At 38.5% G+C, this 58,426-nt stretch overlaps 1 protein-coding gene across 2 annotated transcripts; it reads right to left on the minus strand.

Annotated features, from left to right (window-relative positions):
* Positions 1-6,054: 6,054 nt before the first annotated feature.
* LOC135464939 (activin receptor type-1-like) lies at positions 6,055-37,689 on the minus strand. 2 transcript variants are annotated; one of them, XM_064742525.1, is made up of 8 exons: positions 37,611-37,689; positions 11,885-12,009; positions 11,308-11,482; positions 10,663-10,877; positions 9,456-9,555; positions 7,603-8,223; positions 6,555-6,685; positions 6,055-6,189 (listed from the first exon to the last, which is right to left on the minus strand). In XM_064742525.1, the coding sequence occupies exons 1-8, from the start codon at positions 37,657-37,659 to the stop codon at positions 6,055-6,057; spliced, it is 1,551 nt and encodes a 516-aa protein (XP_064598595.1). In that variant the 5' UTR covers positions 37,660-37,689. The 2 variants fall into 2 exon arrangements, with proteins under 2 accessions (XP_064598595.1, XP_064598596.1); XM_064742526.1 differs by lacking the exon at positions 37,611-37,689 and adding an exon at positions 30,512-30,641.
* Between the last annotated feature and the right edge of the window lie 20,737 nt (positions 37,690-58,426).

Genomic DNA, 58,426 nt, shown 5'->3' on the forward strand with positions numbered 1-58,426 from the left:
TTGGGTAGAATGACAAAAATTCTAAATTCTGGCCACAAATAGAAATTCACGTCAGGAAATACATATCCCAATGTACTCTTCACAATTTACACAACTTCATTTGTTATAGTTTATTGTTTCCCTGCTTCTGTGGCCCTAGGCAATGGTCTTCATACAACATGACACCAGCACTTCATCCACCTCATCTAAACAGACTTAAATCATAAAATGATATTCATGTCATCTTAAACAAAGGATTCATTTCTACTCAAATCGGAACTGAAATTCACAGCAAGAGAATATTTTGAGAATAAAAACACATAGAAGAAACAAAAATCAAATTTAATGACACAAACACAAAACTATAAAGAAAGGTAAAGCCATAATCTAGCATGATTTTCTACCCTACTGCAAGACAGACTTATATGATATGCATTTCATTTTTATACATTGTGCTTTTCAGCAGGTGTAGTAAACCTGTAAATACTGCAGATATGCCTATCATTTCATTATCAACAAAACATAACACTCATTATTTTGTTCTCTGCTATTTCCGCTGAAGCACCAGCTTATTTCTGTAGTTTTAGTCATTCAGTTTATTTCTGTTACTACTTGGATGCTAAACACGTAGACTCGGAAATCAGGATTGTACAACAAAGCCTCAACCACACATTACTTAACAGCTTGTGCTACTACATATCAGGTGTACAATACCCTGTGGCTGCCGCTCGGCACTGTGAGGTTGTGAGCCACACAGCACTGTGTAGCAGCTGAAAAGTGTACCAAACATTCAAAGGTTTAAAACTATGTGGTACTGCGACAATCACTTTACAGTATAGTACAGTACACAGTAATCATGAACTGTGCAGTACTGCTCAGCATCTACAAGTTACTTTGTACTTACTATTTAGATATTTTGCGGTTGTGAGACCAAGTACCATGCAGTAATCCTAAAAGGGCACAGGGTTCAAAACTCTCGTACTGCGACTGTGCAGAGCAGGAATGAACCTTGCAGTACTGCTCAGCACCCACAGAGTACTGTACAACATTTCCAAAGTACCTCAAGGATACCATGTGGCTTCCTTGCAACACCAAAACGTTTGAAAACTGAGTAATGCATGTACACGTGCCATGGATAGGGGATCTGTTTTCTCAGCACCCTATTGGAACTGTAGTGGAAGTTTTGCCGTGATGTCAAGTCCTACAGGTGAGTACTGAATGCTTTATAAGCTTGGCATGATTTTCTCAAACATTAAAGGAAAGAATGTCTTGAAACACACAAAGACGTAAAGCACTATGATCGTCAATTGACAACTCCTTCAAATCTACCCTCCTGAATTCAAATAGTATGTGTTTGTATAATTAATCAGCAAAACCATTTAGTTTTAATTCTTATTACATAACCGTACGTAAGAAAAGCTGGAATGTCACAAGATTTCATGTTTGCAGTATGAACAAGACAGGATTTGTGATCTACACAGATGAAGGAAAAGAAAAAAACGTGAAATTATGTTTAACCGCAAAAACAACAACGATGTGAGCACTCTGTGGAGAAGGATGGACGCATAAACAAATTAACCCTATCCATTTCCACAAAAGTTTATGAATCCTCTTTTTCATGATTTTATTTGCCATGATGACCTGCAATGCTTCGGCATAGTGTCTAGATGAGGGAGAGACGATGAGCCTAACAGCCAGCGTGAACTGTATGGACAACTATGGAGAATGAACATGAGATGTAAAAACAGGGAATACATGTACATGTTGATAACTAGGAATCAGAATATCAAATGTCAATGTGCAGAGAATAATGCTCCACAGAAAAACTGGCTGGAAAAAGCCTAGGTACCGGTACTGAAGAGTGGGGTGGACATTTTGGTTGTTCTATAGAACATAAAGACTCAAAATAGTGTTTAAATGGAAAATTGTGCACAACTTCGTGTACAAGGACATGAAATCTCACACAGAAAGAACTAAGGATACATATATATATTTAACGATGAACACAAAAAAATCCCCAGTAAACGGGGTAAAGTACACGCACACAAAAGAAAATGTTAAGAACTGCACATAGAAGAACTATAAGAATTTTTTTTAAAGAAGAAACACTGTAAAATTGCCACTTGTATGACAGGCATTGTAAAAATGCAAATACATGCTACTCAGTGGAGAGAAAAAAGTGGACAAGAAAGTCCTATCATCTCAGGGCCATCGGAAAACCACATCACACATTACCACAGTTACATTTAACTAAAACATACATGTTATACACCAGAAGAAAAATAATCAGAAAGGTGAAGAGGAATGGAACTGGTGATCATGGTCTAGGGCAAATGTTAACTTTCAAACATGTGAATTTTCAGGGCATTGTGCATTTACATGTACACTGTACGTCCATTTCAATATCAAAAGTTTTGGAACCTCTCAAGTGAAGATAAATAATAGTGTACCATCAGGACTGGTGTTGATGATCAAAATACACAGGGTTATCCTAATTCAATCTTTTTAGTAAAGGAGTTCTTTCAATACGGTGTTGATATGAAAAAGCAATATATCACAAAAAAGGGGAATAACTCTGTAAAATTCAAAGCAATGTGATTTGTTACCAATAGGTTTTTGGTCTGGTGGCAGAGAAAAAAATGTGAACATTTTCTTATAACTCAATATAATGCGGTGTACATGTAACTCCAAAAAGTTCACAGGTAGATGGACGGACGATGCCATACTATAATACAATGTTTGTTGAAAACTGGTAGTCCCAAAACAGGGAGTGAAAGCCTTCTTACCCTTGAAGTTGTACAACTGATAAAACTGGGCATTTCGATCAATGGGTAAATTAAAGTATACACTGTAACTGACAATATTAAAGCTCACAAATCTGACATGCATCCTAAGAATGTTCTTCACATTTGAAGACAAATGACAATACGTACATGTTTGTACATGTAGACTAAAACACGATCACACAGAAAATTGTAATGCACCCATGAACATGTACACACTATGAAAACATCACTGTAATAAAAATTACACAATGTCCTCTCTATTTACATCCATAGTTCAAAGAAACGCTGGAAAACTAAGACAGGAAAGAAAGACCAAAGACAACAACCAAAAACCAAAAAAAGCATTACAATGACAGGGTAAATTAAATAAATTTCTAAGTGTATAAAAACTTGGCAGAAACACTTTACAGAAGTGTATATGTGCTTGAGCCAGTCTGTAAGTACACGTACATGTACTTGATTAACGCACTGGCCCAGTAATATGGCATACACACTTTATAGAAGTGTATCTCATTACAAATCTGACAAAGGCGTACACTGGATTAACATCTCTACAAGTAACATTGAAGACACTTTCACGAATTGTACTTCTGTAAAATGTGATCTGTGGTGTAGTGTCCTGCATAGCTGTTTGCCTCCTTAACTTACCCATCAGTACTTGTACATGTGTGAGCAATGAGCCGCTAAACAAGCTCTGAAGTGTAGATCTATACGTAACCCAGAAGTGTAGATCTTATACACAACGCAGAAGTGTAGATCTTATACACAATAGATCTTATACACAACTCAGAGGTGTAGATCTTATACACAACTCAGAAGTGCAGATCTTATACACAACACAGAAGTGTAGACCTTATACACAACACGGAAGTGTCGATCTTATACACAATGCAGAAGTGTAGATCTTATACACAACTCAGAAGTGTAGATCTTATACAGAACTCAGAAGTGTAGATCTTATACACAACACAGAAGTGTAGATCTTATACACAACTCAGAAATGTGCTCTTTAAACACAAGAAGTGTTGACATCACTGAGTAGCATATCACAAAGAGTAAGTTATATAAGCCAAAAAATATGTGCATATGATACATCAACAGTGCGTCTATACTTGTCAAAAGGCTTTGTAAGACGTCACTGTAATTTTTAAGTACAAAGTCGGCATTGTTGTTTGGACCTTTTATTTCTTTGGCAATTTTCTCTATTGTGAAATTGTTTCATGCAGATACAACCACAAGATGAAATGAAAATAGGGGAATTAAAGCTGTCTCAACTGCTGTAGGGTCATCTGTGGATAATGTGTGAGTCTCTATACTGTAGTGCACTGTTTGACAATCCAAAATTCACTGTAAGCTCATCCGTAAAATGAGTTCCTTCAGCACAATACTTGATAAATCTGATCACCTTCCAGGATATTTTGAGATAGAAAATGTCAAGAAGTTGAAACCTTAAACAGTTTGGAAATTATTTTGTAAAATTAATCAATTTCCAGGAATACCAAAGAAATTCAATAACCTGTTTGTGACTTCAAATTCCATGACTTTCAAGGCATGGGAATTTTAGCTTCAGATTTCATGACCCAAGGATTTTCCGAAGGCTGCATAAACTGTGATGTATGTTGTCCTTTAATATTTGCCCTTGATTCTTCTGTGGATGTTCTTTTTTTTGGGGTTTGTTATTATACATCATTTAGAAAATACACATGAAGTGCACAGTGTACATGTTTGAAAGAACCATTTGCCCTAAACTTATGTTCGATGAATGACATGATGAACAATGAATGAATTTATCTCTGATCACAGGCATTATAAGCCAGTTTACATCTCATCTTATCTCATTTTTGTGACAATCATATACATAGCTTAAAACCCATTCAATTTCTCATACCTTCAGCTGATTTATAACTGTAACATTATCTCATTCCTGTCACATGGAGTTACTCAGATATATGTACAGGTATTTATGAAGATGACAACAGCAGCTGACTGGGCCGATATGCTTCTGTCAGGAGGCATAGAGATGATGTTTCACACAGTCAAACATGGCCACTTGTGTCCATGTTGTTGCTGGACAAGGCATGATTCTCTAGTATATGTTAATAAGTATATGTGCTGGTAGCAAATCATGATGATAGTGTTATTTCTGAATTAGCACTGATGAGATTTCTCCTCGGGTGAGAATACCACCTTAACAAAAGTTCAGCCTTGGCATAACTTTAACCTTGCTGGAGCATCCACCTTGCCAAAAATTCCAGCTCACTCTTTCACTTTCTCATAATTTCCACCTTGGTACAGAACTCCTGGCCATCCTTGCATGAAATCCTACCTTTTCAAGATCCCACTCTTGAGCCTTGTCCTGAACTTTAACCTCAGGATATGTGGTGTTATTTGCCTGAAGGAGTGTCCCACACAGGTTGTACCTTCTCATATGCGTGTCTCTTTGTTGTATCTACAGCTACGTGAGATTGCAGAGACATTTACACTGATGTACAGCTTCAAGTCTGTGGGAAATCCCCCGGTCATTTGAGTGGTATGCCGGAGGCCATCAAACATCAATGTAATCTGCTTAACACTGGTCAAAAGATTGGCAATTTGTTAACCACCCACATGAAATGCATGGTTAGAAAGGTGAAATTCACAGATTTTGAACACACTGTTTCCTCTTCGATGATAATAGTGCTGAATATATTCCATTCATGAGAGGCCTTGTGATATTTTTCAATGCATTAAGTTTTAATGTCAAAATATTTCCCTCTGTTACTTCCACATTTCGGGACATTTCCCATCTTCACTTCCATGTGTTTGGATGTTTTCCTCTGACTGAATGCTTACACTCCTTGGGATGATTCAGGCAGTTACTTCCACATCTTGGGACATCTTCTAGCATTTACTTTCACATTATGGGATATCTTCTAACATTTACTTGCACCTGGTGGGATATCTTGCTTCCCCGCAATAAAAAGCCACTTGATCACATCCTTTCCTTAGCCTTCCTGGACACCAAGTTCAGACAGGTTTCATCGCAGTCACTGGTGAACCAGAGATATTTCTGTCAGTGTCAGATCTTGGAAACTGTTACAGACAAGGAAGTCATACCTTGATGATTTCCACATCTTTCAGCAGGATGCTGTGTCACACTGGAAAGTTTTCCACGAGTGGACTGTGACTATCACAACTTGTGAGCTATTCCCTGCCATTACTGTCACGTCAGGGTGACATTACATTTTATCTGAAATTCACCTCTGCAAGTCTTAGCATTGTCAATTTTCACTTTCAAAAGCCATCAGGTTCAGACTTTCTTTTCATCAAACTCTAGGTGCGTTATCATTTTCTGGAGCGTCTTTTTGATGCGGAGAGCCGTGAGCCTTGCAGCTGGGTGTGGCTTCCAACATTCACGGATTAGCTTGGACATCTGCTGAAGAATCTGAAAAAAACAACAATAAGAAAATAAACTGTTGGTTAAGACAAGAAATTAAGAAAATCAAATTAGGAAATTTGAAAATAGAAAGTAAAGCTTTTAAAATAAGGACCCAGTTTTCCAATATCACTATACACCTAGTCAACACATTTTTAAATCTGCATTTCTAAAAAACATAAAAAAAAAAACCTAAGTGAAATTCTAGTTGTATTCTTTGCATTACAGATTCTTTTAATTACATGAAATGAAGGGAGGTAATCATGTTATTAACTACAACCTATGGATTATCTCCCCTACTCTCCTAGCATCACACATTTGGAAACATAGATATTCTAGGTACATGCGCCTAGTTTTAAAATATGACAACTTACTGGATCTGAAGACCATCGATTGGGTATGCTAGGTCTCTGTCGATCTGTCACAACAATTTTCTTCATGTCTTCAAAAGAAGGGTCACTTGGAACGACATCCCAAAAAGGTATTTTGTAATCTTCTGCAATACCTGTAAAATCCAAAAGACATATGTTTATGTATATGTATTTGTATCACATTGGTGTTCAACATCTTGCTCATGGATTATGACTTTTTTCTGTGAGGAAGAAAACAGGCTGGGGAAACCACTGCTCTTTACCAGCTACCAGACAAACCAACAGAACCTACGAGAAATGGACTTGAAATAGTAATATTAGGTTATCGAAGAAAAAAAAACCTGGTATTTCCATTATGTATTTTTAACTGACAAAGGAGAGGACAAATCTACAGCATAAACTGTACATGTATGCACCAAATGGGTGGGTTGACTTAATAACAGAAAAATCACCACAACACTGACACAAGTAGGAGCCTCTAAACGTGCATGCGTGTAGTGTGGTTCTCTCAAGTACACCTTATAAAAGGAGTCCTAGCTGGGAAGTGCATGTATAGAATGCTAAACTTATGGCTCCCAGCTCCTCATCTATAAGATGGCATGTATGATTTATTTATTCATTTATTTATTTGATTGGAGTTTTACACCATGCTGAAGACTATTTCATTTATATACAGCATTATGGTGGGAGGAAACAAATTGCATGTTTGAATCTTGCTGCCAGGCAGTGTAATATTTTGTTCTTTTCTTGTAATTGTCACAGTTTCTCTACAGTTCTGCTTGTAATGCAAAGCACTGCAGTGTAAAAGGAGAGAATGAGATGTTTTTACACAGCTTGGGACAGACTTGTTTAGGCAGATGTTTGTTACCTCCGTAAAAGAGTTTGTTACTGCTGACAATTAATGATGCACAGATTTGGATGCAATTTTATGCACAAATTGGCCTTGGGCCAGGCACAAATTCATCCTCGGCCAGCTGTTATTTTGCAAACAATTCTTCACTTACTACATAGGATGGAAATGTAGGGTGTTGTCTGTAGCAGGAGGACTTACCGCCAATCATACACCTCCTCGCTATTTCCCATAAGCACAGCCCAAATGCATACACATCCACCATTTTAAATGCATCAAAGTTTGTTGGGTCTAGTGTTTCGTCTAGAAGTTCTGGCGCCATGTAACGTTTTGTTCCAACTTTATTGTTCGATCCCATGTCAATAGTATTTGACTCTGGGCTAAGGATGACAGCTAGACCCAAATCACCAATACAACATGTGTGGTTTTTCCGAACAAGAATATTTTTGGACTTAAGATCGCGATGGGCGATGGCTGCTTTTCCTTCTTTACCGCGAATCTCCATGTGCAAATGGACAAGCCCAGCGGCCGCTGAATGTGCGAGCATCAGCATCCGCTCGTGGTCAAGAATATTGACATTGAGATAGTCATAGAGGGAGCCATGTTCGTGGTACTGCGTGATGAGCCAGAGCTGCGTACATGAGTTACGGCTGGTCATGTCTGACGCCATGTAACCCAGGATGTTGTCGTGTCTCAACAGAACTGTGTTGTAAATCTCCGTCTCTCTTGCCCAGCTCTGCTCATCACGAGAAGAAAAAATCTTCACAGCCACATTCTCGTCGTGGTAACGTCCCCTCCACACTTCCCCGTATCGCCCTTTGCCTGCAAAAATAAATAAAACCTCACTGTATTTCGGCAAATAACTTCACTTTGTTACCAGGACAGGCAAAAAACTAACAAATCTTTTATCACACAAGAAGTCTAATCTGCAATTATATTGATATTGACAAATATCACTTGAAAGAGTCCATTTATTTATTCATTTATTATATTTTGTTATAAGCCATACTAAAAAAATATTATTTTTTTCTGAATGCTAGATGGCACTCTGGTTAATGGTGAAATACAATAAATGACCATCAGACACTGGTTTCCCTGGTGTGCCAGAGGTCAAACATGAAACTACAGGTACATGGACAACAAGTGTATTTTACAGTTTTTCATCCATATAACAGCGATCTGGTTACAACTGAAGGAAACAAAGCAAAATCTGGTCAAACTGCTGCATGTTGCCAGCTACCTAGCAGACTGCCTGACTTGGAGCCAGAGCTAAACCAGGGGGAATTAGACACAAACCTTTGACCCCTTTTGCTTACTGACTCAGTCATACTAGCAGACTTCTGGTATATTTATTTATTTATCTGATTGGTGTTTTATGCCGTACTCAAGAATATTTCACTTATACCATGTCGACCAGCATTATGATGGAAGAAAACTGAGCAGAGCCTGGAGGAAACCTACGACCATCCGCAGGTTGCTGGCAGACCTTCCCACGTACGGCTGGAGAGGAAACCAGCATGAGCTGGACTTGTACTCACAGCGGTCGCACAAGGCTCCTGGGTCATTACGCTGCGCTAGCGCGCTAACCAACTGAGCCAGGGAGGCCTCCGACTTCTGGTATAAGACATTAGCTTATTCATGTGAATATTGATAATCTTGTATTTTGTTTAGCAACAAAGCAAGCCAAGCGGGATAAGAACAGCATGTCTATTTTAGAACACTACAACCTTGGCAGTCACACACAATTTAGCAAATTTCGAGGATTTTGTGACTCCTCAAACTTTATATAGATTGAAGTATAAATTCAAGTCAAATACTCAGGAAACACAAAATTCCTCATGTCAAACTGTTCTGAATATTAGGCACCAATTTCTGCAGTGATGTACACATATATGCTGGACAGACATAAATCACCATGCACTTTTGTTCATCCCTCTTGTAACCTGTTCCATGCATGCAGACTGAAGCAAACGAAAAAACAACCATCTAGCTGAATAATCTTGCTCATGAGTACAGCAGTGGCTGGAGAAGATAAACGAGTAATGAATCTTCACCTATACACTCTAACAGGGTGACCTGTCGTGCCACGGTCCGCTGTACCAGAAACGGAAGTCCTGACCCACTGCCTGATGTACAAGACTCATCAAACAGTTCCTGAAGACAAAAAGTCAATATGTCAGTTATCCAGTTTATTTCATTTGTGTGTTTAACCCTCACTACGGGCAAAAAGAAAGCTAAAATGTGAAGTAAGGTTCATCATACAGACAACTGAAAACTATGCGTGACAATACTTTCATTTCTTTTTTTACGAGTGTTAAAAGGCATTCAAATATCTGAATATAATGGTGGGCTTTATGGGCCATACTGTCGGCACCTAGGTACTCTGACGTCACGTCCCCTTTTTTTCCTGATGTTCACCAGAAGGAAGGAATTTTTGGGAATCTTTTACCTGTAATCTTTTATCTGTAATCTTTCACTCATAGGTAAAAAGAGTTACTCCAACATCAGTGTCGTGATTAGAGTAAGAAAAACTCCCTGTGTCATCAGAGTTCCTAGACTTTGATAGTATCGTTCATAAAGCCCACCTTAGAATTCAACACATTCAACTCAAAAATAAATGAAAGTATATTTATGCATGGTTCTAAGTGGTCTATTTAGTGATGCCTACTTCCATTTTTTGAGGCCTTTGCCTTTAAGAATATTTCACGTCAATACAAAAATATATATGTTGGCAGTCTGGTTTACGGACGAAGCAAACCCATGTACCTGACCAAACTGCTGACACTGACAGAATACAGCAGCCTAGGCATCAGGGGATGACTTCACACGACACGAATTGGCATGGGTCAGTCAGCTGGGACACCTCAACACACCCTAGTCATGTACATGTAGAATTTATATAATAATAAATTAAGCTTTGTGCTGTTTTTAAACATATCACGAAATAGGTTTTATCCTAAGAAGTTCCCTGTCATTGTACAGTGCCATGTAATACATCTTTCGTTAACTACTGCATATACATCTTTAAACTTTTTTTTACATGTTACTGTTAAAATTCTATCTCCAAAGGAGCTTGTCGAGAACATGTAGCCCTTGAAATAAATAATTATAATACACAGAATAAAAATGAATAACTATAATTATTCAGCAGGTGTACAACACTATATCATTGCATCAACATATTAGATTTCAATAAACAACAATGCCTTTCCCACGGCATAAATTTCCAGCCATTCCCGAGAATGTCCGTGCAGCAGGTACCTTGAGACTACTGTCGCTGACTTGTGTCACGCGCAGTTCATCGCGGTCCAGGAGGCAGGACTCCCGTGCCGACAGCTCTTCCATCCTCTGCCGATGCTTGTAGCGAAAGTAGAGGATGAGGAGCGGTGTGATGATACACACGACTATGATAGGGATGACGATGACCAGAGCCAGGGTGGCCTTCGGGGACAACTCCTTCTTCACCTCTGGTATCTCTGTTGAACAGTTACAATGAGGCTTTATTTAGTATATTTACATCTGCTTGGTGACTTTGTGTAACATGGCAAACCATTTCATGTACACACATACATGATAGCTGTAACGTTAATGGGTAGAAGAAATTAGGCAGGAAACCACTTCTCTTGTCAACAAAGCATTAATAAATTTCATAATTTTGATCAGAATCCGTGTGAATTTTGTAATGTTGGCCATAATCTTGGTAAAACTGAAGCTTTGCTGGCAGTGCTTAACAGCATTGCGGGCAAAACTTCACAGAATTGCTTAAATCATGAATTTCTTTAGGTTTTCTCCTTGGACTGTATAGGCTAAAGTCACACAAGGCATTGCGATGTTTTGGGAAAAACCCTAAAAATCCCACGTATATTGTGTTTGTGACAGTGAGTTGTGTTATCTCTTGTAACAAACCTGCTTTGATCAACATTGGGTTGAGGTTGACGTTGCACATGTTGAACTCGCAGCACTGCACAACAGCTGTGGACAGATTCAAGGGCTTAATACAATAGCTGAAGGCGTTTTCAGCAATGCAGCCTTTCCTCTGCTCTAATCGCCCATCAGGATGTTTTACTTTCGAGGCAAAACACTGCAAAAAGACCCAAAAACACTAGGTATAACATGATTTGAAGTACCATATTACATGTATAACAAAAATAAGTCATTTGGCCATCTACAGAAATCATTACTTTGCACATGCCAAAGTACATTTAAATAAAATCTTTTTTAAAAAAACATTAAACTATGTAAATAATAACCATCTTTTTCTTATGCCGGAATCACTGCCAAGTACTTCTTACTACTATAAGCCACACTCTAACAAGTGACCTCTCTAGTGGGGGCTACATGTGCATGTAGGTAACTTGTAGGTAATGCACAAAATTGTTCTATTTTGGCTTTATTTCACTTATGAGGAAACGGTTTCGTTCAAGAGTTTTGGAGAAATATGTCCAGGTGTATTTTGAGTGAAATATCAGTATACAGTACATACCCCAACTCTGGTAGAGCAGACAGGTTTGTCGTCATAGTCATTCTGACAGTTAAAAGGGGCACTGAGGTTCTTAGCAATCATTACAATGGTCCCGTTAGACTTGCACCAAGCATAGCCAATTAAAACTGCAATAGAAAAGGTAAGACAAAATTCTACATTTCTGGTCTTGTTAAGTTTGCAGTAAGTACTGCACATAAAAACAGGAACAAAAGATGTGATGGAAAAAAAAAATCACACAGTTCTTACAGTAGCTGGAATAGAAGACAAACATATGGAACAGTGCAGGTTTTGACAGTGGTGCCTTCAACTGACTATATATAAAAACTGTACCTGAATTCAAGCAAGCTTCATGAAGCAGAAAAAATATCCCAGAAAACATATCACCAATACCCTGTATTAACTTTGAACATGGTTTGAGACTTTGCATCTACATATGTGTATACACATAATTGAACGATGTTGTTCAATTAACGTATTGTTAAGTGCACGTGTACATGTATACAGTATACAGCATGCACGTTGCCTTTACTTGAAGAAGCATACAGTATGTATAACAGAACAGGATGCTGTATTATATTAAATACACATTAAGAAGCAATTTTCTTATTCTACGGAACCAGACAATTTCATTGGCGCTACCAATTATTGCTACAAGTTTATTCTGACAGTCCTTGATAAAGGCATACAACAAAGATGATCATCAAATAATCAAACTCGGTTTCCGCCAAGTGTCTGGATCGTTGATTGGAGCAGCCTCGTCAGTCTGGGAACACCTTTACACGTGCTCACGTTCAGACTGTGTGCTTATGATCAGATATCACAACACGGAGCCACAGCAACACAAATCCATTCATAGAGACACGACCTGGCATAAGCTAAGACATCCTACACCCATATACATGTACAATACTATAACACTGTCCTGCATTCACTGTCCTCCTTTTTTCTCTCCATTTCTCCTTCTTCTTTGTGAATCTCTCAATATTCACATAAAATAGGTATGCGTAATACGAGCATAATCCGGGATGTTCATAATCCAGGGGCCAACTGTTTGGTTTAAGCCAGGCTTAAATCTTAACACTAGTATCATCCAAATACAAAGTAAATGACACTTTAGTCTGGACTAAAGTTAATACTGGGCTTAAGTCTTGGTATACTTTTGAACAACTACTGTAGGCCCAGGGACATAATTTTGAAATTTGAAATGAGCAATGCGTGTAGTTTTACCAGTGCATATTTCTGTATGCAACCGTATTCGTGTATTGTCAATTCAAAGACAATGCACCATTTGATTTCCCAACTTCTTTTGGTTAGATTTTCCTTATGTTTATATACCATATGTAGATGATTATACTGTGAATACAGTCTGAGGTAGAATAAATTACATAGAATGTATCCAACCTTTGAGCTGAACTGATTCCTCGATTAATGTAACATATATGAGTATGAAAATGAAGATCTATCACTCCAGTCCAGCTTACAGAAGGAAGCCGCATGTAATCTATCAGTCTGACACTGCCTCAGTCTGTATTACCTGGCAATCTAGTGGTGTAATGTACCAGATAATATCAGGTGTTCACATGTAACAATGTAAGAGATCAAGCCCAGCTTAACACCTCATAAATACAGATGAGTTCAGGTGTGACAATTAGCCAGAGGCCAGGATGACAAATGACCAGTTACAGATAATTGTAACAATTACAGGTTAGGTGTGACCACTACAATAGTCAGTTACAGGTAAGTGTTACAATTCCACCATTCACAAAGACGCTTAACTGTACATTAGAGTGGCTGATAGAGACGCCATCTCCACAAATCTGGCCAAACTTCTTATAACAGAGATTTAGAAAGAGGACTGTGCGACTGCAACAGGTCATTCATAAATTAAATGACCTAAAACTTCATCCAGGATTAAACTAGCCCTGGGACACAATTTGCCTAAAATGGGAGTTTAATTCAATCTTGCAAAGATATTTTGAGGTTTATTTGGATGATACCCTACTGGCATGATTGGAAAAATGTAAATTTCAGCACCAAAAGTAATATTTTATGAAATTACTTTTGCCTCTAAAAATGTACTTTCTTGGTGTGAAATTTTTGGTCATTTATCCTTATGTTGAACCACCACATGTTCATGTCTCCACTCAGTCAGTCCAAATAGATGCTATATATGAGGATGAAAAACTTGTCCCCTAGTACTAATATTAGCCAGTACAATATGTATAAGCACATGTAACCTCAATACCTATATGCTAATGGGGAAATCATAAGACTCCTAAACTCCTTCCCGTCTGTATCAAGATGGTCCCAAGCTGTGAACTCATTTGTTCTTTCCTTTATTCCGTCACAATTATCGGTGTATGTGTGCTCATAAACATAGATGACGTACACACGCACTGCAACGTCACAGAAGAAAACGATGCGTTCTATTGTCATTTGGACCCTCTGTGTATCTTGTCCTCGAGTCTCCCATTGTTCATATGTGAGGTCTTTGGTACATCTACAATATGTACATGTATATACATGTACACTGAAAATTGCAAATATGAACAAACACCTGGACCAGGCTGGGCAAGACATGTGATCTAAGGACACATTGTTTAACTTTGTAGTATGCACAGTAAATTTGCATATGGCCATCCAGTACAACTTGAAACATGTAGCTCTGACAGTGCTAGCACCAGAGGGCCACACTGGAAAGACATTACATGCACATGCAGATTGAAATGGTCCTGCCCACCAAGCAATTTATTTCATACATATATTCAAGTCTATTTCAATTACAGAACCGAAGTCAGCATTATGGTGGGTGCAAACCGACGACGAACTGCAGGTTGCTGCCAGACCTTCCTATATAAAACCTGATAGGAAGACCCATCAAGCAAATGACTTTAAAGTGATTAAAGGAGTGTTAGGCTTCCCATAATGTACATACATGTATGTACCTTGAAGCAACAACATGCACAATACATGTATATACAGTAAATGCACCTTGACACACACAGCATACTTGTTACCTGAGAAGGTACAGTCCAAACAGGTAAATACACACACATGTAGCTATGTCCATATAGACATAGCTGACAGTATCTAAGACATCGGCAACAGTAATACTAAAAGTATGAAAATATAGATTGTATGCGAACTGTGGTATACATGTACACTGTACATGTACATGCAAGAAAATGTACCTGTGCCATGATAAAATTTTGTCAAACAGGTACATGTAAATGGTGACATGAATTGATTACAGGTGTGGATGATCTTACAGAACCAGTGATGTGTTACCTGAGACTTGAGAAGGTGACTCTGTCTATCATCAAACAATCTGTGTGGAAGTCCCAAAGAGACTGAAGCAAAGGTGATCTTTGCTACGGTTATGGCAAGTGTAGGTAATTTCAGAGGTGTAAAGCTGGAACAAGGCTTGGGTCTCTCACATTCGAGCAGTCTGATCCAATCCCCACTACAGCCAATAACCAAGCAGAACTACATGTAGTACCTGTACTCAAAATGCCACAAACCACTTGAAGACAGCAATACAATAGGCCTTTTTCACCTCTACTGCACAAAGACACACTATAGCAAATGGGCTTCACAAAAGAGCAGGACCAGTGCGAGCTTTCCCTCTTAGCCTGTCATACTGAGATTGTGACCCCCCCCCCCCCGCCTCCCTTTCACCCCCTCCGCTCAATCACCCAATTCAAGATGCTGCTCAATAAGCATCGTCAAAGCGCGACGGATTGTCAAATACACTTTTACCTCAGCCAACATTGCCGGTCTGTTAATGCAAATCTTTAGGGGTAATTCTGTGTACACAGGTGGACACTGGTCACGCTAGCTACGACTTCACCAGCCAGGTTTCACTGCTGATTACTAACTCCAACAGTATACACATCCTGGTTATTGATACACACTCATATACATGTACATCTCAATCAATCAGAACTCCAAATTTTCAGCATTAGAATTTGTTATGATAAAGACTACAGGTACATTTAAAACATCATCACTGAGAGTCAAAACACTTAAACACCCTTCAATCCACCATAGGTTTAGTCTCTCTCAAATCTGAGCACCTTGTTTACAGTTTTTCTCTTACTCCAGTATCTCTTTCGTTCCATGTTAAGTTTATCAGACTGGGGTGCTTCAGACACCATGACACCATCCTGGCTAGACCTACACTAACAGCATGGATACACACCCACTGCAGAGATCTGCGACTTAAAATTCCCTACCAAAAAGCCAAAATGACAACTCCTCACCTCCTGTCCATGTTTAGTCCGTATGCTGTGGGCGAGCCAGCCAATATTAATGTCATGTCAAATCTGAATGTAGCACCAGTAACGGAGAGATTCCATTCAAACCTCTGTCAATCCTTCAGACCCACCATTAACAGCTGGTTCAAAGGTCGAGGAAAATCGCGGAGAATCTCCCAATAATAACGAATAAAATGTGAGGTGAATTTGATTACCGGGCTTAGAGGCACGTTGTGTGTTTGCTTGTGGTAGTGCGCCATTGTCAAGCTCCCACAAAAGGCGTAAAATTTGAGGAGTCAGAGATCTGAAAGGAGACTGACACCTACCATTTGAGGGCCCGTCACAGTAGCTTATTAGCTGGCTGAGGCTTTTGTCGGGACCACTATTGAGTTAATACTATTCCACTCCCATGGCCGATGCCCAAAGCCTGCACAGTGCCAATGTCTGTGGCCACATAAAGGCTCTATACAGGCCACAATCAAGGCACACAACACTGATACACTGTATCAATTCCCATTCCATCGACTTTGCAAGCTTGGTGATTATTGTTAAATTTCCATTTAAAAAAAAAGAGAGAGAGAGAGAGAGATATCATTAAAAAAAAAAATGAATTAATAAATTAAAGCTCCTGCGCTAGTTGAACTCTTACAATGTTACGTCTGTAACCTTCTCACAAATTCACTCTTAACGCTGTCCTGCACTAAGAAAATTAGAAATCATGTTTTCACTTTATTCACCGGCCAACAAAGAAGGTTCTATATGAAAAGGGTCCTTTCTTATCACTCGTCTTCTGTCCTCTATTTTATTGGGGTAGCACACTTTGATGTGTTCGTCAATATTCATTCCATGGCTCCTTAACAACAGACCAAAGCAATACAGCACAACTTTCTTACAAAACTGACTTCAAAACGAAAACAGGTGATACCTTTATAGTCTTTCAAAGCTAAAAATTTAATGCGCCTAATCTGAACATAATTTTGTTATTCCTACGCCGCCAGCATTTCATAATAAAATTTATGATTTTGAACTTTGTTGGCTTGCTTGGTGATGCATGGCATCAGCGGGTCATAAAACAGATTTACGACAGTCGACACATCAATAACCTGACTTCACCAAACATTTTACAACAAGTTTTCTTTACTTCCTTTTTTTATAATGTTGTAAGTTACCATATCCTAAGAGGCAGCAATTTTAGTCTACATGTAAATTTCATGTCCGCTATTTAACTGCTGATAAATTTGTATCATCAACACACATGCACGTACAAGGTACAGTACACAAAATATTAAAACAAGTTTAAATCTTTGGTGAGCATGCAAATGGACAATTTACAATAATTTTCCCAAGTTCAAACCATTTTTAGACCCCTCTACTTTTATTCCATGGGAAAAAGCTTGTGTAGGATAGACTTGTCCAAAAATTCTGTGTTTTTGACCTAAAATTTTACCTATGGCTAAATCACCCATTTCCATGTAGCTTGATTCCCAGAGTTAAATCAACCCTAGAAAGGTGTTTTGACATTCAAAAATTAAGTGTTTTGGAAATTAGGATGATATCCTACTACAAAAATGTAAGCTTGTGCAACAGAAGTAGTATTTTATGACTTTCATAAAATTTTATTTGTCTCTTGAAGAGGCACTTTTTTTTTAGCACTGCGAATTCATTGGTCAAGGGTTTGACAGTCCAACAGAGCCAATGAAAACAGCCTGTACATGTACAAAGTTTTTGTCATACATGTATGTGTAGTATAATTTTGATTGTTGACTTCACTACAATGTACATGTTGGTGTAGATGTACTGATACTGCTTGTTTCGAAAGAAAAACAGTTAACGGCAAAGACAACACTAAAATGAAGCATAATTCACATGAAAGATCATTAAAAACTGTCCATGAAAACACTTGGATTTATTTCTTTAGAATTGTTCAAACAAAGTCAAATGGTGTTAAAACATCAGATTATACAGTAGTCTCTTGTGACCCAGAATTACACCTCCATTCTTTTTGCCTGAAATATTTTGTTGCAAGGTCAAATCGGTGAATTCAAGGATCTATATGTTTCTGTATTTTATGATGAAATGTTGTAGTCATATGTGAGTTAAGATGTCCCAATGTGGTCAGAAAAGGCCACCAAGGAATAAAACGCACTTTAAAGGTTGAACAAATTATAAAAAAAATACACGTAAATCCAACTATTCTCACAGTTTTCAATGGTCTTTCATCTCACTTATATACTTCATTTTAGTGTTTTCTTCGCCTTAAAATTAACAATTTTTCAATGTACCTCCATATTGATTTTACTCTTTTTACTATTTAGAATTCTGCATAACTGCTTAAGTAACATCATGTACATGTATGTCACGTTAAGATCATGTTAAGGGCATATTCGAGACTCAATCTCATCACTTACAGTCTACAAGAACTACTGTCTACATGTACAACCGGGGCCATATCTAGAAAAACGTAAAGTTCTGATCCCAGACTTTAATGATGACATTGTGACTGTGCCTAAAGCAATTTTAAAAAAGGCAACTTAAAATGATGAACCATACTGTTTTTGTTTAATTTACTTGTTACTTTTAATACAGCTTGTTTTAGGAGGCCACATTTTTTCCAGAACCAAAGTGACCCTAGACTCACTCTAGCAAATTCCAATGATAATCATCCAGCCGTGACCCCCTGCTCTGTAGCCCCAAATCCAACCTGTATTACCTTGGCTGTAAATGAGCATATGGTCCACCAACCTACCACCCCTGTGACCTCAAAAACAATAGGACTGGCCCAAACACAAAGTCACTGGCGCCAAGGCCAGCCATGTCTATTGGCTGCACAGTAGACAGCTGAATTTTTTAGGCTCTCCTATGTCAATTGGTGTTTGTGTTAGAGCTAAACAAGAACAGACAAACACATATGAGCCAGGTATTCTGAACCTACAGTTGGGCTCAAGCGGTGATAGGAGGCAGTGGGAATGGGTAGAGGCTAAAAGCATACCCTGAATGAGTAGGAACAAGATCCATACAGTGCACAATGTGCTACATGTATAAATAAATGTATATGCACAGTTACTACAATGTACACATGCATATAGGACTTAGCAAGCACTTTTAGAACGAAAAGTTGAAACGCAAATTTATGAGACTAAAAAAAAAGATTTTAATTTGCGCAGAACCTAAAATAAGAAAGAAAAGGAAAAAAAAAAAAATCCGCGGTACACGCTTACCTGTTAAATTAAGAAATGTTGATCTAACAAACTCATTAAATTTGTAACATGTGTAAAGTGGGTGCAGGTAAGATGTGATATCCTTGAGTGACACGGGTATTGTGGGTGAAGATTACAGGTTCTCAGCTCCACAATGTCCATTAGAAAAAGCAAAGATTCCCACGCTTTGCTCATCCAGGAATCAGGGAAGTACGGTAATATACAATGACAAGTTATCCTACTTAAGCCCTGATGGTTAGTCTGGGCTGGCACAAAATGTGCACAAAACTGTCAGAGATTCTCAAAAACAAATATGAAGAGTGCAATACAAGTGAAGGGCGTTATCAGGTAGTTGTATGATAAGTACATGGAGGAGTACATGTATGTACATACCTGTAGTTTGTAACAAAGGCTTATCTACATGTTGCCAGGAAACAATGTAACATACATTTGCAGAAATGAAGATATCAATGCACAGGAATTTTGTCCTTTCTTAAAATACACAAGCAAAATACTCAGGGAATGTGCTCACATGTACCTTTTTCTACTGTGTTCCTTCTGGCAATCAAGACTGGCCCACAGCTCATGAACAACTTGGCTGAGAATAATTCAGAATGAGGGGTATGAAAATACATTGTAGAGTCGCACTGTTGGGAAAGTACATGTCGGCTAATGAAGTCATCCACAGAAGTTGAACGTGAACATAGGTTTGCAAAAAGGTACCATATACATGCACACTGTGCACTCCAGCTAATCAACAAAGTAAAAACGTAATGATTGCACATTTTGACATTGATTTCTACGTGTATGCTCAAAAAAAAAAAACAAAAAAAAAAAAAACAAAAACAAAAAAAAATAATCAGACCTACAACATGTACATGAAATTCGAAGAATTGTTTCACTGGAGGAAAGGATTCACTTCATCAAGTCTGAATGATCAACTTTCAAATGTTATTTCACATCTGTAAATCAAGTCCAAACATGCCTTTTTCTTACAAGGTCTGAAACATCTACTGTACCTTAATTCCTCAACCTCTTCGCATATATGCAAGAGCAGCTTTCAGTGCAATTTATGCAAGCTTTTAATTTTTGGAGGTAAAACAACACTGTTTGGATTCACCAGTTTCAGGGTTTCACAAAAAGTATAATTTTATCAGTCATTACAGAATAATGCCTTCTGAATATGGCTGACTAAATACCTTACAAACATGTGAACAGATTAAAGAATTACAGTAGGTGTATTCTCCTCAAAATAATCTTCTTTAGCAACATTCATTATGTTCACGGCAACAATCATAATAACTGACCAATCACTGGTATCAATCAAAATAATATGACGGAGCATACTGAAGTGCCAGTCAAAATAATTCATCAGCCAATTAGAATATACTTGATATACTTACATGTATATACTTTGTTGAGGTTCGCTACCTTTTCACTCGTCAAGTTAACCGGTCAAGCAATCAAATTTCAACAGAAACACATTTGATGTGTCAGGTTATTATTAGTATGTAGATTTTCAATTACAAAGACCTAAACATTGGCCTTGCAATTGGTCAAAGATTAAAAAAATTGGAAAAATTATTGCTAAGATGAAGACTGCAGCATGTTAAAAAAAAAACCCTGAAAATAACTGCCCTCTTCCCCCCTCTCCAAATAACACGAACAGCCGCTCCTTGTACAAGCACGCAAGATGGTTAGACATGGATTTCTACACAAATTCTTGAAACTCCACACAATCAAGAAACCTGGCCACATGAACAGACAGATCTGTTGAGGACTTGGTCTATTCAGAAGTTATCACTAAGACAGTAAGTTAAGAGAGAGTCACTGTTATCTCTGCAGCTTACATGTATGAGTGGTAGACCAGTGGTTAGGCAGACAGGCTGGCTGGCCCTTGTCACATGTGGACTACCTTATCAGCCCTAGTCATCAGGGAATTTGTCTGTCTGGCCCATAACCAGCAGCTGGACAGCAGAAGTAGTAACACACACACACACACTGGCACACACACCCCTAGCCACCTTTCAGAGCAGTCTCTGTAGTGATATGGAGGGTGGAGGGGAACAAATGGCTTCTGTCAGAATTACATTACCATTAAGGTGGCTGGTTCAAATCCAGCTTCCAGCCCTAATGTGTGTCAGATATCTACAGAGGGAAAAGTAGCTTCTTCATAACAGGCCCTTGGGCCATCACTTTAAAATATATTTCTTGATTTTTTCACTCACTGTCAATTTCCTTACACCCCCCCCCCCCCACCCCCCCAAAAAAGCCAGCTTCTCTATGGTTCTATGCCATTTTTTATTCTGATAGGTCAGGTCACAGCCAACAAAGAATTTTTTAAGGATGCCATGACTGATTCACCCTATAAAGCTGACCTAAGTTGTAAAACATATCAAGTGGAATTTTCTTGAGCTTGCTTTTTTGTTTTCACTTACAAAATGGCAACTTTGGACATTTTTTTGCTATAACTTTAGGTGTAATCTAGTAATACACGTACTCTTTTAAATACAATGCCCAGATGAAATACAGTCATCAGTCATGTGGCCTTTACGGGCTGCCACAAATGTTCATTATCCATCAAGTACCTGTCAAGAACATAAAACATGTGACCTATGCGCACATGTGTAAAAATGAACACATGAAAAAATACACAAATAAATATCGTTTTATACATTAACCTTTTCCTTTGTTCACAAATTCAACCAAATTTAGATGCACTGTTTCTCAGAATTATTTGTCGTTCTGGGGGTATCCTTAAAAAGTTCTAATAACCTTAGGCTATCTTTGCCACAGGCTATCTTTGGCTTAAAAATTTCACCACCTACGTTTATAGTATACTAGTTTGTAGTTATACAAATTTGTTCCCCAATAACAGCGCTGTACTAACTAGGAGGTCTACATGTCAAGAGCATTGCACGGTGGAGTGTAGGGGGGGAAATGTTTCATATATCCATCTCTTCACAGCTCTCCACAAAAATGGAGGTCATCAAATAAGATTTAAAGGTTTTGGAATTTATTAGATTCCACTTACACGTACATAATCCTACAACAACTTCCCAGAAACACAACAAAAAGTCTGAAAGTAAGAATATTTGTTTGATGCAAACATAAAAGTAACCTTTATGATATTCTACGCTCAATCTGACGGTGATCATTTTTATTGTAAACTCTCCTAAAAAGGAATGAATGACCAAAACATTTTGACCCCTGGAGTACTCTGATAATTGAGAAAATCATTAACATCATGTCTGTTGCGATGTCAATTTAAAGTCTCTCCAAAAAAGTGCTCCACTCTAAATTTTTTATTGAGCTTGTTGGAATTTCTGTTTTTTGTATTCTTGTTTCTGTCTTTCAATACTACTGTAATTTCCTTAAAATCCCTATTTTTCACATTAGCCAGCATAAAACACCACCTTATTTTTCTGCTAAGACTGGGCACACTCAACAAAGAATTTTGTTGCTGGCCTTGGTCAGAGTTTTTGCAGTGGCCTCACAGCTGATATACATGCACGTACACAGGGGAATAGGGCTGTTACACTCAATGGTTTTCCCAGTTCCCATGAGTGAGGGCCTAACTTGTATCCCACATGTTGGTCCAGAGAAACATGTGACAGTTTGTGACTGGTGGAATAATACAGGACAGCAATCAACCCCCAGTTCCAGGCCCAGGCTGGCTACAAAAGCTGGGTAAAGAAAACAAAATGTTGGGATTTGCCAGACAGTTTGGGATTCAGGTGAAGACTGGCTCAGTCACAACACCCCACTGGCATCCTAACCAGCTGAAGCCATTAAAAAAATATGACAGTTCTCAAAGCAACAGGATGGGAGGTGTGGATTGCAAAGTGTGGGCTGTTTTCCTTATCCAGGGTGGTTTCTACTGAACACTGAGATGTACACCAGGAAATTGTGGTGCTTCCAAAAGTATTGTTCTGGCAAGTTGAAATTTGAAAGTAATTAAAACACTCATTTCTTTTTTTTTTGTTTGTTTTGTTACCCAAGAAGTTTTGAGATTGTCATCTTACAGCATGGCTCCATGAAAACTGCTGCTTCATGTACACTCACACACACATTTCATTCATGTACACTTACACGTGCAATTCATTCATGTACACTACCACACATAATTCAGTCATACATGGTACACTCACACACACACTCACACACACACGTGTACATGTACATGTACAATTCATTCGCAGCACAATATAATACTGTCACAAACATGTGAAAAAATGAACAATTTACAGGATACCCAAAAAATTATATCTGTTCTACTGAGAATGTTTTCTATGGATTGCCATAAATATTCTGTACAAATGTTAACAATCACAGAGAGCTTTAATATTAACACTACATGTCCGTGAGCAACCACTCTACACACAATTACCAGTAACCAGTCTAGACTGTTACCTGTAGCCAATCTACAGACTGTTACCATTAGCCAGTCTACAGACGGTTACCAGTAACCAGTCTACACACTATTACCAGTAACCAGTTCACAGACTATTACCAGTAACCAGTGTACACACTGTTACCAGTAGCCAGTCTACACACTGTTACCAGCAGCCAGTCTACAGACTGTTACCATTAGCCAGTCTACAGACTGTTACCATTAGCCAGTCTACAGACTGTTACCAGTAGCCAGTCTACAGACTGTTACCAGTATCCAATCAACAGATTATTACAAGTAACAGTAACCATTCCAAAGACTGTGGTACATCTACTATTTTGACTTGTTCATAAAATGAATACGGCTTTCCGATAATCAAACCTGGGAATATTAAGCCACATACTGTTCACCAGTTCACCTCTATAAAGTCTATGTACAGAGGCATACAGGATGCAGATGTGCATGTTTGTCTGCTGAACTGTGAACCAGAAGTGTCAATGACAGACATCTTCTTTGAAGACCTGAATCAGTTCTCACCAGCAGTCACAGGGGATATGGATATCTTGAGATCAGCTTAAGTACACATGTTTACACCGAGAAATCAGCAACTGGTGACATGAGGATCTGGTGTGATGAGTGACAGCTGAGGAACATGTATGATACAAGTAGTATATGGTAAGATATGTGTCATATTTATGTCATCACTGTTGTTGTTGTTGATGGGCCATCATTACCAACACATTTGGACGGACACCAAAAGGCACAAAAAGTACACGTACATGTTAATAAACTCAGTTCTTGGTAATAAATGCACGGTCCTGAGACATTCATAACACGCTCAATAAAACTGTGCACTTAAAGAGCCTGGCAAATGGCAATGAATGTTACAGGTTCCTGTAGACTTGTTTGATGATGGTTCCTTTACCGTATGTAACAGCATGCAGACATGTAGATCTATCCATGCAATTCCAAAACCTACTGCACATGTACATGTATCAGAATGTCAATCACATCATTATTACCCAAACCTGCCACAATGCAAAGTGAGGCTTAATTTCAGTGATGGAGAACTGTAAACATGACACACAAGGGGTTATGGATGCCGTGGTAACCAACTTATCCTGTTGTATGGATGGTCGCCATGACACATGTTTGTCGGTAAACTAACCGTGTAACGTACATGGTTTAAGTGACGCACCCCATCCATAGTGCAGTAAGCTATTCATGTATTAAACAGTACTTTTTTTGTTTCCCTTTAAACTGTGATGTGACATTATGATTTGTTAGCCCTCAACAAGCAGTGCACAGGTAATACATCAAACAATACTTTTCAAATCTATTTTTTTTCGACACAATAAAGTAGTATAGGCAACTTGAAATGTAACATGAACATGTATTATGATTTCTTAACTCTTTATCAAGCGAAGAACAAGTCAGACTCTTTCCTGGTGCGAAAGGTACAAAAATTGATTAAAAACAAAAAATAATTTTAAAAAATCACAAAACAATACAAAACAAAAAAGCCTCTGTTCTGCAGATTACTTGAATGAATATTTTAAAACATATCAACTAAATACAACATGCCATGTAGCTTTGCAGCATAGCGATATATAAATCCTACCTTCTACAAGTACAAGTGCACTTCAGTTTATGCAATTACTATTACTATATCAATTTACTTATATGCATGTATGCTCTGAGATACATTTCCGACTGATTTTCACATGTTTATAACCTTGTATGTTTACTTCATGTTTTGGCACTGTCCACGGATTTCACGTAGGCAGGAAAAATATTGTCACCCTGTCAAAGTGTCAAGACTGGATTAGCTAACACGTGTAACGTAAGAAGTTGAATGAATTTTCAGGAGCCTTTCCCCCACTGAGCTGATATTTGCTGATGGGTTTAAAGCGTTTCTGCACATTTTACAGTCCTGCAAAAGTTGTTATGGTACATACAGTATGTCAGCCTTACTGTAAAACAATCAAAGGTTCCCTCCCAAAAAAGTGGTGGCAAATCTTGTTTTCAGAGTAAATCTTTCCCATAAATATGATGTTTGATTCTGTTTAGAAAACTATTTTTTAGGCCTGGGTATCAATGTAAGTTTTTCTCCCCATTTTTTAATCTGCTCACATTGAGTGTTCGATCAATTTTTTTGTTTCAATCAATTTTCTGCTCCAAAGCTTTCATTGTTATTGTTGAATTGTTTGAACACGATTAAAAAAAGTTTTGAGTTTAGAAAAATTATTCATTGCCTTTTTCACTTGACTTGGTTAAGTGCCCAAATACATGCAGGTACTCAAAAATTATACCCAAAAGGAATTTCCAGATCTGAACTCTCTACCTTCATGTCAATTCTACAACACAAAGTTGTGCATGTACCAGGGCATGATCAATCATGACAAGGTAATCAGATACCATACCCATGACTGGCCACATAACTGTCACCAGGCTGTAAGGTGGCTGGATTTATGACTATGTTTAGGTTTCTGGCCTGATCTGTCAGCTGTTAGCCCTGTACCTACAATGGACCCCAGCATAAGGGGATTAGAATGGGATCTAGGTACAAAGCAATAAGCTTTGTCATGCACTGTTTATTCCCAATAGACTGAGCCACAACAGAGAACAATGGAGGTAGGAACACTGACACTAGAGCTTGAATCCTCTTGCTCACATTGACTAAAAAGGGGCGAGCTGGGTGTCAGATACTTAAGACACCTTAAACTGCTCATTAGGTGCCTCAATCATAAATTGCACACATCAGTATATCTGCTAGTAATCACGGCCCTTCATGGAGAGTGCATATATGTACTTCATGTCACTGGACAAATCTCAAAAGATTTGTGACAGACAATGGGGTACCTGCAGATCTACATCTCACGAAAAGTGGCACTAGTGTGACTTTCACGTCACAAGTCTTTTGTTGTGCGACAGGAAACACGCTGCGCAATGCGGTTTCATTTGTGACGTATTTAGTCTACCCAATGTGACATCACACTGTCGACGCTCCAGTGAAATGTCGTAATATGTCCCACTTCGGACTTCTGTCGGTATCCCATTATGAAGCACAGGGTTTGGAGTAAGGTACAAGTAAGTATGTGTGTATGTGTGTGGAGTAGAGTAAGGGTGGTGGTGAGGGAAGACGGCAAAGAGATGGGAGGTGTGTTTTTCCGGCATTAGGGTGCATTTTGGAGAGATGAATATCTGAATGTATTCTTCTGTCTTTGATTGATCTTGAAGGATGAGATACAGTGATGCAATGGTATTTTATCATCGAGTGTTTCAACAATAATTTAATAACTTTTGTATATGAAAGCTGATTATACATTAAGTCTTACTGTAAAATACTTTATGCATTGTAATTTTTTCTACTTGCCTTAAAGGTTATGTGTGTGCATTACTGGAAACTACTGAATCTATGACGAATTGTTAATTTCCAATTAATAAGTCTACAATTATTTCATGAGTGATCTGCAGAACTTGGATGTTACAACGTGTGCCGTTTTGTCTAAATCCTCATTAATCTGCATAAATGGTAATGTCTTAAAATTTCCGCTGTCTTCGCTTTCAGGTGCCAAACCTGAGCTCTCCCTCTTCTACAATAATAATATGATTTCGTAAGAGAAATTGAATTTCCCTTAGGACTTCCTGTTATAAATTGAGGTCTTATTGCATTATTTGGGTCTGGCATAAGTTGAAGCTCAAGAAAATCAATGTATTAAAGGCAGTGCATGCTTTTCCAAATGAATGAACTGAAATAATGAGTCGTGTCAAAATTCAATTTTTCTCAGCATTGAAGGGGGTATTACTTCATTACCTCTCCTCAATCAACTTCGCGACATGAAAACATTTCCTAAACAGGACAATTAGTCACATAAAGGGTTGCGATTGATGGCGATTTTTATGCTGGTTCCCATGGTGACAAGGACGATTCATTTTGCCTCAACTCACAGGCAGAACTGCATGTACATGTACATTCAGAGCTTAATACTGGGACAAGTTCAGCCAAAGCCTACGACTTTCGCATGATTCATTCAAATAAATCAATCCCTCTTCGGAGACAATGTATTGGCCATCATTGTGCAGAATGTTTTACCACAAAGACGGAATCAAGATGGCTGGTTACAAGGACTGAGGCAATCTTAAACAAACTCCACTATGACCTCAATGGCCTAGTAGACAATAGAAGAGCTAACAACCACCATGCCTCACCAGTTGTGTGTAGTAGGTCATTACCACAGACCAGTAAATTTCACAAATATCTACAGCAGTCATAACATGATCGAGTGTGACGCCATTGAGATTTTTTGTATCAAAACATGTATATGCAGATCTAATCATGTATCTAAATGAATCAGAATAAAGCTTTCAAAGCATTAATGGTCTGTTGAACTCAAAACACATTTTTTTTTAAAACTTATGATGAATCAATGAATGAATGCTTGGGGTTTTATGTCGTACTTAACAATTTTTCAGTTGTATGACCATGACGACGAGTCAATAAGTGTGTGTACATATAATATGTCTTCTTGTGGCAGGGGGAGTCTATGTTCCCAAAGTGCTCCCGCCACTGAAGTATCCTGCCGAAGATACCAGACATGACACCCTATCCAGTCAAATTTATCCTGACACTTTCCCAACCTGTCCCTGCTTTCCCTGCTTTAACCCCTCAGTGCTGAGCGCAAAGTGAGGCAACAGCAAGAGCCATTCTTAAAGCCTTTGATATGACCCAAACCGGGTCTGATCCCGGGTCTCCTGAGTTCAACGTGGATGCTCTAAGTTTACCACTAAGCCACCAAAGCAGTTCGAACATGATAAAGGTATTCTCTTCGTATTATTATGAGTAGTTCAAACTTGGCTGAGCATCAACCAACCTCCACAAAGACAATTTCACTAACATTATTAACTCTAACCATCCTTATGTTTCGCATGCACTGATCTAAAGTAATTCAAAGTCTACACGTAGATATCTGAAAGCCAGCATAGGCAAACCATCTGTTAGCAGTAATCTATCTGTTCCACTGAATCCGAAATGTCGAACCAACATCTGCCATGTTTGGAATTCAAGCTTTCTGTATGTCCCAGCATGGGACATGCTGGCTGTTAGAAAGAAAAACTGTTAATAACCAAATCCAATGCCTACAATACCCTTACCTTTTAGGGCTATTAAGAAAGCAAAAAAAACCCAAAAAATAATAATAAATTGCTGAGAAAAAGTAGCTTGCCAGGACTTGGTGGGAGATTGAATTAAAAACATGGTAGGTGTTTGATTCAAAGTTTTCAACCTGTTTACGGATGGTGAATTTGACACACATGTACACTGCTGCTGAACTAAGTGAATCCGTGCATATGAAATACACGGATGTGACTGATTTGTTAATATCAGTGAAATTGTTTGCATGGAAGTACATGTAGTTTGGACCGATGCTTGCACTATGTTAGGTCAAAATTGTTTGCATGGAAGTACATGTAGTTTGGACCAATCCTTTGCGCTATGTTAGGTCAAAATTGTTTGTTTCATGCTACACACCCTTTATAACAAAAGAGGGTAGGTAGGTCGTTTTTTTGTTTTCGCACAACAATTGCAGAATCCTGTTCAAATGACTGATCACGATAAAACTTCCTCAACACTGATCAGAGCAGTATTAAATTATATCGTCCAGTGTTTGGCAATTCTCAAAACAAACATTCTCAGATCTTTGCATTGAAACTATCAGGTAAACAATTGTTAAACATTTTTATGAGTACTATGCCTTATTGTAACTCAACAGTTTGTGCTAGCATTTTCAAGTCCTGTACAGAGGGGGCCAGCATGTGAAAATATAACCAAAATCTTGTCCAGCTTATAATTTTGACAGAGTGAAGTGGAACCTCATGACCTAGTAAAATAAAATCTATACTGTAAAATCCGTTTCCATTTTCCTAAATTTCCTACATGTAATTTTACTTAAACTTCGTGAGATTTAGGGGATTCTTCCTTGATGTGAAGGATAAAATATTACTTCTGTCTTCAATACATCATTCAATGTGCACGCTTGTCTAGAAGCATGAAGATTATAAGCCTACTTGCAGATTGATGCTGACCATACTGCATATGTACATGTATGTGTACATGTCCCTCCACATCTCACTGGACAACACTTTAACGTTTTTCCACACAGTGAGTCAAAGAGTCTATTTAAGTATGACTCTTTGGGAAGCCACATTAAAGCAGAAGTTCAGGACATGTTCCTGAGTCAAAAGCTACCAAACATTTAGGACATGTTACTGAGTCAAAATCTACCACACATTTAGGACATGTTACTGAGTCAAAACCTACCACACATTTAGGACATGTTACTGAGTCAAAATCTACCACACATTTAGGACATGTTACTGAGTCAAAAGCTAACTCACATTTAGAACATGTTACTGAGTCAAAATCTACCACACATTTAGGACATGTTACTGAGTCAAAAGCTAACTCACATTTAGAACATGTTACTTAGTCAACAGCTACCTCACATTTACCACATGTTACTGAGTCAAAAGCTACCTCACATTTACCACATGTTACTGAGTCAAAATCTACCACACATTTAGGACATGTTATCCAGTCAAAAGCTACCACATATTTAGGACATGTTACCACGTCAAAAGCTACCACAGATTTAGGACATGTTACTGAGTCAAAATCTACCACACATTTAGGACATGTTACTGAGTCAAAATCTACCACAGATTTACAACATGTTTGACAAGGCACCCCTGTACAGATCTATAATACTGTCAGAGTACTTACGTTCTGTAAGTTGTTTAAACTCTCAGAGAGCCCAGTCTTCTCACTGAACAGGGTTCAGTTTTGCCTTCTACTGGAACAGCTCATACATGGAATCTATCTCATGTTTTTCAAGGGTCAGTGTACATATATCATATATTTATAAATGTGCCTGCCCACACAGAAAAAAATATTTTTCTCTAAATCCTACAATCCATTCCAACTTCTCTTTGGCTTTGAGAAATGCCCCACAGATAGGATTTAGACATCTACATGTACAGTATCTATTCAGCTGTTGTCATTGCACTGTTTACACTATAGCTGAACTCTGAGCAAAGCAATGGTTGGCAGGTGCTCCTCCTGACTGGAAGAAAAGGATTTGAGCAAACAATCTCGGCTGGCTAAGGAGCCTGCTCTGGACTGGACTGTACAGTAGCTCACAGACACCCCCCTCAAAAAAAAAAAATAAAATAAAATAAAATAAAAAGAGAGGGAAAGAAAAAAATCAGGGGTCTTTCCAAACTTAGTGCAGTGAAAGTAGCCTGTTAATAAAACACCATTCTGCCATTTCCTCTGGGTTGTCAACTTGCAGCCTATTCATGACAGTGTGAAGAAAGGCTCCCAGCCTAATCTCACTGAGCAAACTGAATAGTCCAGTGTGTCAGGGTCTGGCAATATCTCACATGACACCAAGTTTTCATATATTAATCCCCTGCTCCACACTGATTGTGACAACACAGGCACCACGCACCCATAGTTTTACGACCATAACTTTATTGCCCCCACTATGCCTCATAAAATATCAGGGTTCTTTTAGAAACATGAGACTTCAAGATCTGAAAAGCCCTAACTTAACTACCGATACTGGAAGTTCACAAATAAGGGGTGGGTTTTATTGCAAGCAACCTTCTCCAGTGACAAAGCAATAATCCTGATGGAAACACCAGATTTCCATGGGGGAAGAAACAGATGGCCATCACCATGTTTTATTTCCTCAATGTATCAACATAGTCCTGTCAAGAAACTATGCAAACTCCAAGACCCCAAAAAGCATACACATGGTCTGAAGTTGGAAACACTAGGTCTCTAATTTCCAAAGTTTCCAGGGAGCAGTCAGTGTATCAAATATCTACTGTACATACATGTCCTAGTACATGTATACCTACATTAATCAATTTCATGATGATTTATTTCTGAATATGTTGATAATTGTTTAAATAAGAACAGATCAAACTGAATTTTTTGACATTGGCAATGAAATGAATTCTCATTAAAAAGCAATCCCAGAGTTGTAAATGTATGTTTCATTCAAGTACTGTACATGTATGTGTAACCAATGACTCCAAATAAACTGCAATTGACAGGCAGGTTCTGTTAGCCAGAAATCGGCAAGAGAAACAGCCACAGTACAAGAAAGCACACGTCTCAGAAAAATCTGAGAATCCGAAATTCAAATGAACCACGAGCAAGTACATCCAAGATAATATTATGCAGTCTGAGAGGAGTTGCCGTGGCGACAGGGTTATCTCCTGACTGTTATCATCCCTTATTGCCCACCTCCTTGTCCAAACAAAGACTGTCAATATTCATTACACCAGCGATGGCAAACTTAATAGAAAAGCACATTTTCATAGATCAAATGAGGCCGTGCAAAGATTGCAGCCATTTCAGAGACAGATTGCATAGAAGGCCAACAGCTATTAATTCTGGATCAATTATTTTCTTGAGCAGCATCGTTTTCATCCTTATAAAGGGGGCATCTTAACAGCTCATGATCAGATGTATTTCAGACCTTTAAATTTCCAGTCAGTAGGTAATGGTATGTCCCACGGTCCTACTAAACACTTACTTCACAGAACTTACCTTACTAGAATAAACAAAATCCCAATTAATTATTTTGTGATACAATATACCAAACAATTAGCAAAGTTAGGATGAAAGAAAAAAAAAGAAATAAGAAACAGAAATATTAAATCAGATAACGGAAATATTAAGTCATATAAAACTTAACTTTTAGCATGAACATGATGTAATCCAACATGCAGGGCTTCATTTTTATAAATAAGAGGAGAGTGATAAAACAGCTCTCCTGGTTGTTAGTCATGAGGTCAGTAACCATGTCTATACATACATGTACATTATGACGTACCGAACAAGACTATAAATGAAAATGAGAGACTCATCAGCATCACATGTTGACAATTTTATTTACGTATGGTAATAACTGGATGCTTAATTGTAAGCAGTTTTCATTGGCGGAGAGTTTTTATAGGCGGTCTCCAACGCCTGTTCAGTGGCATTGTCTATTCGTAGCTGTTGTGGCACAGTGACATTAACGCTGGACCGAGATAATGCTGTTTCCGACAGCAGAAACTAGTGCTCCGCGACCATGACGTGACTTTTTAAAGGAAGGTGTCAGAAGACACTACGATTACATGTTTGGTAACAAACACAGTGCCCATGATGCATTTGTTCAAATCTTTATTGGCCTGGCCCCTCATTTCGTCATCCTTCAACACCTCACTGTGTCCAGCACATGTCGCACAAGCAAACACTTTACTGTCTACATCAGAATGAAATTTTATGTGCCACTGATTTGATTGATTTATTTGATTGGTGTTTTATACCGTACTCAAGAATAAATGTATCTCACTTATGTGACAGCGGCCATCACTATGGTGGGAAGAAATCAGGCAGACCCCAGGGGAAACCCACGACCATCCAGTAGGTTGCTTGGCAGGCCTTCCCACGTTTGGTACAAAACTCTGTTCATTGTTGACTTGTAATATTGTGTTAGAAATGTACAGGTTTGTGGGATAGATACTTAGACTGAAATGATCTAGAAGTCAGGTTTTAAACCTTTCCTCTGAGATGAATAAGAGATTTTCTAGAGGAGTGTCTGTACCACGGGCACTACATGTACCTTCCATATACCATAAAACACATAAAATTTCACTTTTGCTTTAAAACTTTGAACATGGTTTACGAATATCTATACAGGCATAAGAGTAATGCAATGTATGTACCTATATATGTACACAGCTGATCCACATGACATAGATATGCATTCAGCTGGGTGAGTTACATAAATTCTGACAAAAGAGCTAAGTGTCAGAGTACATGTATAAAACAAACCAGCTGTGTTTACATACAGAGTGTTAACAGACTGATGCCCAACCAATGACCAACCCCTTCCTAACCTGCTGTTGTTTTATTATTAAAATCATATTATGACAGGTTTTTAAACATATGTTGAAAACCTTGACAGATTACAACTTACTCCCTACTCAATGTTTCCATCTATGGGTAAATTCTGGTCTAAAGCCAATAAATAATGGTCACAAACTAGCAAATTAGAACTTTGCCCGTCCCACTGACCCATAATCTCTTACAGGCCCTGTGCCGTTCACTAGTTAGACTTATCTGTAAATATACGTCTATGAGAAATAGGTAGTCAGGGTTCATACACTTTAATGCCTCCAAATTCCAGGACTTTTCAAGGCCCAAAATTTAAATTGTCTGGGCTACATGAAACAAAAACTCTGTTATGCATGTACAAAGTTCAAGCAGTGTAAAATAATGTTATTAGTCAAACCCTTCTCATAAAAAAAATATGGAAGTGCATCAAACATCATCAAAGATGATGGAAAATAAATTTATATAGATCAACCCATATAATGAACATGTATATCCTGATTTTTCAAGCTTTTCATGGTCTGGAAAAGTTGCCTTCACTTTTCAATGTTTTCAAGCCCCAGTTCGAACACTGTGTACTGAGCGGAACACAGTATTCCAATGGTGTAGAATTGATTGAGGAGAGAATAGGACTGAAATGCAAAGACAAGCCATTTGATTTCAGTCGTGCAAATGCCATCTTCGGAAAAGACAAAAAAAAAAAAGAAAAAGAACAACATCTGAACACGATTGCTGTAACAGTATGTATCACCTGTTCAATAAACATTATGGTCTTGTTAACACATATATATCAGCATTACAATAAACACACAGCTGCAGCACACAGAAAAAGGGACCAGGACAATTTCATGTCGCCTATCCAGGAAATTTTTGGCTCAGTTGCAACACCCATAATACAAACAGACTAAAAACATTATTGCATACTGGTCATAATACGCCATCAGCTAGACATATCATTACGCTGTTGTTTGTGATCATCAGCAATAACGTCTGGCCAAAGTGAAACTCCTCCACTAATCAGTTACACGCTCTGGGCATTACAAAATACAAGCACATATTCAAATCTGCATTACCCTTGGCTAAACACTGATCCTAAAATACTTTTATTTATTTATTGTTGATTGTTATTCAGGGTCTCAATCAAGAAATTTTTCTGGCATACATTTAGCCAAAAATTTAAATCAAGGTGTCCAAGTCTCCAAATTTTCTCCTATTATCCTATCTCTCCCATATTAATCTTGTCAGTATAGCCTAAAATACTATTATGGTCCTCGGGGTAAACCATTGGCATGTGTGACGTATGTGTTTATATAACATGTTGGCGGCTTTCAGCAAATACTACACTGCACTGATGGGCTCACACAGGCTTTGGCGACCATTTACACTGTACTGTCTCTAAAGCCCCATGAATACTAAGAGAGGTGAAATCTACCTATTTCCTGTCATAATAATTTTAAAAACAGGGGTGTGGAAAACATACAATTTACTTATTACTTTACTTATTAGACTGCACTGATGGGCTCACACGAGCTTTCTCAACCGCTTATTGTCACAAAGGTCCAATGAACATTGAGAGTGGTCCAATCTACAAGTTTCCGTCAAAATGTACTTTAAACCAGAGTGTGGAAAACATACACTTTACACGTACATGTGATGTATAAAAATGCAGAAGACATCCTGAATCTGGCCAAATACCAGGCATGTCAATGGATAATGGCTGAACATGGACAGACATTCATGATTCTGCCTGTCTGTTAATTTCAGTGAATAAAATATTGTTAAAAAACACCCCACCAGAATGGTTGAACATGTTAGACAAGAGTTTAATATGCAAAATCAGTTTAATTTGAGCAGGTATGGGTGTCTATATGCAGACAAATATATAGGATTTATTTATTCATTTCATGGATATTTCATGTCGTACTCGGGAAAATTTCAATTACATGACAGCGTACAGAATTATGAAGAGAGGAAAGCGGGCAGAGCTCGTGGGAAACCCACAACCATCTTCAGGTTGATGGCTTCCTCTCCGGCCGCACGACTGAAGGTCTGCCAGCAATCAACGGAGGGTTGCGCGTCACTAGACTTGAACTCACAGTGACTGCATTGGTGGTAAACGCACTGGCCCCCCCAAACCCCTACACTGCAACCACCACCACCTCACCACCTGCCACATACATGTATATCCTAACTGACCCAAAATTTCGTCCATGACTAAGATGCTCATTTTTTCAGATTCTGGGAGTTCTATTGAGTTTAGAAAGGTAATTTGAGAAGTGTTTGGAGGTTAGAAATATCCTCATTGGTAAATGTGAAGTCCGGCACCAGAAATAATATCTCATGACATTTAAATGTCTCCAAAAATGCTCTTTCGTGGTCAAATTTTTAGGTCATTGAGGGTACATGTAAAGACACTTTAACAGAAGGTTACAATCTGGTGACATGGGTCACTTAAATTTACTTATTTATTTTATTGGTGTTTTACACCGTACTCAAGAATATTTCACTTATATGACGATGGAGTAACTTGAATGGAAATTTGCAAGATCTACAATGGGCTACCATAGAAAACACTTCTTCAGCCTGCTAAACTTAGTGAGTAGGTTTTTTTTTTTTAGGTGACGCTGACTGTTATAGTTATTATGGATGGCATACATCATCAGCTGCTATCACAAAGCACTTGCAGATAACTACCACAGCAGCAGGAAATTCAATGGCAAATAGGTGCATGCAACACTAAGCAGGTCACAAAAAAACTGGGTCCATAGTTTCAGGCTGTACTTGCTGAATATTCCATACTCCTTCGAAAGGGTGGAGTTAAATTAATTAACATGTGTTTGATGGCAACTAAGTATACAAAATGGGAATTAAAGCAAATGAGACAAGGTTGTTATTATCAAAAATGATCAGTTGAATAAACACAACAAAATATATACTTAAAGATCACAATTTCATCATCTGAGAAAACTTAGTTAGTTTATTTGAAACTAGCCCTTGGACTTAGCCCTGTATCTTTAACCTATGACAATGAGAGCCATGGTATTAAAGTAGCCGACACCTGGGCCTAGCTTTGAACCTGAGGACTGACAAGATGACAAAAAAAATTTCTACCCCATTCTTAAAAAAATCATGGAGCCTGCTGTAAACACCAGGAAGTAAGTGTTTTGCATAATCTCCAAATCGAAAGCTATTGGTATGTCATAACATTTATAATGAAATTATAATAGCTTTTAACTGTTAAGGAACAATAATTACCAGTTTCATTTTGCACACATTCATAGCAATGCATGCCTCAAACGAATATTTATAAATGTCAGAAAATCTCATTTTCCATTAAGAAGAGATAGCCTAGCTCTCTCCAAACATGGCTGTTGTAAAGACTCGGGTTGTGTCTTTACGTTATGAATGCACGTGGAAATCAACACGTAAATATAACCCTAGGCCTTACAACCCCCAAAAACATCCTTAAGGTTCATGTTTAACAGTTCTTAACAGTAACATGTTTTCTTCTTCTTATCCATAGTTTTGAAGCATGCATTTAATTGCACGCACTTCGTTCGCAAGCGTAAATGCTGAGAAAAACTTTTGAGTAAACTTTTTGAAAATATTTCGTAGGCCTCACAAGTCAAATATATCGAATAAATATTACGATAAAAAACATCGATTTACAGCTTTAGTTTCAGCTAGACAGATGACGGTGAGACAACCTGAAACAACACCGAAAAGATAAACAGACGACCGCTACAAAACTTCGGTACGACACAAGTCAGTAACTGCTTCGGTTTTCTAGCTTGGTTTTTCCTTGTATATTTTCGCAAAACAAAGACCCAAGCCACAGAACAAATGTATGGAATCGATATACATGCAAGAGAGGAATGTCAGCCTTTCAAAAGAGATGAAGTGTAACACAAGAAACGCTCAAACTCACCAAAAACTGTAAAGAAAACGAGGACTGGTTCAGCCCTCGGGGTGGCCATTTTGGGTCGCTCATACCGCTCTTACGGTTACCTCCCACGGATAAAATTGAGCTTGTCGTGACGAGTAATCGCGCTACAACTGAAATGAGGGTACAAAGGGACCCTGTCCAGTATTTCACTTCACATAGTACTGTAAACAGCGTGCGATTTAATATATTGTTTTGTATATATGTCTCACAGAAGATGTAATTAAGGGGAATACAGGCCATCATATGAAAATAAAATATGGAGCGATTTCTGACACTGTACTCTACACCTTACCGGTATACCTGTAATTAAATAATGTTGTTGGCAACTAAGGTGATGATAAAGGTTGGGCTATATGTTTACATGATTTATTTATTTATTTGATTGGTGTTTTGCGCCGTACTCAAGAATATTTCACTTATACGATGGCGGCCACGCACACACAAAAATACAAAAAAGAAAGAAAAAAAATGTATATTGCTGTCCCACGTGGCATTTGTATTGTAATCACACCAAAACTGAGTTTATTCACGTGACCATATTGTTCCAGCGAAGGGGAAAGTTGACGCAATTAGTAAAGCTGTGCAAAATACCGTCCTCGTGACGTAACGATTCTGAACTCTTGCAAGTCTACTGTATAATCATGTTAGATGGGCCAATATAGGTGTAAAACTACCTGCTCGTTCGTTTCGTTTCCATATAGGTTATCATTATTACTGGCGACTATCATACTTTATTATACGGGTGCCGTCGAAACAGTCATGCGGTCTTCTTTTTTTCATGACGGCTCATTGTTTTGCATTGAAACTCAGTGTACGGCAATAGATTCTAATATTGTTCGAGTTTCTCTCTGTTCTGAATTGAAATTTGCTAGGCCTATGGGCCTATATACGTACATGGTCATAAATCAGTTAAAAGATCGAATCATGGACCGTACTCTCATTTTTCGACAAAATTATGGCCGTTTTTTTTCCCGGACTTTGACCTCTCTTATTGTACCAACACCTGTGTAGTTACCTCCAGTGGCACAACAATACTTATTCACAATGCTTGTTAATTTATTTATTAGCTGCCAGTGTAAAGTCGGCCATTCCCTTTGTCTGTCTGCCTGTCTGTCAGATTTTTGACATCCTATATATCTTCTAGTTAAACACTGGCATCCTTTATCTTTAACAAGGGCCATTGATTTAACGAGGAACTGTGTGAAGGACGGTACGAAATCATATAATGTCTTAGCTCAATTAAATTAAGGTCTTTTTAAAACAATATTTGATATTTACTTCCCTCTGCCTACCTGAGGCAGGGAAATTTATAAAATTACTGAATATAAACCTCGACGTTTAATTAAATTGATCGAGGTAAGTCTAAGCTATAGTCACTTTTCACCGTTATTTATTTATTTCGTACCCGATCATAACATGCATAAGTGGAATATAAAACCTTATTTCATATCGTGTAAAACAGTTAACTGTATAGTTGGCCTATAGCGCATTGACAGAGCCGTTGGACTTATGTGTACACTGAGTTACAAGGGGGGTTAACTTTTGTTACTTTGTCATAAGAGTTATTGTTCTTCATGTCTTTTTAGTTTGTATATGCAAGTATATGCATGCATGAGGTTTAATGCCGTACTGAACAATTGTATCTCCGTCATTTGAGGAGTCATTAGGTGTGAGTACATATACTGCATCTTCCTGTGGCAGGGCGAGGCCATGTCTCTAAAGTGCTGCCGCCATTGAAATATCATGCCGAAAACACCAGACATGACACTCCAACCTAGTCACATTATACTGACACCGGGCCAACCAGACATGTTCCCTTGCTCTAACCTCTCAGGGCTGAGTGCCAAGCGAGGCAGCACCTCGTACCATGTTAAGGTCTTTGGTATGACCCGACCAGGGTTAAATCCTGGGGTCTCCCGACTTCGAGGCGGGCGCTCTAACCATTAGGCCAACGAGGTTGTCTCTGAAATCTTCCGAAATCGTCTCCACTTGCTTCCCATTACAGCTATTTAAATCGAATGAACTACCTGTATAAGAAGGTACGTCCCTTTTCACAATTTCGCCTCCTTACAGCGCATGCCTCGCTCGCTTTATATCACTGCCACCACTAGCAAACGGAACTCTTGACCAATGTCAAGGTCACTTGAGTCACGGTGATGAAGGAGAAAGTGATGTCAGAAAACACATCTATAAAGTGTGAATGTGCAAAGATATGTCTGATCAACACTTGAAACAATTTTATTGATGAGTACTGATTAAATAGTTTTCTGCGAGGACACCAGTGAGGCGTCGAAACAAGCTTACATGCATCGCACGGGCTTCGAAGATTAAGCTAGTCTAGTGGTGGCAGTGGTGTAAAGCGGGCATAGAAAGCAACCTATGGTTATTTTTATGTATTTATTACCTTTTGCATACCGGTAAGGGCAAGGAAAATCTAAAATGAAGCATATATCAGATGAAAGACCATTGAACACCGTCCAGAGAAATAATTCGATTCATTTGAGAACCTTTCCAACCAAGTAGATTTGTTTTATACTACTAGATTTTACGGTGGTTGGATGTGACCAGAGGGTATCAGTGATGTCATATCCGCAATTTTTGCTTGAAATTGTTTCGAGCTGCATTCGGCGCATGCATTCATAGATTCCGAGTTTATGCATTTGATGGATGGTATCTTGCAGTCTGTGAATGTTAAGCGCCAAATAACTGATGTGAGTTAACTAGTGGAAAAATGCCACCGTACAATGCAAAAGTTTCCAATGCATTTTATTCTATTGAAAAAGTTTAAATAATTAAACAAAACTACTGTTATGGACAGTGTTAAACGGTCTTTGATTTGACATGTTCTACACGTACGTTAGTGCTTTCTTTGCACTTCAGCCAAGGATTTAGCATATTGGACGCATACACGCAGGCACGGTATTATATGGGCGATCACCAAACTTTGTAGCGTTGCCAAAGCTATTGTAAAACAGTTACCTCCCTTTTGTTAACCTACATATTCCGGGAAATACAGGATTCAGTTAGAAACCGTATACCAACATGTTAGTCGTATAAACTCAGACATTTTAAGAAATCTCGGGTAGTATTAATAGCAAAAAGACATACTGATATTAGCGCATTTACATTTAAGTGGGCTTGTATCAACACACACAGAAAAGTTCTGACATTTAGTTTCTCTTCGCTTCAGTTATTCATTTCATCATTAGCCACTGGATTCAGCTTCACGCCTTACAAAAGTCGGTTGACATATTTATTTCATTGTTACTTAACGCCATTGTCAGGAAATGTTCACTTGTATAATGACGGTCAGTTTTATCGGCTATTCGGCCACGGTGGTATAAAGTTTAGGTTAGCGTTGTTTTTCAGACAATAAATTACTTTACACAATTTTTATACTTCTTATTTCTTAGAATTAAAAACAACACTGTCACAGAAATGATCCAAAAATTCTATCCTGTTTGTTTCTCGATGATCACAACAATGGTCAGGAAGCATCAGAGCTATGGCTAGGAACACTCACAACAATGACCAGAAACCCTCAAAACAACGGCTAGGAACCATCACAGCAATGACCAAAATCCGTCACATCAATGATCAGAAATCCCCACAACAATGGCTAGGAACAATCACGACAATGGCTATGGAACTCGCAACAGGAATGGCCAGCAACCCCCACAACAATGGCTAGGAAACCATCACCATGGTTGGAAACCCTAACAGGAATGAACAGAAAACCCTACAACAATGGCTAAGAACCCCAAAATAACGAGAATGGCCAGAAACACTCGCAACAATGGTTAGGAAACTTCACAACAATGGCCATGAATCCCACAATAACCCTCACTGGAATGGCCAGGAAACCGCACCAGAGTGGCTAGGAACCATCACGGCAATGGTTAAGAACCCTCACTGGAATGACCAGAAATCCTTACAACAATGGCTAGGAACCATCACAGCAATGGTTAGGAACCCTCACAGGGATGACCAGAAAACGGAACCATCAAGGCAATGATTAGAAACCTTCACAGGAAACACCAGAAACCCTCACAATGGCTATAAACCCTCACATCAATGGCCATGAACCCCCCAAAAACCTCGCAAAAATAAGCAGGAACCCACACAAGAATGAACAAGAACCCACATAAAAATGGCCAGGAACCGTCACAACAATGACCGTTGGATTTGGATATTGGATAGACAGTTGGACATGTCAACATTTATCTGAGCAGAAACATCGTCAGGGATAAGAATTGCTGAAGAATGTGGATGGGGAATTGAATTCGTCTAGCATAGGATATAGCTGTGGTTAAACATGTACAACTGCAAACATGTTGAATGGTGATTGTCCATTATAACACATAGTTTGGCTAAACGTGTACAACAGCAGGCATGCTCAATGATGATTGTCCATCATACCATATAGCTGTGATTAAACATGTACAACTGCAGACATGCTGAATTGTGATTGTCTGTTATACTATATAGCTGTATTTAAACGTGTACAACAGCAGACATGCTGAATGGTGATTGTCTATTATACAATATAGCCGTGGTTAAACATGTACAACTGCTGACATGCTCAGTGGTGATTGTTTATTATACCATATTGCTGTGGTTAAACGTGTACAACTGCAGACATGCTCAATGATGATTGTCCATTTCTACCATATAGCTGTGGTTAAACATGTACAACTGCAGGCATGCTGAATGGTTATTGTCCGTTATTCCATATATCTGTGGTTAAACATGTACAAAGGCAAACATGCGAATGGTGATTGTCTATTATACCATACAGCTGTGGTTAAACATGTACAACTGCAGACATGCTGAATGGTGGTTGTCTATTATACAATATAGCTGTGGTTAAACATGTACAACTGCTGACATGCTCAGTGGTGATTGTTTATTATACCATATAGCTGTGATTAAACATGTACAACAGCAGACATGTTCAATGGTGATTGTCTATTATACTATATAGCTGTGGTTAAACATGTACAACTGCAGACATGCTGAATGGTTATTGTCCGTTATTCCATATATCTGTGGTTAAACATGTACAACTGCAGACATGCTGAATGGTGATTGTTTATTATACCATATAGGTGTGGTTAAACATGTACAACTGCAGACATGCTGAATGGTGGTTGTCCATTATAACATATAGTTTGGCTAAACATGTACAACAGCAGGCATGCTCAATGATGATTGTCCATTATACCATATAGCTGTGATTAAACATGTACAACAGCAGACATGTTCAATGGTGATTGTCTATTATACTATATAGCTGTATTTAAACGTGTACAACAGCAGACATGCTGAATGGCGATTGTCTATTATACCATATAGCTGTGGTTAAACATGTACAACTGCAGACATGCTGAATGGTGATTGTTTATTATACCATATAGGTGTGGTTAAACATGTACAAATGCAGACATGCTGAATGGTGATTGTCTGTTATACCATATAGCTGTGGTTAAACATGTACAACTGCAGACGTGCTGAATGATGATTGTCCATTATACCATATAGCTGTTGTTAAACATGTACAACAGCAGACATGCTGAATGGTGATTGTCCATTCTACCACATAGCGGTGGTTAAACATGTACAACTGCAAACATGTTGAATGGTGATTGTTTATTATACCATATAGGTGTGGATAAACATGTACAAAGGTAGACATGCTCAATGTTGATTGTCCATTATACCATATAGCTGTGGTTAAACATGTACAACTGCAGACATGCTAAGTGGTGATTGTTTATTATACCATATAGCTGTGGTTAAACATGCAGAAGGGCAAACATATTCCATGATGATTGTCTAATATACCATATATCTGTGGTTAAACATGTACAACTGCAGACATGCTCAATGATGATTGTCGATTATACTATATAGCTGTGGATAAACATGTACAAGTGGAGACATGCTGAATGGTAATTGTCTATTATACCATATAGCTGTGGTTAAACATGTACAACTGCAGACATGCTGAGTGGTGATTGTTTATTATACCAGATAGGTGTGGTTAAACATGTACAAATGGAGACATGCTAAATGGTGATTGTCTATTATACCAGATAGATGTGGTTAAACATGTACAACTGCAGACATGCTCAATGGTGATTGTTTATTATGCCAGATAGATGCGGTTAAACGTGTACAACTGCAGACATGCTCAATGATGATTGTCCATTATACCATATAGCTGTGGTTAAACATGTACAAATGCAGACATGATCAATGGTGATTGTCCATTCTACCACATAGCGGTGGTTAAACATGTACACCTGCAAACATGCTGAATGGTGATTGTCCATTATACCATATAGCTGTGGTTAAACATGCAGAAGCGCAAACATATTCCATGATGATTGTCTATTATACCATATATCTGTGGTTAAACATGTACAACTGCAGACATGCTCAATGATGATTGTCGATTATACCATATAGCTGTGGATAAACATGTACAAGTGGAGACATGCTGAATGGTGATTGTCCATTATACCATATAGCTGTGGTTAAACATATACAACTGCAAACATGCTGAATGGTGATTGTCTATTATACCATATAGCTGTGATTAAACATGTACAACTGAAGACATGCTCAATGCTGATTGTCTATTATACCATAAAACTGTGGTTAAAAATGTACAAGTGGAGACACGCTTAATGGTGATTGTCCATTATACCATATAGCTATGATTAAACATGTACAACTGAGACATGCTCAATGGTGGTTGTCCATTATACCATATAGCTGTGGTTAAACATGTACAAGTGGAGACATGCTGAATGGTAATTGTCTGTTATACCATATAGCTGTGGTTAAACATGTACAACTGCAGACATGCTGAATGGTGATTGTCTATTATACCATATAGCTGTGGTTAAACATGTACAACTGCAAACATGCTGAATGGTAGTTGTCCATTATACCATATAGCTGTGGTTAAAAATGTACAACTGCAGATATGCTGAATGGTGATTGTCTGTTATACCATATAGCTGTGGTTAAAAATGTACAAATGCAGACATGCTGAATGGTGATTGTCTGTTATACCATATAGCTGTGGTTAAACATGTACAAAGGTAGACATGCTGAATGGTGATTGTCGATTATACTATATAGCTGTGGTTAAACATGTACAACTGCAGACATGTTCAATGGTGATTGTCCATTATACTATATAGCTGTGCTTAAACATGCACAAGCGCAGACATATTCCATGATGATTGTCTATGATACCATATAGCTGTGGTTAAACATGTACAACTGCAGACATGCTGAATGGTGATTGTCCATTATAACAAAGATGTGGTAGACACTTCATCTGCCTTCAGTTGTACATACTGCGTAGTCAGAACTATGTTGTGTTTATTGTTGTGAATTATGTTGTGTTTATTATTGTGAATTATGTTGTGCTTATTGCTGTGAAATATGTTGTGTTTCCTATATCGAAGGTGTTGTAATTATCGCCCCAATTGTAGACGTTGGACAGTAAAGATACGTGGCCATCATCCTTTACATCGAAAATGTGGTTACAGTCGAGTAGCTTACATTCGAGCAGTTGTGGACACTGGATATTGAATCATTTGGGCACTTCCATTGTAACTTAGCGATGGTGATATGTCTCCCTGCATGGATGTGAACAGCAGCGGACATTGGAAAATCAAGATGCTGTGAAATGTACGACCATCAGCTTGAAACTGTGATTAAGATGGCGCCCATAGAGACGGATTCAAGTCTCGCCAAGTCAGCTGTAAGTCTACGCACATTATAAGGGGACTTAAAGTAAGATTACTGAGCAAATTAATTTAATTACGTACTTAAGTACGTGTGACAAACGCGGCTCGAGCATTCCACGGGCATGACAATGGCCAAAACGCTGTCCATGGACGAAATCAGACACAGCTTGAAGGAAAACACCAGCCCTCTCCACATACCTGACAAAACGCCCTGACACTCTAATTAAGTTACAGATTGTAATATTCAGTGTCAACTCATGCCAGACTTCAGATTGATTTCCCTTGCATGCGACCACAACGAAAAGCACTTTGTATATCGTTTCCAGCAGAATGCCACAACGATGTTTATTTTATTTTATTGTTCGTTTAGAGAGAAAGTAATTTTCATTTTTTTCACTTATACGATGGCGGTAAGTTTTGTGGATGAAGAAAAGCGTCCAGAGATAAACCACTGTCCTTTGGCCAGTTTCTAACTGGCTTTCTCACTTGTGACTCACAAATCTGCGCACCATGTTAGTGGAAGACAAGTCGTTAAACTTCACGTTTCACATTGTCGACCGCTTGGTGTCAGCAAGGTTCCACGACCAGCGGAGGAAATCCACAAAAACCACGAAAAGTGAAGCTTGAACCTACGCCTCGATAGAAAAACACTAGTTTTAACCGCATGGCCAGAACTCCCAAATACCACAATTTTATAATCTTTCTAGACGTGCAAAAAACTTTCACTACAAGCAACAGTTACCGCACGAATGACAAACCATAACGCTTGAAACTTACTCTTCATGTTGGGAAATTTTCAGTAGAGAAGCCACAATACTAGATACCCCCTGGCTACTTCGTACAGTTTTCACTAGACGTGACAATCTCGAGAACTAAGCATAACCATGCCTGGTACTTACTCTGTATGCTGTGTAATTTAAATAGGCGCAACCAATGCAAAAGTAACTGCAAACCACACTACTGTAGAACATTACAGGCCAAGATATAAAACTTCTACTACACGGCACTCCAACCACAAAAATCTGCAAACTATAAGTAAGTAGAAACTTAGTGATCATATTGTTCAGTTTTTACTAGACCCGACTGGACGTTGTGGAAAATTGTACTAGTGCGACTTAAGTAAGACGTAATTATTTTCAAATGACGTTGAGTACGTCATAAAACACCAATCAAATAAATAAAACAAATCAAACCAATTAACGATACAAGGACAGGGTAACTGATCACCTATAGTGACTGACTGATGCGCATTTGTCAAAAATAACAGCGATCTCAAAAATCATGTTTGAAATGTTCAAGGGCGATGCTCTTTCAAATTGTATTTGTAGAAAATTTTGCAGCTTTCATGACGAATAAGTCTCAATCGGAAACCTGAGAAAGACAGACGGAAACAATGAGGTGGTCATTCCAGCTCTCGTCATATGGTCACGTGGCTACCAACGATAGCAGTCGGTAAAGTCCAACGGTATAGAATTACGTTCTCTGATTAGTTGCACGTGCTCGAGATCTCGCGTCATGTCGCTCTTCTGTTGATTTCAATTGTTTCACGCTGCGAACAAACGTATCAGGGAAATGGACGGAAGCTAATGTGTCTAAACCGATCATAACATGCATAAGTGGAATATAAAACCTTATTTCATATCGTGTAAAACAGTTAACTGTATAGTTGGCCTATAGCGCATTGACAGAACCGTTGGACTTATGTGTACACTGAGTTACAAGGGGGGTTAACTTTTGTTACTTTGTCATAAGAGTTAATGTTCTTCATGTCTTTTTAGTTTGTATATGCAAGTATATGCATGCATGAGGTTTAATGCCGTACTGAACAATTGTATCTCCGTCATTTGAGGAGTCATTAGGTGTGAGTACATATACTGCATCTTCCTGTGGCAGGGCGAGGCCATGTCTCTAAAGTGCTGCCGCCATTGAAATATCATGCCGAAAACACCAGACATGACACTCCAACCTAGTCACATTATACTGACACCGGGCCAACCAGACATGTTCCCTTGCTCTAACCTCTCAGGGCTGAGTGCCAAGCGAGGCAGCACCTCGTACCATGTTAAGGTCTTTGGTATGACCCGACCAGGGTTAAATCCTGGGGTCTCCCGACTTCGAGGCGGGCGCTCTAACCATTAGGCCAACGAGGTTGTCTCTGAAATCTTCCGAAATCGTCTCCACTTGCTTCCCATTACAGCTATTTAAATCGAATGAACTACCTGTATAAGAAGGTACGTCCCTTTTCACAATTTCGCCTCCTTACAGCGCATGCCTCGCTCGCTTTATATCACTGCCACCACTAGCAAACGGAACTCTTGACCAATGTCAAGGTCACTTGAGTCACGGTGATGAAGGAGAAAGTGATGTCAGAAAACACATCTATAAAGTGTGAATGTGCAAAGATATGTCTGATCAACACTTGAAACAATTTTATTGATGAGTACTGATTAAATAGTTTTCTGCGAGGACACCAGTGAGGCGTCGAAACAAGCTTACATGCATCGCACGGGCTTCGAAGATTAAGCTAGTCTAGTGGTGGCAGTGGTGTAAAGCGGGCATAGAAAGCAACCTATGGTTATTTTTATGTATTTATTACCTTTTGCATACCGGTAAGGGCAAGGAAAATCTAAAATGAAGCATATATCAGATGAAAGACCATTGAACACCGTCCAGAGAAATAATTCGATTCATTTGAGAACCTTTCCAACCAAGTAGATTTGTTTTATACTACTAGATTTTACGATGGTTGGATGTGACCAGAGGGTATCAGTGATGTCATATCCGCAATTTTTGCTTGAAATTGTTTCGAGCTGCATTCGGCGCATGCATTCATAGATTCCGAGTTTATGCATTTGATGGATGGTATCTTGCAGTCTGTGAATGTTAAGCGCCAAATAACTGATGTGAGTTAACTGGTGGAAAAATGCCACCGTACAATGCAAAAGTTTCCAATGCATTTTATTCTATTGAAAAAGTTTAAATAATTAAACAAAACTACTGTTATGGACAGTGTTAAACGGTCTTTGATTTGACATGTTCTACACGTACGTTAGTGCTTTCGTTGCTCTTCAGCCAAGGATTTAGCATATTGGACGCATACACGCAGGCACGGTATTATATGGGCGATCACCAAACTTTGTAGCGTTGCCCAAGCTATTGTAAAACAGTTACCTCCCTTTTGTTAACCTACATATTCCGGGAAATACAGGATTCAGTTAGAAACCGTATACCAACATGTTAGTCGTATAAACTCAGACATTTTAAGAAATCTCGGGTAGTATTAATAGCAAAAAGACATACTGATATTAGCGCATTTACATTTAAGTGGGCTTGTATCAACACACACAGAAAAGTTCTGACATTTAGTTTCTCTTCGCTTCAGTTATTCATTTCATCATTAGCCACTGGATTCAGTTTCACGCCTTACAAAAGTCGGTTGACATATTTATTTCATTGTTACTTAACGCCATTGTCAGGAAATGTTCACTTGTATAATGACGGTCAGTTTTATCGGCTATTCGGCCACGGTGGTATAAAGTTTAGGTTAGCGTTGTTTTTCAGACAATAAATTACTTTACACAATTTTTATACTTCTTATTTCTTAGAATTAAAAACAACACTGTCACAGAAATGATCCAAAAATTCTATCCTGTTTGTTTCTCGATGATCACAACAATGGTCAGGAAGCATCAGAACTATGGCTAGGAACACTCACAACAATGACCAGAAACCCTCAAATCAACGGCTAGGAACCATCACAGCAATGACCAAAATCCGTCACATCAATGATCAGAAATCCCCACAACAATGGCTAGGAACAATCACGACAATGGCTATGGAACTCGCAACAGGAATGGCCAGCAACCCCCACAACAATGGCTAGGAAACCATCACCATGGTTGGAAACCCTAACAGGAATGAACAGAAAACCCTACAACAATGGCTAAGAACCCCAAAATAACAAGAATGGCCAGAAACACTCGCAACAATGGTTAGGAAACTTCACAACAATGGCCATGAATCCCACAATAGCCCTCACTGGAATGGCCAGGAAACCGCACCAGAGTGGCTAGGAACCATCACGGCAATGGTTAAGAACCCTCACTGGAATGACCAGAAACCCTTACAACAATGGCTAGGAACCATCACAGCAATGGTTAGGAACCCTCACAGGGATGACCAGAAAACGGAACCATCAAGGCAATGATTAGAAACCTTCACAGGAAACACCAGAAACCCTCACAATGGCTATAAACCCTCACATCAATGGCCATGAACCCCAAAAAAACCTCGCAAAAATAAGCAGGAACCCACACAAGAATGAACAAGAACCCACATAAAAATGGCCAGGAACCGTCACAACAATGACCGTTGGATTTGGATATTGGATAGACAGTTGGACATGTCAACATTTATCTGAGCAGAAACATCGTCAGGGATAAGAATTGCTGAAGAATGTGGATGGGAAATTGAATTCGTCTAGCATAGGATATAGCTGTGGTTAAACATGTACAACTGCAAACATGTTGAATGGTGATTGTCCATTATAACACATAGTTTTGCTAAACGTGTACAACAGCAGGCAAGCTCAATGATGATTGTCCATCATACCATATAGCTGTGATTAAACATGTACAACTGCAGACATGCTGAATTGTGATTGTCTGTTATACTATATAGCTGTATTTAAACGTGTACAACAGCAGACATGCTCAATGGTGATTGTCTATTATACAATATAGCTGTGGTTAAACATGTACAACTGCTGACATGCTCAGTGGTGATTGTCTATTATACCATATTGCTGTGGTTAAACGTTTACAACTGCAGACATGCTCAATGATGATTGTCCATTTCTACCATATAGCTGTGGTTAAACATGTATAAAGGCAAACATGCGAATAGTGATTGTCTATTATACCATACAGCTGTGGTTAAACATGTACAACTGCAGACATGCTGAATGGTGGTTGTCTATTATACAATATAGCTGTGGTTAAACATGTACAACTGCAGACATGCTCAGTGGTGATTGTTTATTATACCATATAGCTGTGATTAAACATGTACAACTGCAGACATGTTCAATGGTGATTGTCTATTATACCATATAGGTGTGGTTAAACATGTACAACTGCAGACATGCTGAATGGTTATTGTCCGTTATTCCATATATCTGTGGTTAAACATGTACAACTGCAGACATGCTGAAGGGTGATTGTTTATTATACCATATAGGTGTGGTTAAACATGTACAACTGCAGACATGTTGAATGGTGGTTGTCCATTATAACATATAGTTTGGCTAAACATGTACAACAGCAGGCATGCTCAATGATGATTGTCCATTATACCATATAGCTGTGATTAAACATGTACAACAGCAGACATGTTCAATGGTGATTGTCTATTATACTATATAACTGTATTTAAACGTGTACAACAGCAGACATGCTGAATGGCGATTGTCTATTATACCATACACCTGTGGTTAAACATGTACAACTGCAGACATGCTGAATGGTGATTGTTTATTATACCATATAGGTGTGGTTAAACATGTACAAATGCAGACATGCTCAATGGTGATTGTCTGTTATACCATATAGCTGTGGTTAAACATGTACAACTGCAGACGTGCTCAATGATGATTGTCCATTATACCATATAGCTGTTGTTAAACATGTACAACAGCAGACATGCTGAATGGTGATTGTCCATTCTACCACATAGCGGTGGTTAAACATGTACAACTGCAAACATGTTGAATGGTGATTGTTTATTATACCATATAGGTGTGGATAAACATGTACAAAGGTAGACATGCTCAATGTTGATTGTCCATTATACCATATAGCTGTGGTTAAACATGTACAACTGCAGACATGCTAAGTGGTGATTGTTTATTATACCATATAGCTGTGGTTAAACATGCAGAAGCGCAAACATATTCCATGATGATTGTCTAATATACCATATATCTGTGGTTAAACATGTACAACTGCAGACATGCTCAATGATGATTGTCGATTATACTATATAGCTGTGGATAAACATGTACAAGTGGAGACATGCTGAATGGTAATTGTCTATTATACCATATAGCTGTGGTTAAACATGTACAACTGCAGACATGCTGAGTGGTGACTGTTTATTATACCAGATAGGTGTGGTTAAACATGTACAAATGGAGACATGCTAAATGGTGATTGTCTATTATGCCAGATAGCTGTGGTTAAACATGTACAACTGCAGACATGCTCAATGGTGATTGTTTATTATGCCAGATAGGTGCGGTTAAACGTGTACAACTGCAGACATGATCAATGGTGATTGTCCATTCTACCACATAGCGGTGGTTAAACATGTACACCTGCAAACATGCTGAATGGTGATTGTCCATTATACCATATAGGTGTGGATAAACATGTACAACTGAAGACATGCTGAATGGTGATTGTCCATTATACCATACAGCTGTGGTTAAACATGTACAACTGCAAACATACTGAATGGTGATTGTCTATTATACCATATAGCTGTGATTAAACATGTACAACTGAAGACATGCTCAATGCTGATTGTCTATTATACCATAAAACTGTGGTTAAAAATGTACAAGTGGAGACACGCTTAATGCTGATTGTCCATTATACCATATAGCTATGATTAAACATGTACAACTGAGACATGCTCAATGGTGGTTGTCCATTATATCATATAGCTGTGGTTAAACATGTACAAGTGGAGACATGCTGAATGGTAATTGTCTGTTATACCATATAACTGTGGTTAAACATGTACAACTGCAGACATGCTGAATGGTGATTGTCTATTATACCATATAGCTGTGGTTAAACATGTACAACTGCAAACATGCTGAATGGTAGTTGTCCATTATACCATATAGCTATGGTTAAAAATGTACAACTGCAGACATGCTGAATGATGATTGTCTGTTATACCATATAGCTGTGGTTAAAAATGTACAAAGGTAGACATGCTGAATGGTGATTGTCGATTATACTATATAGCTGTGCTTAAACATGCACAAGCGCAGACATATTCCATGATGATTGTCTATGATACCATTTATCTGTGGTTAAACATGTACAACTGCAGACATGCTGAATGGTGATTGTCCATTATAACAAAGATGTGGTAGACACTTCATCTGCCTTCAGTTGTACATACTGCGTAGTCAGAACTATGTTGTGTTTATTGTTGTGAATTATGTTGTGTTTATTGTTGTGAATTATGTTGTGTTTATTGCTGTGAATTATGTTGTGTTTCCTACATCGAAGGTGTTGTAATTATCGCCCCAATTGTAGACGTTGGACAGTAAAGATACGTGGCCATCATCCTTTACATTGAAAATGTGGTTACAATCGAGTAGCTTACATTCGAGCAGTTGTGGACACTGGATATTGAATCATTTGGGCACTTCCATTGTAACTTAGCGATGGTGATATGTCTCCCTGCATGGATGTGAACAGCAGCGGACATTGGAAAATCAAGATGCTGTGAAATGTACGACAATCAGCTTGAAGCTGTGATTAAGATGGCGCCCATATAGACGGATTCAAGTCTCGCCAAGTCAGCTGTAAGTCTACGCACATTATAAGGGGACTTAAAGTAAGATTACTGACCAAATTAATTTAATTACGTACTTTAATTAAGTACGTGTGACAAACGCGGCTCGAGCATTCCACGGGCATGACAATGGCCAAAACGCTGTCCATGGACGAAATCAGACACAGCTTGAAGGAAAACACCAGCCCTCTCCACATACCTGACAAAACGCCCTGACACTCTAATTAAGTTACAGATTGCAATATTCAGTGTCAACTCATGCCAGACTTCAGATTGATTTCCCTTGCATGCGACCACAACGAAAAGCACTTTGTATATCGTTTCCAGCAGAATGCCACAACGATGTTTGTTTTATTTTATTATTCGTTTAGAGAGAAAGTAATCTTCATGGCGGTAAGTTTTGTGGATGGAGAAAACTTGAGCGTCCAGAGATAAACCACTGTCCTTTGGCCAGTTTCTAGCTGGCTTTCTCACTTGTGACTCACAAATCTGCGCACCATGTTAGTGGAAGACAAGTCGTTAAACTTCACGTTTCACATTGTCGACCGCTTGGTGTCAGCAAGGTTCCACGACCAGCGGAGGAAATCCACAAAAACCACGAAAAGTGAAGCTTGAACCTACGCCTCGATAGAAAAACACTAGTTTTAACCGCATGGCCAGAACTCCCAAATACCACAATTTTATAATCTTTCAAGACGTGCAAAAAACTTTCACTACAAGCAACAGTTACCGCACGAATGACAAACCATAGCGCTTGAAACTTACTCTTCATGTTGGGAAATTTTCAGTAGAGAAGCCACAATACTAGATATCCCCTGGCTACTTCGTACAGTTTTCACTAGACGTGACAATTTCGAGAACTAAGCATAACCATGCCTGGTACTTACTCTGTATGCTGTGTAATTTAAATAGGCGCAACCAATGCAAAAGTAACTGCAAACCACACTACTGTAGAACATTACAGGCCAAGATATAAAACTTCTACTACACGGCACTCCAACCACAAAAATCTGCAAACTATAAGTAAGTAGAAACTTAGTGATCATATTGTTCAGTTTTTACTAGACCCGACTGGACGTTGTGGAAAATTGTACTAGTGCGACTTAAGTAAGACGTAATTATTTTCAAATGACGTTGAGTACGTCATAAAACACCAATCAAATAAATAAAACAAATCAAACCAATTAACGATACAAGGACAGGGTAACTGATCACCTATAGTGACTGACTGATGCGCATTTGTCAAAAATAACAGCGATCTCAAAAATCATGTTTGAAATGTTCAAGGGCGATGCTCTTTCAAATTGTATTTGTAGAAAATTTTGCAGCTTTCATGACGAATAAGTCTCAATCGGAAACCTGAGAAAGACAGACGGAAACAATGAGGTGGTCATTCCCGCTCTCGTCATATGGTCACGTGGCTACCAACGATAGCAGTCGGTAAAGTCCAACGGTATAGAATTACGTTCTCTGATTAGTTGCACGTGCTCGAGATCTCGCGTCATGTCGCTCTTCTGTTGATTTCAATTGTTTCACGCTGAGAACAAACGTATCAGGGAAATGGACGGAAGCTAATGTGTCTAAACCATCGCGCAGATCTGTCCAATTAGGGTCGTAGGTCACGTGACTTGGAACCCGATCTCAGCGGTAAAACAAACTTGTACCGGGGTGAATATTGTTCTTTCTGCCCTTGATGTTTTAAACCTCACGAGATGCTAAGGTCCTCGCGTGCACTTCAGGGAACTTTGGCAATAACTCCTAAACAGCGACGCTGAGTAGAGGGGAAATTTGGAAAGAAGGATACGCAATTCTCTATCGCTAGAATCATTCAGCTACCTAAATATTATACTCACAACCCATCAAACGCTTGTACATTCACCTTTTTTATTTCTTCGTAAACAAGTTCCCGCCAAGACTGACACAATTGTGTAATTTCATCGCAAACAGATTTGATTTACATGTTGGATTTGTGTTTTACGCCGTGCTCAAGAATATTTCACTTATACAACGATCTCCAGCACTCTGGGCACATTTGGAAGCCTCAGAATTTATTGTGTGACATATATGTTAATGATGACATTTTATCTATGAAATTATAATGCATTTTGTTCCCTATATGTTGGTAATGTGGTTTTGACTTCACTTGATATGCTTTAACCAGTTTAGCGATGTCTTTAGCTTGAACTTTCTTTATTTCCTATTAGTTCAGAATATGTAAAATCGAGGGGTACACGAAAAACATTAACAATGTAACACACGGTCAAAGTACGTGCGTTCCTTATCGAGGAGCACAAGTCTATGACATCGTCAGGATGGTTTAATCAAAGGTAATAAACTTAGCTATTTCCTCCAAAACATCTCTTGCAGGAAACGGACATGTTTAGTCGCATTTTATATATCAAAGAAAGGTCTACTACAGAATGCCGTATTGTACGGGGCTAAATACATTTTATATCGCAAATTAGACCACATTTGTGGTTTTAAATAAATAAATCTAAATTTCGAATTTTTCTTCTAGAAAGCATAATGAATGTCAATACAACCATGCCGGTGTTAATTCAAATGACCGAACAAAATCGCTCAGTGTGGCGAAGCAAGCAGCCAATCTGTGCAGTACATTCAATACAGGTTTTCGTCGTTTTTATTTGATGATGGTAATCTGAACACTTGTAAGTATTGCGCCCGTCTTGGGAAACGTTTATGTCTGGTATAATAAAACCATGCAAGCAGGAGAAAATTGCACGGGGAGAGGGCTTGCTTTAGTTGATGAATTTCAGAATTATATTGTCAAAAGAAAAGTTGTCGATTGATATTTTCTTTGTTGTTTATCTTTAAAGTAGAATCTATAAGTATGGAAGAAAAAGCACTATAAGGCGAAAAGGGGTAGCGTGTAACACTAGGAATCTGTACAAAGAGACAAAGAGAGTATTGTTATATACCGAATGGCATGATAAAGTCGGCGTTCTATACATCAAAGTATTTCAACTCTTAAACTTTTTAAGTAAAATTTGAAAGCACTTTTGGAATGAAGTTGATAGAAGTGGGGTTTTATATATCAGAATCTACAGATATTCTAAGTCTTTATATTGTTACACAAACCGGCGACTCCGACAGTTGGCTTGTTCAGGTGTATTGTATTTCCAGTGGTGTTTTAAACCGCACTGTTTTGATCTGAAGGACTATACGTTATATAATAAAGACATACAATTTGTGAAGGCAGTAAGACGCGATTGGTATCTATTCTGATAACCCATCAGGTTTCAGCTCTTGACATTGTACTGCAAACTGAACCCCAGGAATGAATGATTATGGCTTAACGCCACTTCGGTAGTATACTGCCGCCAATATCAAGGCGATTGAACTACAAAAGCCTATATATTTGTTCAGTGAGAATACAATATGCCATGCACAAGTGATTTCATCTAAATGCTGAACTTCAATCAATCAATCAATCAATCAATCAATCAATCAATCAATCAATCAATCAAGTATATAGGCTGCCTAGCAACCAACTAAATATCTAATCATTAATTTGTTTATTTGATTGGCAAAAAACACTAAATGAATAAATAAATGAATGCGCGAATGAGCCAATGAATTAATTGTAGTTTAATAATTTATCAATTAATGAATTAATATCACTAATCTTCAAGGCACATTCACAGATCATTTTTATTTGTTGTTTTATTGATGAAGTTTGTTTTAATCTCGTTTGGTTGAGTCCACCTTCCAGAAATTGAATTCTAAATTAAACGTTTTAAAAACAATCTGTACAGAGATGTCGGGTTTTTTTTCTACTCGATGACCCCATGAAAAGGTCAGGGGCGAGTATCGCTTAGGCTTTCTTCTAAAATACATTCTGGAGAAACTTAAACCCTCGACTTACTTTGTTGTCCACGATTTGCAAACACGTTAAGACTTAGCCATAATGGGCTCTATTCTGACGAGATCATTGGATGTGACAACACACAGAGGCAGGATAATCCCTGCCCATTGTGGACCCCGGAGTCTACCCTCCTCTTGAAGAGACGAAGCCTTTCTGCATATCTATTACGGGTAAATAGTTTAAGGTGCGGCGGGTGGAGGAAGGGGGGCTAACCTGCCCGAAAAACTTAACACCGCAACGCCAGATTCCACAGGGGTGACAACAGGGCGCTCGGAAACGAGTGACAGTAGAGAGTAGAGATGAAGCTCTGGGTGGGGGTGAGGCGCTTGGGAAGCTTGCAGGTAATAATGTGACTACGCGGAAAAGTTGCCGTAAATTGATGATTAGACAGCGTTTAATTTAAATGAATTTTCCATATTTTCTTTGGGAGGATTGGCTTAGCTAAAGGGTTTCCTGTGCCGAAAGGGGGGGGGGGGGCGACTGAAGAACAATCAGCAATCAGCAAGAATTACAACAATCAAGCAAACAATCAATAATGACCAGAAGAAGACGGCTATCGACCGTGTACCACTTGTACACGTATTGGTCTTAAATGAGTGACGATACGTTCAAAACGCGACATTCCACAAAACGTAGACTTGGAACCTACGTCATCTCTGTAAGGGGCTCAGGATATAGCCACCGATTTTCGGAACTCTGGATACACGTAATATCCTTTGAAATGAAGAATAAGTGCTTACGCCTGTACTCTTCTTTAGACTTCTCTTTCAAGGCAATCAAGGTAGTGCTAAGATAAAAGAAAACATTTTTTAAAATGTTTAGTAAAATCTGATGGATAATAAGACTTACAAGCTTTATATGTTAAAATAGGGAAAAACATTTTCAAGTTATATTTAAAAAGATGTGTAACTATTCGCGATTTCTTTTTTTGACAGCAATAACTAATATAACAGTCTTCTATTAGTCTAACATTCCATTAGGTGGCACATCAGGGCAACTACAGCAAAAATAGCCTGCACCGTGAAAATGGCAAAACCGCTGATGTCAACATCAAGGAAAAGGGAATAGTCTGGACAGGCCAGCTTCCTCCAGCTTTCCAATGACCATCTTGTCCCACGGGGCATTAACTTTAAAAGCCCCCATCCACACGGGGTGCCGGTGTAAGACTCTCCCCATTGTGAGACTACAAAGGTAATTGTTTATTTGAGCACGATTAAAGCGGAACAGTTTGCTGCATACCCGAAATTCCTCACCACAGAAAGAATGTCTTTTATTTCGCTCACGCGCGGAAAAGTTCGCGACCGAAGACTTATACTTGTATCTTGAAACCATGACATCAGTGTAAAGTTGTGCCGTTAACATAACGTCAGGAATTTGTCGCAGATTAACAGCTGTTAACGTACAACATACGTGACGTCATACGCCAGTGACTTCGCGTAACATATACGCGGTCGTCACACCAGCCCTTGAATACGCCCGCTAGATGTATCGTTGGCATAAGGCCAGGAATACATCAACAATTAACTGCAAAGATCACTTACAACAATAGA

The sequence above is a fragment of the Liolophura sinensis genome, chromosome 4 (assembly GCF_032854445.1).
Source record: "Liolophura sinensis isolate JHLJ2023 chromosome 4, CUHK_Ljap_v2, whole genome shotgun sequence".
In the NCBI taxonomy this organism is placed as follows: domain Eukaryota; kingdom Metazoa; phylum Mollusca; class Polyplacophora; order Chitonida; family Chitonidae; genus Liolophura; species Liolophura sinensis.

Coding starts and splice junctions, on each gene's coding strand:
- LOC135464939 (XM_064742525.1), bottom strand. CDS start 37,659: ATGGCCACCCCGAGGGCTGAACCAGTCCTCGTTTTCTTTACAGTTTTT. Junction 8,224..9,455: donor CACCCTGTTAGAGTGTATAG/GTGAAGATTCAT, acceptor TTATTTTTGCAG/GCAAAGGGCGATACGGGGAA. Junction 6,686..7,602: donor GAGGAGGTGTATGATTGGCG/GTAAGTCCTCCT, acceptor TGGATTTTACAG/GTATTGCAGAAGATTACAAA.